This window comes from Manacus vitellinus, unplaced genomic scaffold (genome assembly GCF_001715985.3).
Source record: "Manacus vitellinus isolate BGI_N305 unplaced genomic scaffold, ASM171598v3 scaffold_2_pilon, whole genome shotgun sequence".
Lineage (NCBI taxonomy): Eukaryota > Metazoa > Chordata > Aves > Passeriformes > Pipridae > Manacus > Manacus vitellinus.
Genome location: NW_021940208.1, coordinates 47,137,080 through 47,192,939, shown reverse-complemented (window position 1 = coordinate 47,192,939; position 55,860 = coordinate 47,137,080). Strand labels below are relative to the sequence as shown.

The 55,860-nt window shown below is 37.3% G+C and overlaps 1 protein-coding gene across 1 annotated transcript; it reads right to left on the bottom strand.

Annotated features, from left to right (window-relative positions):
* Nucleotides 1-13,947: 13,947 nt before the first annotated feature.
* Nucleotides 13,948-51,433, bottom strand: IPO5 (importin 5). Its single transcript, XM_018071230.1, has 25 exons — nucleotides 51,347-51,433; nucleotides 45,312-45,504; nucleotides 44,705-44,807; nucleotides 44,366-44,462; nucleotides 43,201-43,305; nucleotides 39,968-40,090; nucleotides 39,760-39,880; nucleotides 35,979-36,066; nucleotides 32,789-32,895; nucleotides 30,352-30,476; nucleotides 30,173-30,262; nucleotides 29,915-30,088; nucleotides 29,471-29,689; nucleotides 28,177-28,260; nucleotides 27,257-27,389; nucleotides 27,042-27,163; nucleotides 26,431-26,527; nucleotides 25,776-25,948; nucleotides 25,232-25,343; nucleotides 24,585-24,640; nucleotides 22,662-22,784; nucleotides 21,830-22,049; nucleotides 18,268-18,496; nucleotides 17,181-17,322; nucleotides 13,948-14,660 (listed from the first exon to the last, which is right to left on the bottom strand). The coding sequence occupies exons 1-25, from the start codon at nucleotides 51,431-51,433 to the stop codon at nucleotides 14,574-14,576; spliced, it is 3,210 nt and encodes a 1,069-aa protein (XP_017926719.1). The 3' UTR covers nucleotides 13,948-14,573.
* Between the last annotated feature and the right edge of the window lie 4,427 nt (nucleotides 51,434-55,860).

Sequence of the window (55,860 nt, the reverse complement as noted above, 5' to 3'; positions counted from 1 at the left end):
CGGTGGAACGAGCGGGACGCCCGCCCCGGCGGTGGTACCTGGGCAGTCCGAAAGGGAGAGGGGCGGAGGGCGCAGCGACCACCGCCCTGCGCTGCTGCTGTGCCGAGGGGGCTCCAGATCCCTTCTCCCCCCACCTCCTGCTCCTCCCGGGGAACCAGAAGGGGCGAGCAGCGCCCAGGTAACCGCAGTGTAAGGGAAGGGTTAAACCTGGCTGCAGCCTCCGGGTAGGGGGAACAAGAAGCCCCGCGGCGTCCCTGCCCCTTCCTGCGGATTTATGGGACCATCCGTGGTAGGCGCTCACCGGGGCACCCTCTAGGAGGGATGTCCCCTGTTACCGGTCCTTGAAGAGGGAATAGGTTCGCCGACAGCTGCGGGACTGTTAAACTAAGCGGGTCCTTCGGGAGGAACCAGGACACTGCCTCAGGGGGTGTGTGCATTAATGGATACCCCAGCTCTTCTGCTTTAGGAGCGAGGTTTCAGGAGACAGCAGAGAACAGAGTGGTGTTTCATGTGCCGGGAGGCGTTCCTCCATATTCATCATACTCCAAGTGCGTGCCTCAGGTGCCAGAGAAACCAAAGGACTAGGTGTGTGCGCATACTCTATTCACACTTTCGGTTACTAGATCGTCGTAAACTCTATATTCTTCCTCGTTAGACAACCACATATCGTAGCACAGTGAAGTTTAACCAGTAGTAGCAATCTGGGCTCCAGGATCTGTCTCACAACAGTCTCCACTCCAGTACATGAGTAGAAAGGAGCCCACCAGGCAGAGGCCAGGGATGGGTGGATGCCTTTTTTAGAGACCCTGTATATTTCCTCAGGGAAGATTTGGAGCTACAGCAAAAAGGCTGTCACATCTAGGGCCAGCAGAGTTGTCTGCATACAGCAGTTCTTAAATCACCGCTATATATTAGCATAACTGAAGTGTTAAAGCTTGCATCTCTCTGAGCCTTCTCCAGTCTTTTACCCAGTGTTTTTTCATGAAGAAGACTGGGTGGTGCACGCAAATGAGTGATGCAGAGGAGACCCTTCAGGTCTTTGAAGTTCTTTCAGTGACCCAAGAGGGAGCAGTAAACTAGGTGTGTAAAGTAACCCTTCTCAGCACCTAGCATTTAAAGATTATTTGAGGAGCCCTACTACTATATCTAGTTTTTAATCACTGGAGGAAACAGAAATTATATGCGAACTAAATTTTTTTTGTCCAAGCCTTGGCCTTGCTTAATCTGCAAAAGACATTCTTCTGCCATCAAGAGCAATGCCTCTCTACACACAAGAACCTTGCTACAAAATACCTCAATGCATGTGCCATCTAACCTCAGGAGATCAACTTGTTTATCAACCCTGAAACCTTAACTAAAATACATACATTACTGACTGAAAAGCTGGAAACTCTCTTTAGCTGTCAATATTTGATAGATAGTAATTATTGCTATTTTCCCCAGACTTCTACTTCTGCAAAATGCACCGTCTTTAGAAGATCAAGAAGAAAGATTACATTCTCAATCTTACAATGTAGAATGGAAATAGAATAGAAATAGAGTAAGAGAAGATTTCAGTTGGAAGGGACCTACAATGACCAACTAGTCCAACTGCCTCACCATATGAACTGGTTAAAAACACTGACATAAAAAAAGATAGCCTTTTTCCAAATACTTATTTTGTCAGCAGCTTTTACTATTACTGATTGTGCAGTTACGGTAAGCACAGCACTTAACATTTAAAATTCCTGGTGCTTTTTATCTACACTTCGGATCACTAATGCCTCATTCACACCTAACAAAAGAGTTGTTGTAATCTACACCAAATGAGTGAGGTCATCTTCAATGCCCTCCAAGTTTGTGTGACCTTGTTTCATTTCTCAGTTCTGAGCAAAAGTAACAGGTTGCCCTGCAGCTACTGGTCATTTATTACCAAGCCCAAAAAAGAAGCAGTGAAACGTCAGTGGTATACTTACCAAAGCCTCTAAGATGGTAACATGTTGATCATTTCTCCGATTGCCATAGACAAGTTTGCATGTGTTTACTTAGTTAACTCATCGATTTTTTCTGAAGGTATCAGTGACAATTAGGGACTGCCATCTAAAAAGACATCAGATTTTCTTTAAAACGGATTTCTATCTTGTAAATTGCAAATGGCAGCAACTTGCACTCTTCTGATGCGATAACTGAGAACAGCGCTTATGGCTCCTATTAGTTTCCAGTAGTATGCAGGGTTGCATTTCTTCCCTGTTGTTTGAGATGTGGAATTTGTTGTTACATCAAATAAACAGGAGAACTTGAGAGAAACAGCCTGCATTTGTTTTTGGAAAGTCACTGAAATTAGAAAAATGGTTCTAGTTAGTTCATGTTTCTGAAAAAACAAAACAGGTAAGCTTTGTCTGCATCCACTGACAAAGATGAGAAGAGTTGGGACTGTATTTCAGATTAAGCAAGACTAAACTGGCATGATTCATTCATTTCTGCTTTACCTGATAAAAGAGAACCCAAGGAAAACAAAGGGAAGGGGAGAAAAATGCTAAAAGGATTTTATCATCTTGAGGGACTGCCTCTCTGCGCCTTCTGCCTTTTCCCCCTCTAGGAAAGAAATAGCAATGGCTACAATGCAATGCAAATACAGATCTCTGGAAAGCCTTCACTTTTCCGCAACTCTCATGTGCTGAGAAGATTTGCAGTTGTTTTTTCGTTGACATTCATTGTGATGTTCTAGAAGGTATGCATGTATGCAGGCAGTTTGGGCACAGTACTGCAAACTGACATTTTCACCTGCCATGTGGCAACTTATTTGCCTATCTGTGTGCTTTGTCAGACTAAATTATTGGATAAACCCCGAGCATGCAGACTAAATTCTTTGGTCTGGTTTGCACGAAGATTAGACTGGATTCTTCAGTGGTCCTTCTGGCCTTACAATCTATGCCTCTTTTGTAAACCACTTTAAAATATGTGTTGAGTTCAAATGTTTTCCTGTGTTTCATTAAGGCGAGATGCTAAGATGCTGCCCAAACTGAAATCTATGCATTTCAGAAGTCTAGTAATTCTTTTTCATAAAACATTCCACAGATGTTTTCCCTGGAGCCTGAAATTTTGTTTCAAAGACCCTTTCAGCAAATACTTCTGTGCTAGATTTATCAGTGTGTTCATGTACAAATGTGGTTTGGGGTTCAATCTTGCAAACCTACGGTGTTTGATTGGTCAGTTTTAGGCTCTCATACGTTAACTTTGTGTTAACTCCTCTGTTTTTGCTAATTTCAGTGCAAGAGCATGACATAACTATTCATCCAATTCTTCCACCATTATTTTTATTGCACATTTCATAACATTCAGGATTCCCACCTTTCAGAGGCTTTTTTTTGCAATATATTTTTGTCCATATCTTCTCAAAATATTATTACAGTCATCAGTTGTTAACATTTCCCCCAGCTCTTCTGGTAAGGTTTCTGATGTTGAACCAATGTGTCTTTCTTGCTTCCACGTTGGAATGCAATGTCCAACTTACAGCTAGAAGCAGTGGTCATTTACAGTTTTCATAATAGTGTATAATACTACCAGTAGATCATGTCTTAACTTTTGAGGGGAAACAAAAACAAAACAAACAAACAAACAAACAAAAAACCAAAAAACCAAAAAAACCCAAACAAACCAAAGAAAAAACCCACATATTTGGCCAGTTAACAAAGGAGTGAATTTCCATTATCAAACTTCAGTATTTCCATGTGAAAGAAATAATCATTGAAAAGAAGCCATTTAAGCACTTAAAGCCAGCTAGTTAACAGATTTTGTTTACTGCTTGCTCAAAGCCTATAAAGTCATGAATTTAAAGAGAGCCTTTTAATGGTGTATGCAAGAGTTTCCCAAGTCCTTAAGAATTTATCTAAAGAGAACTTTTGTGTATCAAGCTGTTGGAACAAGGCCCGCTCTCCAAACCCAGCACATCATCATACAACACCACCTCTGTTACATCATCATATTTACCTTGTGTTGTCCAGTGTATTTTCCCGTTTCAGGATTAAAGTGTTTCTTACGTTCACTGCATATCTGTGCTCAGATAATCACCAGTGCAACAGTTAATAGAGGAATCATGCCTGAAGCTCCAGATCTAAACTGTTTGTTTGAAATTCATGAACGATTTATACTCCTCAAAACTACATAGGTTGTGCTGGCTTATACTTGTTTCATGCTTGCTTTTCCCCATCCACTAATCCAAGTAGAGAAAAAAAGTTAATTTTTAAAATGACACTGAGGTTTCCAAAGTGTTCATTAATGGACAAAAATTGTCAACTACTGCAATGTAAGTGAAAAAAAAAATAATTTAATATAATTATTGATAAAATAGTCATTTATAAAATTACAACTGTCATAACATTCAAAAAAACAGAAGCCAAGGAAAAATACAGAGGTTTGGTAAATTTAAAAAAATACCATTTTGCTGTTCATATTCAGGCTTCCTCTCCTACAATTCACTTTTAACTTTTCTCCCAAAAGAAGGGAAAAAGAACACTAAATATCAGAACAAAATATATATTCTATGCTAGTGTTTCCACCTGAAACTACATACCGCCTCTGTCATGGTGAAGAGAGAGAAAGAGAAAATATTTGCAGAGCCAAAAAGATTTCATATGAACAACCAACCAACCACATTAATCTTTCAATACTACTTTGGAGAAGAAAACTAAATGTGTTGTATCTTCCAGTGTTTTTGTAATTTTGGACAGAACAAAGTGTTTATCTGTTTAAAGAAAGAAATAAAAAAAAAAGGAGAAGGAAAGAAAAAAAGTGATACTTTCCAGAAGGGCAGTGCAACTAAATTCATTAAATGATTTTGAGACCATTTAACACTGTGATGAAAAAGAACCTTTTAAGTACCTGGACTGATATAAGTATATACGATTCTAAACAAAAAAAAGCGCTTCATTTTTGCAGCCCTTTAGTATTTATACCATGAGTAAACACAGCTGAAAAGAGTCCCCTTGCAAACATGCAAATGAAAAGAATATAGAACATTAAACATGGCTTTTAGTATTATCAGACTTAAAGAGTCCCGTGAAAACAATAATCTCTTGCTCTTCTCAGCATCCCCCTGCCAATATTTTTGCTGTGACCTCCTGCAAGGTAATACTTGTGGAATGTATCAAGATGTCTGGGATAATCCTTCTGGGATAATCCACACTTTAAAGTGGTGGTGAGGGAACCTTATCTAGTGCTCTGTTGCATTCAGGATCTCTCATACGCCCTTTCTAACTTCATGCTGGGTGATAGGCATTTTATTTATACAATGGCTAATTACAATAGATGCCTTAATTACTGTCTTGTCCATTGTCATATTCTGCTGTTTTAATGTTTAGAACCTCTGAATCTCGCTGGGGAGAGCAACTATAAAACCTGTCAAAGCAAACATCAATTCAGCATATGACTTTGCTATTTCAGAATGCAGCCTCTGAAATCAGCCTGTTCCTAAATATCAGACTAGAAGCCGGGTCTTCTAAGAGTGGCAATTTATATGCTTCCCATGTGAAAAATATAGCAGAATGAAGAGAAACAAGACCATCAATTTTCTATCTGCGTTTCATATAATTAACACAATTCCTTCTTCAAAAGGAATCTCTGAAACTTCCTGTTCTGAAAGTGAAAAGCATTAAATAATTTACAGAAATAACATTTTATTTTAGAACGCTTAGCAAGATTTGCATAATTTATGTTTAATAAAATCAAATAATTAAATGATTAGAGGCTAGAAAAGCATTTATTTTCCTGCTTATTATCTTTTATCCACTGCAGTTATTTTTCTCAGAAATAAAATTCAATGAATGAAAATGAAACAACTGCTCTAGGTAGTAGAATTTAGATTAAAAAATATGAAGAATAATTTCCACTTCACCCATGAGAAAAATAATCTACAATGACATAGTCTACTTTCTACTACAGTCTACTTTCAAATCAGGAAGACCATTTTTCCTTAAAGGTCAGGTAGATTAAGCGTGCACCCTTTCCTGCCATCAGCTCCAATCAACTTGCTGACAAAGACACACAGAATTGTTGGTCACATTCCCCCCTCCCGTGCAAATGCATGAGGTGGTTGGTCTGTCACTGTCAAAGATACTATTTAACCTGTTCTGTAGCAAGTTGGGCTCTGCCTGTAGCTTTCAAGAATGAGTGATGAATGCTGTCTTGTTGCCACGATTCTGATCCTGAAGACAGAGAGGGAACAGTTTTTGTTTACAGTATCTTTATTTTCTGAGTTGTACAGCACAGGTGAAAGGGTTTTCCTATGCTTGCTTTTTTCCACTTAATATAATCATTCAGAATTCATTACCACTACTTCCAATTAGATAATTTTCCCATTCTACTTAAGAGAAAAAAAAATTTCCCCTGTCTGTTAATAGTACGTTTTTCTGTTTTCTCAGTTAGTGGTCTGCATGTCAGCATTATGGTGTTCCATATGGTTTCAGTTTATTGTACAGTTTTCCACTTTATAAATAATTTAAATGTGAGATTCACTGTTTGCTCTGACAATGAAACACAGAAAGCAATTGTTTCTGGTTTATCTGTAATTTTTAGGACACATTTGTCCTTTAAAAATATCTTGTTTTCTCCAGTGACCATTTGCTATATGCAATTGAATCAAAAGAAAAAAAAAGCCTTATTTTTTAAATACTAGATTTAAAAATGAACATGACCTTAATATTAAACTGGATTGAATTCATCCTGCTGAAATAGGACAGGCTTAACCAGACTAGTTCCCAGGAAATGTTTTAAATCACCAGGCATTTTAATAACAGCCTGTACTAAATTTAACTGGTCCTTTATAAAACTGATGCTCATTATCTCATGTTTTTAAATTCTGTAATGCATTATTTTTTTTGATATTTCCAATTGCTTCACCACTGACTGTTTAGTTTGTTCCTTACACAGTTTCTCTGCAGTTGATAATAACACTTGTATCACACATCTGTACTGAGCCATATCTCCCTCTAGCACAGGGGAGGAAATCTTAATCCCTATTTCCTGCTGTCATCTCTCCTCCTAAAGAGGCAGATCAGTAACAAAGGAGCTGCAGTTCTCATAAAACTGTCCAAATATTAAAATGGTTTAATCTTCTACTAGGGAAAGCCAGAGAGTCTCACCACATGCCTTACTTTTTACTGCACTTTGATCCTTTGTGCAAGCTATAAAAATTCTGCATTTCAGATCTGTGACACTTGAATGAATGACGAAAAAATCCAAGAATATGAAAAAATCCATTATCTCCTTCAAAATGGTGCAGAAAATAAAGGATAGACATTTTATTATGTTTTGATTTGATTATAGATTTCTCTTTTGTCTTTTATTTAGAATCCACTGTAACACGTAACAGTGTCAAGGTAAGAAAACTTTTTTTATCCTTCTCAGGCCCCAGAGCAAGTGTCTACATGCATATTAGCTCTGAGATATGTTATACATGAAGTGATTCCTGTTTTAGTTGATTCTGTACAACCCGGGTGAAGAATTATTTCTCTCTCCCAGAGCCCCATGCAAACAGAGTGAGATTTTGATCTGTATAAACAAAACCAGTGAGGGAGAAGTGAGGAGTGCTGTAATGAAGGATGTGTACAAATGGCCACGTGAAGCCTGATCAGAGAATTGGGTGTCTAATGGGAGATGGAATAAGGGAGCTTGAGGGAAAGAATTCAACAAATTGGACAAAGGTATAGAGATCCCTTTCCTAGCGTACTCTCCCAGCTTCTGACAGCTGATGATTTATGGACTTCTTGAGCAAGTAGTCTCCTCAGGAGCACCTTGCTTATTAACTATTCACACACCCCTGAGTAATTGGTCCAACTCCTTTTTTGACTTCCAGACACATCCATCAGAAATTACAGTGTATGATAAAATATTCCTTGTTGGTTTTAAACATCCTATTTAATATTTTGAGTAGTATTTGATCTTGTGTTGTGAAAAACAGCAAATCATTCCTGATTCACCTACTCCCTTATATTTACAACTGCGTAGACATCTGTCCTACTTCCCTTGTAGTCATCAGCTTTTCCTATTCTGAAGACCCTAACCTTTTCAGTTCCACCTCAGATGGTTGCATTGCCTAGTTAAACTTCTCACCTCTTTCTCAACCTTTCCAGTTCTGCTGTATTACCCATTTCTGGCACTGCATCAGGACTGCATGTGAAGTCAAGGCAGAGGTGCACAGATGGTTATACCGAACAGCTCGGGCAACTGCAGCACCTGCTCGGGCAACTGCTGCTCAACTCCCTCCTTAGGAAGGAAGAGGAATTCTTACAAGAAAAAACAGCCTAAAGTCATTCACCAGCACCCGTTTTCCAACTAAAGCAATCATTTTCTTCGAATTACAGTAGTACCAGAGAAATTTACGATTTGGGGGAAAATTCATTAAAATTCTTTTTTAGATGATCTGATAGAATCTTGCTTGCTTTTATGGTTTTTTTGTGCTCAGGTATAAGAATGATGAGAAGAGTCCAATTCTGGCAACTTGGAGATTTGGGCTAGGCCATTTTTATGTAATTTGTTTGGGTTGTGGTGATCATTTGCTTGTCTGTTTTTTCCCAAGGATAATAAATATTATGGGATTGTATTTGAATTGCAACAATGGCAGATGAAGACTCTCTTTTAAAATTTAATATAACTTTTACATCAGTTAACCCATTTTAGCTTTCCCCTTGAAATGTTTTCTTACCACACTGCCATCTCCAGCTACATCTTTAAGCTTTTACTCATTTTAAGGACAGGAATCCACACTTGTTCATGTTAATACAGAGCAGAGGAGCTCATCTACAGAGGTGCAGTTCCTGTTCACCTGCTCCCAGAGACTGACAGGCAATCCCAAATGAAACTCATTTCCTCCTTACCCCGAGGAGGAAGAGAGGTGGCAGGTTCCAAAGACAGAGTTTGGCTCTTCTTTCTTTTTGTTTTCTTTCTCTGGGGTTGTAATAGACAGCTCTCAAGACAAGCTATTTGCTCTGTGAACAGTTTTCCAGTAAACAGATGTTAAACACTGCCTATACAATGATCCTATTAAGAAACAGCATCACAAAAAACCAGGGACTGTAAAGTAGCAAACATTGCCTTCTAATAGTCAATTACATCATCTCCATCTACTGGCCAGAAGAAACTAGCTGGAGCACAGAGCTGCTGAACTATAACCACTGCATCCATACACTTCTTTGCCCTAACTATCAAAAAAAATTAGCAATTTTGGGGGGGGTTTTGTGGGTTTTATTGTTTGTTTTCCAGGAATACCAACTCCTAAACAGACAAAACTTTACAGTAAAAATGTCTCCTGGTATTTTATTCTCAGATATTTAAAAATGATGATGTTGCACAATTTATTTCAAGTAATTCAGGCAAGGTTATCTTCCCTGATTCAAGATCCTGTGTTACATTATTTTTCACCAATTGGAATCCAAAATGCGAATTATATTCCGAGCTTTTTTTTTCTAGTTGAAAGATTAGCATTAGTTTTTAAGACAGTATATGAATTGAATATTAAACCTTTTAATTAATTTACATCAAATCCTATCACTGCAAGATAGGAGCGTGCAGGTATTAAGGAACAGAGTTTTTTTTAACAGCACACATTACATGAAAAACCCTACTTCAGATATACTTAAAACAAAACTTTCTCTTGCTACTTAGGAAAAAATCAGCCACATATTTAATGCAGAAATACTAAGTTGAAGTAATATCCCTTGTCTTTTTTTCTCCTTACCCACCATCAAAAGACACTGGCCAACTGCCATAGGTAGCAAGCAGAGGTAATGGTGTTGGCAGAGACAAGTGATGACTTTCCAAATCAAAACTGACTGAAGTTAAACTTCTAATTCCTGTCAGTCACTGTGAAGTCGGGAACACTTCACTATCTACCCTGGTTAATGGTCCTCCAGGGAACGCCTGCTAACATGTATCCTTCCCACTCCTCTGGAAAAAAATTCCAAAATTCCATTCCAGCAACCAGTATGGCTCATGTGGTGCCACAGGGGACTTCTGAACCTCCTCTGCTAGCAAGAACACACACCACCACATCCTCCAAAAAAACCTCCCACCAAAAACCCTCGAAAGCATTCACTGGTTCCTGTTAAATTTTCACTATCTATTGCTAAGGAAGTTAAATTCCACTACCTGTACTCGTGTGCATGTACATCAGTGTTACATCAGCTTAAGTTATTCTTAAACCAAGAGTGGTAATAATACTAAACTCAAAAGACATTCTGATTTCATGGTTTACCAGGCAAAAAAATTCCCTGCACCTGAAGTGAGGTCATGGGCAGCTTATGGAGTAATAAAGAAAAATCATAAAAGCCATAACTGACTTGTATCTCCTAGGCACTACCTTACCTTCCTGAAAACATATAGAAAAAATATAACTGGTCTGAACCAGAGTGATAGGGAAAGATCTGTTGCAGAGATTGTAGAAAGTCTCCTCAGACCGGAAACTATAATTCCTTGCCTCCAAACCAAAGAAATTAATTTCACACAAACCCCAGCCTTGCAGGAGCTCATCAGGAGGAGATACCATCCCAAGGTGCCTCTCTCAGGCTGGTGAGAGCTGAGAGGTGACGTGGCTTCTTCTCTATCAGGTAATTGAAAAGATCAGAATCAATTCTGTGAGCAAAATCTGTGAACTCGTAACAAATGTAAAGACCAAATATTTGGGCCTCATGGTCTGTGAGGAACAAGACAGTGCCTTTTTAAAAGCAAATACTCTGATACACAAAAGTGATCTAAAACTCGAGAGAAATCCAGATTTCTACTGGAATAAGCATATTGTGATTGAGATTAGCATTTTTGTATTCAAATATATGAAACACACAACTTTCATGTCCTGAGTTGGCCTCCATTCCTCATCTCCTTTGCATTATAGAAGATGCTGTAGAAACCTTTTCCTGAATGAATCCCATGACTTTTATCCAATACTGAGCCCATACCTCTGAAGTCTCAAAAGATGTTAAGCCGTGCCGAGAGATTTTCCTCCTTGAAGCAACACAAACACTTTCATTATAATCAAAAAGGGAAAGGATCTGTACTAAACAGATGCTTATATCCTGTTTATTGCTTCTTGGAAAACAAGTAGTGCATTTCTTGAAATTTAAGATACTGTTGAGCCCCACACAAGTAAGTACCATTAGCTAAGTTAGCAAAGTAAGAGCAAACCAAATTATTAAATAGTAAAGGCTAAGGCTGCTTCCCAAAGATGCAAAACAAAATTCTTCTAAGTTGAAAAAATGTGGAGTGGCTTTACTTTTGTGTTATTTTTAATAGCACGCTCATTGTATTTGGAAGACTCAGTATGTGTGCACCCTTATAGATACCAGTAAGGCAAAAATAAAGCTCCAGTTCAAGAGCCTAAGGCAGCTACAAAGCCAATACATACAGGCATACAGAGAGTCAATAGGAATTTCACCTTCCTTAATTCTTTATTTCATCAAAAATTCCAACTGTGCAACACATTTTACTCTCATGCATGTACTCCATACATGAGACTGATAGTTCTAGGTGTGTAGAGAACAACAGACAACATTTGGCATAACAACAACTGTTCTATGCTGGGGAATACCAGCCCTTGCACTCAGCATTACTTTGAAGTCTCTGCAGAGAAAAAGCAATGACAGAATGCCACAGCAGCACACAAACCCCATGTTGAAAGCATGAAGTCTACAAGTCACTTTCTCACATAGATTTTGCACAGGATTCTCAGGGGGATCTTGTAGGCAAAGCCAGGCAAATGAGACTAGACATTTATCTGAATATCTGCCATGAACAACCTAGAGCTGCAAACAAAAAGCAAGTAGTTTCACCTTCAGAACAATAAGAACAGATGGGAGTCTAGATGGGAACTCACCCACACTTCAGGAGATGAGCTACTTTTCAAAGCAGTGCTCATGAACAGTAGTTACTATAATATGCTTATTAAATAAGCTAATGGAACTCCAGCGCTGGAACAGCGTCCAACAGGTGAGGAGTTTTCTAGTTGTGTTTTACTGCTAAATACAACTTTGAACACTTGTGTGGATGTTCAGGGTGGATTCAGTACCTCTTTGTTTGACCAAAGCAGAGCACTGCTATTGTCTGCAGTGCTCTTTATGCTACATTAGGTACATCTCTTAAACCAAGCAATAGCTGAGCAGTTTGTTAAAGCAAGATTGGAGTTATACCCAGGAAAAATGGTTGAATTAAAACTACAGCCCTTCCTGTATCAGTACCACAGTCAAGATTACTTCAGCTCCTTCCTAAGGATGACACTATTTTTTCATAGCTGCAGATAAAGCTACTGTTCTGTTATACTTTCTTTGGGCAACAGTACTTCAGCACAGTGGAAGAACAAGAATTGTTGGCTGCTTAAAAATTCTGTATTAAGGAACAAGAAAAGCCAAGATTATTGAACCAGACAGCTTTTAAATAGGTGGAAAGGGAGTGTAGAGTTTTAAAAGGTTGTGAGACTTGAGAAAAATGCTACAGGAGATTTTGGATTAACATTGACAACTTCAGAGGGGGCAGGCAAGAGATCTCTAGGTATGCCCTGGAACCAACCTACCTGGCAGGCTGACACAGTGACTCAGTGCCCTTTGCTTTGACAAAATGCACAAAGTTGCTCTGTGCTGGCTCTGGCATACAGAGCAACGCAATCTCCTGGTTCTATTTGTTCTCTTTATTTGGACTGAATGGAAGAAAAGAAGATTAGCTGATCCACTAGGAGAGCAATTCAAACGCACTACAATTTTCTCCATACAGTGTTAGTTCAAAGAAGGAAAAAAACCCCTAAGCCTGAAGCTTTGAGAAAAAGTACAAGTATGCCGCAGGGAAAAAAATTACATGTTTTAGACTGAGGGGAAACTGAAAAAACAAATACTTAAAAAAATCAAACCCCACAAACAAGAAAGATGATGGATATAATATAGCCCAATTGTAGTCAGGACCAGTGCTTGAGATAACTGACCTGACTTACTGGTTCTCTCATAGTATTGGTATCTAATCTTTAACATGTATCTTTGAGATGCATAAATGCTTAAATTTCTGTCAATACAAGATTAACAATACTGAACAAGATGAAAACTGGACCAGAAAACTGCCACAAACTTTGTGGCACTGTTTCAGTTGCCTCTAAACAAACTACACCATCAACTCAGAGGGTTAAGGCAGTGTGTCTCAGAAATATCTGGATATAATGGTCCTGGGCTGGTTTTGGTACACCTCATTCTGTAATGTTTTCTTTTCTGAAACATTTCCAAAGACAAAACTAAGTTTATTCTTTAGTAAGAGAGGCATTTATTACAGGTAAAGTTCTACCCTTTCTTGTCATAAAGGAAGAAAACTTGTACCCTCTTTGAAAATATTTTCTGTTTCAAGTGACAATTGAGGTTGACTTGAAGAACGCTTCAGAAAAAACTGAGGTTTTCAAAGATCGATATATAAACTAACAGCTTTGAAGTAACAGACTGTAAAAACATCACTCACCTTTGTTAGAAATCAGACACTCTATGCTTATGTTTGCTGGTAAATGATGTATTGCTTTCGCAGTACCAGAAAGACCTGAGAAGGTTTTTTTGATTCTTTCAGGTCAGACTGTCAATTGCATGATTGTTTTAAACAAAACACAGGCTACTGTAACAGGATTGCTGCCTGCCAGGTCATGTTGCACATTTTCAGCTGGAACAACACTACAATTTATAAAGTTAAGAAATGCAATTTCATCTGAACATGAAAAACATTTTAAAGTCAAGATATGCAAATTTACTGTCATACAAGGAATGCCATTAAGTCTCCCTTCTACACATTTGGGTGAAAAATTTGTTAAAAAGTCAAGAAACAAAAAGCATAAAATCTGTAATAGGCAACAATATACAAAGTTTCAAATATAAAATCGAGACTTGTATAGTTTGTTATTTGCATTTTTTCACAAGAGTAAATTAAAAGAACCACACATCACTGAACTTCTACACAAGCTTCTCGTGTTTCAATGTCATTTATTGAGGAGTGAATGAGATACTGTCAGACATGCCAAAGAGACTTCACATTCAAGGGCTGGAAGCTGAACAGCTTTCCTCATTGAGTCACTGTACAAGTTGTTTTTGGGAATCGAAAGTGCAATCAATGAGGTCTTCATGCTCGATGTTTGTCTTCAGTTTTTCATATTTTGATCTACTAAGTTGTTGGGCAGAAGGACACTTTCTACCCTACAAAGACTCACACTCCAATTAATACAATTAACACTAGATGTAGAGAAACGTTTATCTGTTATAACGTACATCTACTGCTGAAGATCTTATGTCTAATGAGAAAATTCATCTTGTTTCCCTTTCACCATCGTATGGATGGCTTATACCGTTAGAAAAATACTCTTCAGTGCTATTGTAGGGTTTACAGGAAACTTCTTCCATGTGTGGGATAGAAACCGTTTTAAACACCATTCTGAAAGAATGCTTCTCCCTGCTGCCACTGCCTGTAGGTTGCAGAAGAATGGCCTACACGCACTACAGTTCTGGTTTTACTCAAAAAAGAAACAAAAGAAACCTAAACAATAGGGTAAACGTTTATTTGGAGTTAGTTTTCTTGCAGATGATAATTAAGGCCCTTCAAGCAGAGTTTAGGAGCTCCTGTATGGCTGCCTGTTGATCTGCATTGAGCTGTGATATGCATTCTGTCCACAGTCCTCCGGATGTCTAGAAAACAAATGAGAAGTGGTCTTTATGCAGGCTGACAAGCATTCAAGGCACATCCTAAACTTTCCTGTGTTTACAAAGCTCAAAATTCACTCAGCTTATTCCTGTAATACATATGCCAAAGAGAAGAGACTGACATGTTCAGTTACATGTGGTGCTACAGAGGTTCAACTTGAGATGCTGCAGAAGGCTGAACAGCAGCAAAGTAATGGATTTGAAACTCATGGGAACTCCCTAAAACTAAGTGGGCCAATTGATAACTGATACTTTTATGTTAACCACAGCCTAAATCACTTGCTCTGTGCTGCACTGAAATTAACAGATCAATGATCAAGACAAACTGAACCCTGCCTCCACACGAGAGTGTTTTGGGCACTGGTGCAGCAGTAACACAGCTTCAAAGTGAGTACTGTGATTACAGCATGATGTGCTATGGATGCTATGTGTAGATGTGCAAAATTCGGCTGCCAACACACAGCATTACACTGTAGTGAAAAGAAAGGTAAATTACATCCCAGAGAGACGTAACAGAGCATTTATCTGGGTAAATCCATCATCTGTGTTACCACAGCCCTTAACTGAGACATCAGCTTTTAAAGCCACATCAGTAGGCTGGTTCTAATGGTATCAGTACATGCTGATAATAAACAAGGTTGGAAAAAAAGTATTTGTTCATTTATCAATAGAGACTAGAAGCAACTGGCACCCTGCTTTCTTGAGGATGATGATAGGAAAAAAAATTGCAGGTGACTGACTATAGGTCTTTAGATTGACTTTTGCGATAACAGTATACTTGAAGTAAATAAAAAAAAAGTTTAATTTATATTTGTTATATTTTATTTCCAGTTATATTATAATGCCCTTTTCTCAAACAATTAAAAAAAATGGATTCACAAAATTCAAAAACAAAGGCTCTCAAGTTTAAGTTTGTGGTTTCTAGTTTTAAATAACATTAGGCATTTTAGACTCTCAATTTATGATGAAATATTGCAAAATTAAACGTGCTCTTCCAGCATTTGTGAAAAACATTTCAATTGATACTTCACACTGAAATATTTCTGGCCTGAGATTACCGAAGCATGAGGAAAAAGTTTATGTTCAATTCCAGTTATGACCATGATGTTGCTCATGTCAGACACTGGCAGTAAAACAGTCAAGTCTTTCACCCAGAATCTAGGAAGCAGCAGCAGGCAGACTTGCTAGCAACTACATAGCCTTTAAAACTCCTATCACAGGATAAAACATTTACAGCGGTTTACTAAAGACAAAATATTATGTGTGAGGAAAGAGAATTGGTAACGGCGTGCTAAAACTGTATTTTTTAAAAGAGATGACTTTTTTTTCCTCCACAGTATGAAGGTAAATCATTTAGCCAATGATGAAGTCTTGTTTCATATTAATGTTCCTGTCATTCCTGGCCAAAACAAGACTTTGCTGTACATAACTAATCTACACATCTGTGGGCCACTGTATTGTTAAGAATTAATTATTATCTAACCTTGACGATTTGAGGTAAAGAGAGCAAATGCATTAGCATACCCTAATACAAAGTTCCATTCCCAGACTTTAAGTACTAACAGCAAGGACCTGTATCTGTCAGCCAGAATCTAGAGCAGCACTTAACACCACCTTCACTTTGAAACTTTGCTCAATTGCATTCTCTTTATGTCTTCAGAATTGTAACAAGTAATTTTCTACCAGACATAATGGATCTTGCAGGCTGATACTGATACACTCATCCAAGTGAAACCTTTCCAACATCAAGTACTCCTAAAATTCTTGGACAGTAATAGAAGAGCTCCCTGTGTTTTTATGAGCTACATGCTTGCCAAGCACACTTCTTTCTAGCATTAGGTGCTACATCCACCTGACAACATTTGGCCCTATATGAGATCTGCCCTATTGCGCTATCACAACGCTGTAGGGAAATGCTGCTTAAATACTTGGACATCCCCATCACCATAAAGTTACTCATAGCATAAAGGAAGTAAACCTTAAGGCAGTTCCCCAAAGGCAGGGAAAGCACTGAGCAGCCACCTGTATTTGCACTGGGTTTAAAAAGGCAGTAGTAAATTACTTGTGGTTTGCACTCATTTTCTAGCACAGGATCCAAGCCTCTGTTATATTAGTAAGTCACCACAGGGTGCTGGGGACCCTTACAAAAACCATGTCTTGAATCAAACCCTGCAGTACACAGTTCACTGATAAAAGGACAGAGATTTCTCTCCAGATTTTAATTTCTGATTCAGAAAAAAATCCACAAGAAACTAACACTAACTTGCATGTTAACTGCCTAGCTGCACATAACTACATTTTTTTTCATTAATAAGCTTTATTCAAGTACAAATTTCACCAGGTTTTATCATCAATCATTCAAGGAATGTTCAAGGATCTCCAAGAGCATTGGTTGAAGTGTTATTCTCCAAGGAGTCAGTGCTCTCAAAACTGGTTTAACAGTTTGGTTACTTCTGAAAACAGATTCTAAATGGTCCCTCTATACTAAAGCAAGCATTTATTTACCTGCACTTGGCGAACAACATTAGCCAGCCGCTTGGTACATGGATCTTCATGTTTGATAGCTTCATGAATTTCACCATCCGCAATTATACCAAGTATTCTGGGAAGGTTGGAGTTGTTGGGACCGAGGACAATTGGGTTATTGCTGTTACAATCAAAATATATATAGATTACAAACAAACTAATGCTTAACTAATTAAGGTAAGCATTTTATATGTAAGTGGACTGATTCTGTATCTTACTCTAGAGCTGCTTATTTACATTTAAGTTTCACACAGCTGAGTAACTACACACAGCTTTTATACCTGCTGACAGAATGTTCCCCCTACTGTTAATATTTAACCAGCTGATTCTCTAATCAGCCTAAACTTTATCAGGATGAAGTTCTGAACTTTACAGAACAGCTGAATTCCATGCAGATGGAATTGTAAATAGTGTGACAGAAATACCCTGCCTAAAAGGCCTTATTCCTCTCTCTCCTCTGTCTGTCAGTGCTGCAAGGGGGAGGAAGTTGCATGACTTGTGTCAGGAGCACTAGTAACTTCAGCACTCTGCCAGCACTCTTACTGACACAGCAAGCGAGCAGTTCTGCTCCCTCTTTCCAAGCAAAACGTTGGAGTAGAGGAGTATTAGCAACCAGGAATCTGTGTGGAAAACATTAGCTACCTTCCAGCCCTGCCACCTACCGCTGCTGGAAAACAGAGGCTGTGAATGTAGGACTGGCAGATCTTCAGGGAAGTAGATGGCCAGGCTGAGCCACCTGCACAGAGCTAGTACTGCAGTTCTCCATTTCTATATACCTGTGTGCATGCACAACTGTCAGCATTATTATGGTGTCTCTACACAACTGTTCTATTATCAGTCTAGGGACCTCAGTTGCCACCACTCATTTTGAGACTTTGCACCAAGAGATACAAGATATTCACAAAGTAGAAGAGACTGCAGGAAATCTAAGTTACTTCCTTTCAAATTATCTTCTCTAAAACATATGCGGATTAACTTGGCAGTTTCTCAGTTTTGGAAAAAGAATGTAATGAAATAACTTGCAAACAGGTTTACTTTCTGCATTAGTGTGGAGACTTTGCCTTACCTCTCCAGTAAGTCACACAGATAGTTGAAAGTATGAACAGCTTCTTCTTTGTCTTCATGAAGTGGAAGCCATGATAACCAGTGTGGGAGGACTTCTTCAACATTTATACAGTCAGGCTTGAACTTCATTATCTTTCCTACAGCTGAAATGCAGTTTTCTGTTGCATTGACATTCTCTTTGGTTTTGGCATCTGGTGACTGAATGACTCTCACCAGCAGTGGAAGCGCCTCTAATTGTTAAACAATACAAGAATAAAGTTTAATGCATGATGAAGGTATGCTTTATTAACATCACAAACTCTACATGAGACAATTGCACGTATTAAAACCAGTATTTTTTGTGTCTCAAGTACCAAAATACAGTAATTTTAATGTTCAACTACTTCTAGGTTCTTCTCTGCTCAATAATTATCATATGAAAATCAAACAGATAAATAAAGCTCTGCAAGGAAACACAAGAGAACAGATGGTGCAAAAGTCTGAATTTTCTTTAGAAGTTCAAAAGAAAAAAAAATCTTCCTATGTCTCTCAACTGGAGTTATGCAATCTAAAATATAAAAGACACTGTAATTTCTAAGTAAAAACACAGATAACAAGCATTACCTTTTTAATCTAATAGGTTCTATAAACAAAGGATGAGGAAAAGCACTGCTAAGGAGACATTTACAATAATGTGAACTGTAGTGCATGCCTACTGTACATCTGTTGCTTGTGTGCACATATATATATAAAAAAATATATACACATAAATATATATATGTATGTATATATGTACACACACACACCTCTCACCACTAAAAGGTGCCCTAGGAAAAGCTCATAGGAGTAATCTCATCTGGTGAATCAAGCTAGCATGGTTTAGATTGCAGCAAAGTCAAGGAAAGGAAATGCCTTTCAATGAAGGAAAAATGCCAGTTTTCTTGCTGGGTTAATAGCAATTATATTTTTTATCAGTCACATGGGTAACCACACGCACACTTCTAAATAACATTAATGTCATGTGTTTAGTTACTAGTGTCCACGCACACTTCAGAGCACTCTACATGCATGCAGAACAATTGTTATTGTGTTCTTCTGCTAAAAATAAAATGCTAAAGAGGTGAAATTCTAAATCAGCACAGAAACAGGTTGTGGAATTGTGCAGAAAGCACACTTCAAAATAACTCCAATTACTGAGGAAGAGCAAGATCTTGCACTTCTGCATTTTGATGAGTAAGTAGCAGCTTTGCAGTTAAAGAATACACAATGACCCTTGCTATATTAATTCCACTGAATTATATTTTTGAAAAATTCAACAGCCATGGAAAAATATCATTAACCCTAAACTAGACAAGGATACTTTCATGGGGCTGATATACATTACAGAACTGCAGAAACATTGGTCATCAGATTCACTAGCTTGTGTATCAAATGCAGGGTAATAATGCTGGATTATTATGGAAAGCAGAATTTGTTTCAAAGAAGTCTACAATCTCCAGGGCAAGCTGGGTCTGCATTTTGCATCTCAAGTTTTCATGACTGCTGAAGCTAAAACTCATCTGTGTTTCTTCACTCCTTAACACTAATGGATGACTTTGTAGGTATGCATGTCCTTGTAGCTGTAAAATTAAAGAGGGCACCAAAATGAATCTGTATAATTTCCTCCCTACAGATTAGCAGACAGATAGTTTTCTTCCTGTTCATACAACAGACCCATTGCACATGGGTGTTGGTTTAGATAATCCTTAAAAAAACCTTTTGACTATGAAAGACCATCTTCTATCATAATAATAGGTTTTTTCCAATTATTGCTCCACCAAATTTTGAGGGCATTGATGTGATTTAGAAAGAAGCCCATGCAGTTGATTAAACAATTTTCACAGAGAACAGATGATTATATTCTTCCACCAACATAAGAAATAGAAGCAACATTGATGGTTGCATCAATTGTAACCTTGTAACCCTATTTAGCAAGCTACATTGTTTTTCTTCCATTTTATTTCTTTGCTCTTTACTAATTCTGTTTTTAGTGCTTTTTGTTTCATCATAATGTAGCTCATGTGCCACTTACAAGTTCTCTCTATATTCCTGGATTTTTTCAACTGACTGTCAAAAATGCTTCACGTTAATAAATTAATACATCTGCTTTTTCTGAACAGACTGATACAAACTTGCAATAGAACAATAGGTCAGCACTATATATCAATCAGTAAAGAAATTAAGTTATAAATAAAAGCTCACAAACGTGATGTTTTTCAGAGAAGACAGCAAAACCCATGGGGTAGAAAACTTCTCATGCCATGGATTTGCTTTGTTTCTAATCACAGCACATCTTCATCTATTAAAATAAATTACAAAATTCTTTCATGTATGTGCAAAAGGATTTAGAATACTTTTGAGGTGCCTGCTAACAAAATGTATGCTTAAAGGAAAAAGGTTATTTTATCTAAAATTCAATAAAAGGAGAAGTCAAGTGTCTGGGTTTAATCAGGGATTATTTGTCCAAATACTAAGAAAAGGATCAAAGATGTTACGAAGTTTAAGTGGAGCAAGGCAAAATCTAATCAATGAAAAATAAAATTGAGACTTCAACAGATGCTAAAAAGCCCCAAAAGTTTCAAAATCAGAACTGTCTAAACAATTCTAAATGTTAATGCTCTTAATGTGCCACTGCTGCTTTTTCCTTTTATTTTTTTAAAAGACACCTTGATTGTAACCATGTAACAATAACTTACATTAACAATGAAAATTACAACCCTGATTGATGTAGGTAAGATTTGTGTTAAAGTCCTGATTTATCCCTATCAGATGATTCATATTTTCTTACATCGTTTAATTCAGCTTTTGCTAAAGATTCATGTGAAATACATATTTGAAATACAAATTTAGCTAAATATTTTCTTAAAACAAAGGAAAAAATTATGATACAGGATGCTACTTAGTGTGCAAAATTAACTCTGGTGAATGGCAAGAAGAGTGCAAGCAAACAATAATTTCTTTCAATTTAAGATGAATTTGAAGTTTTAGAGAAACACGAAACATTCAGAAAGAAAGCAGACCAAGTATTTCAGATAAGTAGTACCACACTCATTTCATTTCTTACTTAACAGAAATCAGGCTCTTTCTTCATATGTAACAGGAAAGCAGAGAGCCACATTAGTTGTATTCTACACTATTCCTTAATACAGGTCATTTGTATAATTCTTCCAGACATCCAAGGGGTTTTGCATTAATATGCAACCCCCTTAGTATTAATAAAAAGCATCTACGAGACAGGTGTGTATCAGAAAGCTGTTCTTTATGAAATTAACATTTGCATGTCAGATCATATCTTAAAAAAGAATATGTTATATCAAGTTTGCTAAGCAGTAAGTGCTGCAACAGAAATGCTAAGCAGAACAACAATAAAAGCCCAAGGAATTCAGGTACTTTATTAAGCCATCATTAGTCTACCACACAGGTTATACTGGCAATCTATTTCACTGCCAAGGGGAAGAGACCTCATCAACCAAAAGTCAAGCAATTTTTATTTCCTCTCACCCAAATCACACGTTCAAACAGTTTTATCAGATGCAGGTATGTACCTGGGCAAAAAGGACGGTAGCCATCCCCCCCAAATTGTGCCATGACTCCAACGCCGTAGGCAGCTGCTTGCCTGACCTCTGGGCTGTTGTCACACACGGACTCCAGCATTGGCCTCAGGAAGTATTCTGCATACTTGAATGAGGCTGGGCTGCAGTGCTCTACAATGTCATCAAAAATGCACAGCCCCCACTGCCGGTCTGGCCACGGCCTGTGTGGACACTGCATCAAAAACAAGTAACATTTTACACACCTTAAAATTTTTATGCAGCCAATGATTATATCAACAGAACAATCAAGGAACAGTGGTCTAGTACTTTTGTTAAAATCTTCCTGGATTAAACTGAATCCTACAAGCATGTAATTTTCTGCAGTTACACTTGCAGTAATATCATAAACAAAACAAAATAGAGATGACTATCTGAACTTACTGAAAGAATAATGATTTTCAGCCAAATCATTTACACCTCTATTTCACATGCAATTTTTCCCCAAGAGTCTGCAACACTTTTTCGTCCCTCCTCTTGAAATCCATTGTAAAGAACATTGGATACTCTCAGGAAAATTAAATTTCTCAAAAGAGTTGTATGTGTCAAAGATCCTGGGTCTTGAAATTAGAAATTTTAAGTAGCACAGCAGCGCAGCTGCTCAAAAAGCATAAATAATCACTTCAGTCTTCATCCAGAATGATTCTTCAACCACACACATCTATTTTGTAAAATGGCAATTGCTACATTCTATCTACCAAGTTCTCTAAGAGTCCAGCATGGAAGACCTATTAACACACCAGAAAAAAAAATTTAAATTCAAATCAAAGGAAAGCAAGGTACTTACAATTAGGTTGACAATTAGTGGAAGTAACCTTTCAAACCATGGCAGTACCTTCTCCTTGTAACTGCTGAATATTGAGTGCAAAATGTCTGATACTTTTGTCAAAATATAAACATCACTGTCATCCTGAAAGGAAAAGGATACAATTCATGTTCAGACTAATTATCTTTAAAATTGTGGAACTCACATGAAATGCCAAGGTGTCTAAACTAATGGAATAAAGTTGGTTTGTGACTTTTTTTGTAAAACAAAGGTTTTCAAGTTCACTATTTCAACTGTTAGTCTAATTACAGAATAACAGAAGCACAGAATGGTTTGGGTTGAGATGGACCTTGAAGTTAGTCTAGTTCCAACCCCACTGCACACACAGGGACACCTTCCACTAGACCACATTGCTCAGAGCTCCATCAAACCTGTCCTTGAACACTTGCAGGGATGGGGCACTTCTCTAGGTAACATGTTCCACAGTCTCGAGGCACATCACTTGTTACTGATTTCATTTTGGACACTGAGGCACTGAATGGAATTCTTTGGACATAGCCATCCAGTCAATTCCTTATCTGCTGAATAGTTCATCCATCAAATCCATATCTCTCCATTTAGTGACAAGGATGTAGTGTGAAACCCTGTCAAAGGCCTTGAGGTAAGGGCTACATAAACATACTCTGGGATCAAAGGTGTATAACCAAATGTTACTGATTATCATATGCTAATTCTGTCAATATGGCAAGTGACATTCTGGTGCCACTCATTCTTTCACAGCGTAATGTAGACAAGTCTTCCTTCAGACTTCACAGAAAAAATACAGCAAACATTAAAACATTTTAAAAAATGCCTTGCAACTCTGTTGCAGAGTATGGATTCAGTTTGTCTGAAATTGCTGCTTGCAGTTTCTTTCATTATCAGTATAGAGTGAAACATAAGGAAAAAAAAGATTACCAAACCATCTAAGTCACCTTCTACAAGAATGAACAGCAAACATTTCAAAGAAGAAAGGAAGAAAAATCAGGAAAGGGTCTTGGTTCAGAACTTGACATTTGTTATTTTTTGATCCCAAGCAGTATGAAGGCAACAGATATCTATCCTCTTGAATGCTGGCCTAACGTTCCCAAAGGAAAGGGGTTCAAGAACTGCATTGTTATTAAAGACAGTATTTACATATGGGTGCATGATTTCTTAGGATACATTCTGGAGTCTGCATACAGGTTAAACTCCTGTAATCAAGCTTCACACCTGCATTGTGTGGCAAAAAAAGTTTCTTAGTTCTTAAATTTACTGAGCATCTTTTGTCTTATGTTAGAAGCAGCAGTGATTTATTATTCTCTATTACCCTCTCCATACCAATAATGATCTAATAAAACTATCATATCTCTTCTACAATCAGCCCCAAACTAAAAAGTCACTTTGGTATTCTCTCCTAAGAAAACACATTATGCCAGCTATTTATCCTGCCATCCTTCTTTGATAGTATTTTTGGGCTATTCTTTTTAAGACAGGCTCCTGACATGACATACCAGATGTCTAGGAATCAGAGGTATGCTCAAGGTAAAGAGCCATCAAGCTCATAAGGCTGAAAGAAAAAGCAAGTCAGCAGGGCTAGGCCTTAGAATAAATATTCTGCTGTTGAATCTGTATCACTGATAAAGTCATCTAAGAATTGTTGAGAGGATGAAGAAAATAAAAAGCTATATCCCAACCTTCTTATTTCAGTATACTGGAAAATGAAACCTTTCATATTTTCTAATTCACACATGTCATGTGGTTCATTTCTTACTGAAGTTTTGAAGGACTATAGTAACAGAACATTCTTCTAGGAAGGAGTAATTCTGAGGATGCACTATGCTTTAACCAGGTAGCATAGCATATTTGTGTAATGCATTTCTATCCTGGTGCTTATAAGTGAAAAAGCTCCCCAAATCAACTTACTTCATCTTGTAATGACTCTTCAACTTGTTCATCATAGTCTTCATCTTGTCTTTTCACTAAATTCAAAAAAAAATTAAACCATTATCTTTCTACAAGTGCATAAGAAGCCTGTGAAAGGGAAAAAATTATGCAGAAACAAATTTAGAAAACAGGAAACAGTAGCTGAAGATGCAACAGGAACTTTCTGTCTTTAAGAAGCTTCAAAGAGCTTTCACAGAAAAACAAGAATGAGCCAGCTCATTTTAAGAATGTGTAAAAGCACATTAAATAAACACACCAGCTTGTCCATGAAGACATGAAAAGTGCTTAGAAACAAGAAACTACCATTGTTTTAAGAAAACTGTTAAGACTTCAGATGAAAAAAACCCACAGAAAAGACAACACAAGATACGTGCACTGTCTTTCAAGTAAATCTGTCCATCAACTTTTGATTAAACTACAGTATTGCTCCAAATGATGCCATCTTCATACTCCCAGAGCTTGCAAATGTAACTCATGGCTTCTGTTTTTCAAAGCCCAATTACCTTACATAAATACACAAATTAAGAAATCTAAACTAAGCTTTTTTTCTGTGTTCAGAAATAATTAGGAGTTCTGCTTTAAAGAACAGCCATATCACATGTTAACAGGACATAACGTTAACTTACCCTGTCTTAATTCTTGATTTTTAAAGTGCTCTTCTAGTTTTCCTTTCAGTATTCCCCCAAGTTCTTCAAAGTGTTCATTGTTAAGGCATCCATCTCCCATTACCTCAATACACTTGTGAAATAAAATCATCAGTTTTTCAGATTTAAGTTACATGAGCAGTCTTAATGAAATCTAGGCACCCAAAGAAAATTAATACATGCTCTGCTTTAAGGCAGAAATAATATTAATAAAACATTCATACTGTAATCAATGCTCAAATTATACAAGTAAGGCATAACACCACTATACATTTCATGCCCATAACTTCAGTTGCTTGCAGTTAAAATTAACAAATCTGATAATTGTTTTAGGTTAATACTTTGATATTTTTGAAAAAAAATAGAACTTTTTCTGTCAGCTGTAACATTTAAAGTCAAATCAAATTTCACGTAGAGGAAGCCTTGCATTTATTCCAGCCGTGTAAATGAACATCAAACACAGTCCTTTCTTATGGCAAAAAGCTATGGACAGTAACACCACAAAATTTGTAAAGGATAACATTACCTTTGCAAAAGAATGCATTATTTCTGAGAGAACATCTGACTCTGGTTCTGTCCCAATGGCTTTGATGAGTGCATCACACATGAAGTGCCACATCTGTGTGAGGTACTCTGGCCCACGGACACGAGCACATTCAAGAAGGAGGGGCATCGACTCTGCTGCTGCCACTCGGACACGTTTCATTATTAAGGAAACAAAGTAATCGAATCCAACATAAAGTGCTTTGAATTTAAGCATCCACCACTATGATTAAGCTCTTAGTTTTCTACTCAAATTTTTTTTTTTATTAGTCTCCTGCATTTGATTTCTTAAGTAGATACAGATTAAATCATAGGAAAATTAAACTGTTTGCTATTTCAAAGTGGCTTCAAGCCTGTTTCAGGCCATGACAGAAAAGCTGTTCAAGTATTCCTTTGCTTTTTTTGGCACAAACATCACTTTCTCTACTGATGGCTTATTTGAAAAGAAACTATGGGGAAAAGTAGGATATTTTGCCTAAAACAGTGTGTAAACCAACATTCTCTGAAACAATTTCTGCTATAAAGTCACAGAATATTTTAACACTAACACTTCCAATTCATTTAGGAAAAAGTAAGCAGGACTTTGATTCTTCCAAACTAAGTTTCTGTTTTCATGGTAGTATTTGTTAATAGGATATCATCATGGAAATAGAACTTCAACAATGGAACCATCAGCTTTACGACTTGTTCTGTGTACTCCACAAATCCTTCTTTTAGCTCTTTTGCATAACAAACCTGAAAAACAGAGCATAGAAATGCCTCCTTTAAAGGAAAATACTAATATTTTTCAACTATATAATGGTGAGAAACATTGTTAAAAGTGCAAGGATTTTTTTTAGTTTACTTTAAAACACATTTACCTTCCCCCTCCACTGTGGTATTTTAAGAAACTCTGACAGCATGAATTCTCACTCTTAGAGCATGTCCATATTTCTTAAACTGAATTCAGAAACAGCAATATTTGCAAAAACAAACTACTTTTTTAAACACATCATGTTCCTTAAAAGCTTTGATAACAAAGTAGAACTATCTGTTCATTTTAAAAATTCTAAGCTCCAAACCAAATAAAAGTATCTTTAATCAAGTAAGCCACATGAAACAAAGTGTCTGAAATATAAATTTAGCAGTATCACCCAAAAAAACCCAGAACTATTTCACGATACTACAAAGAATATTTTTGTTACCAATTTTGGCTTCAGGCTCAACTGACCAGCAACACATAGGTCACCAAAACTGTTCTATTACTTACCAGCATCTGGCACGCAGTTGCTTTTTCTTCAAGACCTGCAGTTTTAATTCCAAAACTTTGCTGATCGCCTATGCTTACAAATTCCCAACCATCATCATCACTCATATTCTCCATATCTTGTGCTGTTATACAGAAGGAAGGAAAAATAATCTACAAGTGTTACAAAATCATTTCTTTCCGTATTTTTTTCAAGAAAATCATCATCTTAAACTTACTGTCTAAAAGAGCTACTTCAGGTTTAATGGATGCAGTCTTCATTAAAGGTCCCATGACAACAGGAAGGTACTGCTGAAATTCCTTTCCAAGAATTTTACACATTCTGGCCCATGCTGAGATCATGTAAGAAATCTACAAAAGATAAAAAAACTCAGAATTTTCATGTCCCACATTTTATTTTAATGCATACTTAATAGGAAAGCATGAAGGAAGAACATTATACCATAAGACTTTTTTAAAGGACTTTGACGGCAGTGCATAAAACTTACTTCAAAGAGAACTCATCCAAAATGCAATCCATATAAAAATGCATCTCCAAAAGACCTGTCCCAAGTCTTTCTTTCTAACAACACTCTGACAGTACCTCTGATCAAAGCTGCTATACATGTAAAAATGTGACAGTGTAAGATAAACTTATGCAATCATGACTATCTTGGAAAGTTCCTTTCTGAAATGAATTATTTCCCAAATTTAAACAAAACCACTGAGCCACATTCCTGAAACTGGCAAAATAAGAGCAAAAAAAGAGTGCAGTACTGTGTTTTCAGAGGAGTATTCGTTTTTAGATGCACAAGACAAAATAGCTCTCTGCTCATTAGAACAGCTGCTTAACAAGTTTCATTGAACTATTTATAAGAAGGTGACAGCAAGGAAATAGATCACACAATGCCAAACAAAGTAGTTACTAACAGGCAAGGAATGGTTACACACATGCTCAAATTTCTTCAGTAAATATAGGTCCTCAAAGTCTCACTTCCTAACCACGCTTCCGTGATAAGATTCTGGGGCCATATCAATGTCAATTTTTGTCAGGCTGGACAATTAGCCTGAGGGGCTAAGTGAGGGGCAGAAATATCACATATACAAGCAATGTTTTTAATACTAACCAATGAGCTATAAAGACACGATTTTAACATACCTGTGGATCATCGTCTTCTAGATCACTGAAGTCTGTCTGTGTTTTCAGTAATAGTTGCATTACATCTGATGCATCCTGCATAAACTAGATACAGGAAACAACTATATGTTCTTAAAGGCAAATTAAGATGGTACTTTTCAAAGAGACTTGAAGGCTCACTTACATTAAGTCCAACACACTATCAAGACATAAGCTAAAGCTGGAAACAGACTGAAATGTGGATAAAAGTGAAAACAAGTTCTTTTTCTGGAAGCATCATCAAGTTGCTCTTGTGTTCTTACACTTGAAAGTAGAGGACTACTTAAATAAAACACTACATAAATGACTACCACTCACCAATAAAAAATATAAAAAAATCTGACAATTCTAACTTATCCAGATATCCCCCTACTATTTTGACTCCATTATGGAACTGGGATAAAAGCTGACAGCACAAGCTACTTACTCATAAGGTAGTAACATTTTCGGTCACATGAGATGCCCCAATTATGTTACCCTCTTTTCACTCCCCAAGTTCCCACTAGTTCTCCAAGAATAATTTACTAAATGTTATGTTTAAAATTTGTCTGAAATTTACTTGCATGCATGGTAATTTTACTGGTAGTCCTTCTAAGTCAAATGAAAGAGCTGATAATTTGGGGAAGAGGGTATTAGTAGTTTTATACTGCATACATTGCATTATTTTACTTTGAAGTGTGACTTTGTTTTCTTCACTCAATAAAATGAAAATCCATAAACCATAATGCAAACTTGCAATCAGAAGATCACTTAGACTCTTCTGTAGTTCTTCACAATTGTTTCTCCAATCTTTTGAGAGACATGTTTTAACAAACTTATCAAAAACCCCCTTGCCAAATACATCAAGCCTCATGACAAACAAGTACTTCAAGTTCTATTATGAGCACATTTAAACTTTTTCAGGCATATGCATACAAAAACAATACTAAGTTTCCTTTGAACTAGATACTTTTTGCCCTTGGTACTGCCTAAATGAGATGCTCCAGTATTTCTTTTAAGGTAAAAAACCCCAAAGGAATTAAAAATGCTTGCTTTCAACACTGCTCAGTGTGACAAGAATGACTTAAGCTGTAATAAGATTCTATTGTGAGACTGTGAATCTAAACAGCAAGACAGTCACTTCAAAAATGAAAACACAAAAACAAGCATAGAAATCAGCAATAATTCGTTATCAGCTATACGTTTAACAAGTGATTACATTAATTCAATGTTAGCATCTCAAAAAACAAAGGCATTTTAAAATATATTTAGATCACTATTTAAAATCTAAACTTACCTTTTCTTTACCAACAGCAAGACCAATTAGGCTGATGCATTCAATAGTCTTTCCTCGTAAAAGTCTTAATTCCTTCTGAACAGCATTCTCAACAATGTGTTTTAAGGAGGGCATAAATAAATCATAGTAGGGAACAAACTTCTCCTCTACTGTATCTGCAACTGATGCAATTGAAGTCACAACTTGCTCCAAAACTAGCTTAGTGCCTTTCTGTATCAACTTGGAAAGAGGAAGAAGAAAGTGTTATATTTTTTAAAGCACAAATTTTACTTAAAAGCATGCCAAATGTAAAAATCTGCTTTTATATGGATTCTAATTCTTGTCAGTTTAGATGAACAACAGATAAGTATACTGGTTCATTTTAGAGGTCCTAGTTCAGCTACACTTATTCTGCATATGTGACAAGGTTACCCTCTATGACACAACTTGTTCAGCATATTATACCTCTTGTAATTTTATCACCATGATGGAATGAAGATGCTTCACTAGATTATCCAAATATGGAATAAGCAGTGACTTTGGACAATCTTCAGTGAAGTTTATGAGTGCTGCAGCTGCATGGGCTTGAACACGCTGGCTACCTTGATCCTCCATGGTTTGCAGAAGAGCTCCTATCACCTGAAAAAGAAACATTTCAGAAAACAAGTTTCTGAAGGGGATATAATTTTATCACCTTTTTTCCCCTACTATTCTACTACTTGCCTTCTCATGAAATTTCTTTTGAAAAGCAGGTGCGAAGTCAGTTGCCATTTGTCCAATAGCGTTACAAGCAGCGTATCTTACTCTTGGATGCTGAAAAAGTATTTCCCTCAATTATTTAACAAGTAGTCATGAGAGCAGAAATGAGAACATTTTGAAATCATTAACAGAACTATACTCACAGGATCCTGCAGAAACAGCAAAACGAAATTAACTATCTCATTTAAAATTCCCTCCATCTGTTGGTGGCAACCTTCTCCAATGGCTGAGAGTGCCATCAAGCCAGCATGCCTGTACTTCCAGTCAGCTACAAAAGAGTAAAAATGAAATGTTACTACTTTGGAAACTATAAAGCACCACAAAGACAAATCACCTTTTCTTTGAAGAGGTGAGGACACACGAGGAGGCAGACTGAAGAACAAGAGATGGAAGGGGAGTTGATGCATCTACATGATTTGTTAAATACTTTTCACTTTTCTTCATACATACTTCCAGAGATGCACAAAAAATTGAGTATCTAATCCAGGCCAAATCCAGACCTAGAAAAATGAATTCTTAACTGCTGATTATGAGTATGCACATAGTACTAACACCTGGAAATTGCATTTTAATTAAATGAACTAACCAGGGAAACGTCAAGATATTATTTCTATTTCTTGCTCTCCCATCTCTTTTCTGTTTTAATGGCATCAGAACAGCCTGTACCTGTTTATACCTCCTTTTTATATTAGGAAGAGTAAAAGGTCTAGTGACTCAAACAATATCCAAATTTAAAACAAATAAATCATCAGTACTGAACTTTTCAGGAGTGTCCCTCAAGACTATGTAAGAACAGTAACATCCCACTTATGGGTATAAGACTTGCCTTGCCTCCTCCAAGTCTTTTTAGCCTGTTCTCAGTGTAGTGAGTATTGCTGAAATGAACCTTTCATGCCCCTCTCCTTTTTCTTTAGGCAAGGGAAACGTGAGAAACTTTAATTTCTTTTATTTATTTTTTACAAAAATCTTTCTCTGTGGTAGAAACCATGGAGATTACAGAAGAGAACACCAGAAGAATGAATATGTTCATCAAACAACCTGTGGGAAAGGTATGTAACAAAACTTATTTCCCCAAATAATGCAATATTTCATTATTGCTGGTAATGTATTATTTCCTGGAATGAACAACATAACAGTTCAGTGCAGTAGAATCCTGACACTCAAACTTCTGTCTGACCAGGATGAGATGAAGTATCATCTTGACAGAAGGTACAACAGGAAAGCAGCAGTTTATTTGGTGCTATTTCAGTTCATTGGATGTTCCTAGTTAAGCCTACACCTCGTTACTCTCATTGCATTAGTTAGCATGCATCCCAAACTTGAAATTAATGAATCTACAAAATGAAACAAAATCAACTTTGGACCATCTGGTTACCCAATCCAAACCCAGAAGTTTTAAATTATTATCTCAATAAACATTTGTAAGAAAAGTGGTGGGGATAGGAAAAGTTTGATTACTGAGTGTATTAATTATGTTTTAATCTAAAGGTCTTCATCTTTCTCCCCAGCTCCCTACCAGTGAGAGCCCCTGAAGCAAACAGTATCTTTTGCATTTCCCTTCTCCAAAGAGTACCAAGGGTTATGGGAAGCCCTGACTCAGCAGAAAGCAAGCATCAGGCATCAATTGCATGACTCCTCTTCAAAGGAGTCAGGTCTTTACAGCAGTTTGACTCCACACCTCTCTGCGTGTACTACAAAACTAGGCAGCTGCTAGCCTTCATTCCAAACAGGTGTTACAAGTGTTCACACACTGCTGGGTGCTACCTTGAGTAGCCCTCTGTTCCATATTCAATATGGTAGCAGTCTTTTCTGGGCTGGGTTTTAAACCATGAAGGTAGAAATCATACCCAGAACTTCTGCATTATCTTCTACTTCAAAGGCTCAAAGCAAAGCAAAGGTCAAGTGAAAGCACCTGAAAGCAATGCACAATATTTTTTTGAGTAAATGCCTCAGCAAGCATTACAGGTATTTTAAGAGGAAAAGAAGCATACAAAGCAACTGATAAGAATATACAGAAACATCTCATGAAACAAATATTAAAAATCAGCATACCAAAAGACAGCCAGCCTACCAAAGACCTCTGTATTTTGGTGCATCAAGTTACAGGCAAAAAAACCCAACTAGTTTGCCTATATGAACTGTAACATACTAAAATTTCATTTAAAAGGGGCCGTTTTGAAGAAGGAAAAACATCAAGCTACAGAATAACAGGTGGCACTTCAGACAAACTTAAGGTATTGTAAGTGACTGTATGGGGATTCAGAGAGAATATTTATAAGTAAAAAACCTCAAATCTTCCCTTATTTATATGTAATTCACAGGCTGTTTGTTTTAAAAAAGTTTTGTTCAGCTGTCCATGACACAGAAAAAAACGCACTGTATATAAGCTTAATAAATCACAGTCTAAGAGAAGGTATTAACTTCCCAGGTTCACAGTCTTTACAGTTTTTGCTGCTGACATCAAAAGTGGAAACATAAAAACATCAAGCAGCTAAACACGAAGATTTAAGAAGTATCAAAGTTCCTGGAAAGAACAGAACTGTTAAAAAAAAAAAAGGAAAATAAAATGTAGTTACTTACGATTCTGAAGCATTTGCATAATATGTTCTTTAATCATAGGCAAAACAAGTTTTCCTCCAAGGCCACATGCCATCCTGTCCAGTGCGCTCTCACCAGCCACTGCATTGCTAAATATGAGTTACAGAAATATCAGTGGTTTAGTATCTACAATAAAACAAGCAGTCAAATAGGGCACAGAAGTGCCCTTCCCTGAAGTTCTAGTCTTCAAACTTTTGCTATCTGAATACGAGTATCCATCCTTAAGTAAATAAACCATACCCAAACCTAAAAACACATGTGCCAATTATTTACTCTTCACTGAAACATTAATTATCTGCAGCCCGCTGATTAAGTCTACTACCAGTCTACTAGCACTAGCAGTGAAGGTATAGACTGAATTTCGCAGCAGTTACACTTACCTAGAAAGATGAACCTAAATTTGCAATAAATGAAACAATCACCTTTTTGTCACTAGAACGCAAACTAGTTCAGACTTGCTATGAAGCAGGTGAACTAGAAGAATTCAGACTTTGGGATATAAGAGTCCTTTCTTGCATGGCTACAGTACCCTCACTCTACTAGCATGTTCTCTTGTTAAGGATTGAGGCAGAAAACATCCAGTCCAGGTGAGGAATTTGTGAGTCTCAGACAGATGAATAGCCAAACGTTATCTATGTAAAGTGACTTGTTCTACTCGATAGAATTATTCTCTACAGAAAAGCAAGAAAGTTTCCAGGACACAGGTAACTACTGTCACAGTCTGGGTATGGCTAGCACTGTAATAGCTCAAGGTTATTACAGTCCATCCCAGACACCTAGGATGATGAAAAAGCTGAGAAATGGTTCAGAAAGGGATGAATCTCCTTGTTCTTTAAAGTATCAGTCAGCTGGGTCAGAAACAGAGGTCTTCAAATTACTACACTTGAATCTCCAAGTCTCCTTACAAACCATAAATAGTCTAGAAACTCACACGCTGTGAACAAAGGTATTTGCAAAAAGATATTGACAGTACTGTATTTGTTCTTCAGATTAATCATGTTCAGATAGACACATGACCAGCAGGACAATGGTGCATGGGCACACAGGTTTAGATTGGAGCAAACACTAGAGTCAATAGCAGCTTTCATCTGAAATTACATTCTTTGAGCTCTTTCTTCCCACCATTAATTCACACATTCAGTTTGAGGAAATAAAGATAGTTCATCTAGGAAAAAATGACCACACACCTCTCTGCAGCATTTGCAAGGCCTTTGTCAAGGAAAGAGGAAGTCGGATTAACCTTTTCCTCCTTTAGAATTTCACTGCTCTATGAAATCAGAGCAACAGAAAACTGGAAACACTAAAATATTTCCTGCTGCTTTTGTGTAGGCTGACTCACATCCCCCTTAATCAGATCTGAACACACCCTAACTAGGGTGCAGCCTGATGATCATTAGCCTATTTCTGTGACTGCACAAAAATTCCAGTCTTCTTCTGAAGCTACAAAGACTCAAGAACCAGAAGACATTAGCACGCACATCATCCACTGAGCTCTCTGCAAAGGTGAACTTCAACGGTGGAAAACACACAGTAGCACTATGAGTGCCACTGCTAAAAGAAAAAACTAACACCACACACACAACCACCAGTGACCAATTGATGTCCTGTGTTTTGTGTCTAAGCCTCAAGCTCTCCTGAGGCCCAAAGGAGCTACGTTTCTCCTTCAGGGTAAGGTTACTGAGCATAACTTGTTTTCTCATCTTTGCTCACGCTAAATGTGACTTCTAATTGAGAAAAGGCAGTTAAGCTGTGTTTAGAAGAACAAAGTTACTCTGCTGACAATAAATAGAAAACGGCATACCTCAAGTGGATGATTCAGTGTACTTACTAAGCTGCCTAAAGCAAGCCATCTGAATAAATTTCCACACCCTGAAAGGCTTGATAAGGACTTAAACTTTAATATTCTATTTCTCTTTGAAATTCAGCTGACTGAAAAGATACAAATACTTAACAAACCTGAACGCAGTGGTGGCGTCTGATGTTCTACCTGTATGGCAAAATTTCAACACTGAGGAAACAAGTAAGTTTTAAAAGGGTATGGTCTACTATGTGCGGGAGGGAAGAAAAGACAGCTTACTTTCAATTTCATAATCAAAGGAAACTAAAAAAGTATTCCAAGTAAGGCAAAGATTAAACAGGTTCTTCCACAGATTCCTACTCCTACTTCCATCAGTTCCGCAGGTGTCTTCATATGCCTGATATCTAGTTGAAGTTGCTATACAGTTCAGGATAAACTGACATCTCTTCTATTGGCTATTTTCCTATGAAGATCTCTAAGTGTTCTGTAATAAACTCAAAACACTAATTACATCTGAGTCTGGAAGGAGATGCCAGATACGTCAAAGAAGTGTCTAGACTGGTAAACGAGCATCTGTGTCTTCAGAGAAGTATGGAGATAGTCATCTCCTAAACCTATTTCTGCTTGCTTCTACTTCATTCTAACTATAGCTGGACAAGAGCAAATGTAACAGGACACAGTAGACAAACCACTATTATTCTAGTAAAAAGTTGGAGCAAGCTACAAAGCACGTAGGAATAAGCAAATCAGAATCACTGGACATCTTTAGCTCTTTCTCACCTATCACACAATAATACCACGCTACTGCTGGACATACAAAGGGATTTAAAATAATAACAAAATGTACTATTTCTGAGCTAGATGGAATCCAGCAAGGTTCCACGGTGCATGATGACATCCTTCCAATGACAGGCAGCTTTTTTCTATAATAACACCTTTTCAAGGGCATAGATACAGAAAAATACAAAGAGATTGGCTGTAGATGATTAAAAAGGTCAGTATGCTTTAGCTTTGGTTCCAGCTAACTTCAGGAGTAGCCCTCAGTTTAAAGGATTAGGAGGCACTGACTTCTGAACCGAGTAACATAAATGACAGAAGAAACCGGTTTGAAAAGCTGAAACAGTACAAAACAGCAGACAAGAGAACATGCAACCTGTCAAATTACAGCAATATATGAAAACTGAAATAGTTTACTTCCTTGCTGAACAGTACCTAAGTAACCCCCATACAAACTGCTCACGACTGATGGAACAAAACTACAGTTCATCTGAGTAAAGAAAAAGTAATGCAGGGCAGTCATTTGCATTCTGCACTTAAAATCTGCCCTTGGCCACAGTCTTGACAATATATTGAAACAACTAGTTTCATAATTACCTGTCAAAATCATCATCTGCAAGCTCATCTGCATTTGCCCAATCTTCATCTTCTTCCAAGTCAACCATCATTGCTAACATTTGAGGAACTGAAATAAAAAACACCACAGTTTTAAACTCAGGCTGCTTTCTTAAAATAGATTCTCGAATAACAAGCATGAATTTTAAGTTTTCTCCTTTCAAAAAATTTTTGAAGAAAAATAACTCTTCCTTCAGTAGCAGACGGCCAAGTCTGTCAAACTGCATCAGCCAATAATTCAGAACAGATTGGCAGAAAAGTATTTCCAGAACATTCAAATCCAGAGTAAAAAATACTTGAGTGTATTTCTTACCAGGACTCATAGTACAATGCAAGATTTTTTGTTAGTCATGAAAATTATAAAAAGCAAATTCCTCAATAAAGTTCTTGAAAGGTAAAAATGGTATTATACACTTTAAGAGCTCAGATACACTTTATTAGTACTGCTGAAGCTCTGACATCATCCTTAGAACATTTACTGATGAAAGAGACTATTAATTATGAAAGAGTAATACTGAACCCTTAGTTCATAACATAAATTTGCTTGCTATATGTACAGTGGTCACTTAGCATAAAGCTTTAGTTTTACAATAAGGTAATGGTTTAGAACTTTATGTTTCTTTTTCCCCACTTAATGAAATTTTTGTTTTGTATCATGAACATATTTGCACATAATAATAATTCACCATTTTCTATTTCTACAATCTATTTCTGTAGATTGATCCTATCTGCTCTTCTCAGTCTAAGTCTTTATAGAGACTATTACACAATCTCTATCATGATGCTAAACTACTATGCAATAAGCATTACCTATTTTTCTGAGTTCTCACAGTAGGAAGGAGTGCAGCGATTTGTCTAAGTCTGCTGGTTCCTGTGCCTTCAGAAGCACAAGGGGTGAAAAGTCTACCTTGCACTTTCAGAGCAAAGTAAGGTGCTCTTTACTTTGTAGTACACACTAACCACTCAGAGTAGTTGTTTGAATTCATAGAATCACAGAATTAGCTGAGTTGGAAAAGACCTCCAAGATCATCAAGTCCAACCCTTGATCCAACACTGCCATGGTTACTAGACCATGGCACTAAGTGCCACATCCAGTTTCATCTTAAAAACCTCCAAGGACAGTGAATCCACCACCACCACCTCCCTGGGCAGCCCATTCCAATGTCTGATTACTCTCTGTGTAAAAAATTTCTTCCTAATATCCAACCATAACTTCCCCAGCAGAGCCAACATCATTTATGTAAAAATTTTCACTTTAATCTGGAAACAAAAGTTTTTAGTCAAATACTCAACCTCCAATCTTTAATAATCTTTTTAGGACAGTCTAACCTTACATCTTGAAAACAGTCATCATAGCTAACTGTCCTTTACAGTAACCTACCTGAAAAACTGGTAGGCATACAGTAACTGTCCATGCTGTTAATGTGATTTACTGGAACTGATCAAGGACACTGCAACTGGTGTATTTCATAATATACTTACACTACTGTAAACCACTAAGGAGGCATCACCCTAAGCAAACTCTCCACCATACATTTGGACAGATGAGAAACTTCTAGTCAACTGATGACAGAAGAAAATACTGCTCACTGACAGCATTGTGGGGCAAGTATCAAGAAAAGATCTAACTATGGATTGATTTGCTTGATGTGGCTATGTATTTTCAGACAGACACTATACCATGTCTGCAAAAGCCTTCAGAGGGCTTTTATATACGTATCAAGATAACTTAATAGACAATATGAACTCTCTAGCATCATGCCCACATGTCAGAATTTAATATGCACTTACTAGGCCCCCAACACCCCTCAAGTATTACAGCCCAGCTGTTCAGACATAGATGTGCATAAGCACACGTGTGAGAATGATGTATCATCACAACACCTATGAAATGTGGAAGACAACCATCATCTGCCACAAATGCTATGCAGTTCCAAAAACTGATGCCAGTGTCCATTGCTGCTAGCAAGCAAGGCTGAGAACAGAAATTCAAAGGCTTCTGGCCATCAGTATATCTTGATATTTAATATGAATGTGGTTGCCAGTAAATGTAGTTTCACAGAGGGTTTTTTAAAAAAAAAATGTAGAGTTGTGCACTGAAGTTTCAACACTCTGCGAATAAGCCTCTACAATTTAATTACTGCCAATATATAGACTGCTTACAAACAAGTTAAGCATCAGACCACTAAGCCTGCTTCTTATCAGAGCATGCCATGACTTTTCATTTTTTAGAAACTGTAGGGAAATGTGTGTCTGATTTGTAGGGAAAGAGCAATAAAACACTCTGTTATCCCAAATATTGAGCTCAAGGAGGGAAGTGTGAATCCAAATGGAACTCCTGAGCAGCTAACTGGCACACAGGACACACACTTACTCCTAAATAAGATGACAATTTTGCCTAAGTCCCAGCTCCAGTTGTATCAAGTGATCTATCACTTTTTAGTTGAATGAAAACAGAAAACTAAGACACAAAACCAAGACAAAAGCATTCCTTTTTGGCTACCATTTTATCCTTCTCTGAACACAACTGCTTTACTAGCTCTGCAAAATAAATGTGTTTCTCCTTAGCTATATATTAATAACAATTTTACAATGAACTGCAAACCAAAAGCATTTCATTCCCTTACAGTGCTTTATCTTAATACAAGTATTTCATTCCTAAACAGTAACCCAACAGAAAAGCAAAACATTCTGAAGAGGTATGAGGTACTTCTCCACTATGTTGCCCAACCAGATAAGAAACTTGTAATAATGTGGGGTCAGCAAGTGTCAAGTGTTAATATTTCCAACAAGCTACACAACAGAGTGAAAATACAGTGTTCTCAAAATTTTCAAATTTCAAAGTATATTCTAAAAGAATCTGTTCTTTAAAAGCCTATTCTACTAGTAAACAAAACTTCTCAACAATAGTTTAAACACTTAAGCCAAGCAGGTCCAGTTTACAATGTTTTCTAGAAGTTTTATGATTATCTTAGTGACATCTACATACACAGCTTTCCCCAGCCTGAGCACACAGATAAAAAAAGTTGCCTTTTATGCAAGTTTCAGAAAATAAGAATCTAGACAAATACAAGTGTGACAGGTAGGGAAAAGCAGGCTACACTGCTCTGTCGGTGCCTGGATCTAGCTAGTCACAAAGAGTTTAAAAGGCAGAGAAGCACCACTGCATATAGTATTGCTGTTGGGGCTGTCCAGAAGACATTTATTTTTAATATTTCAAACAACAATGCATGATTTAAAAAGTGCCTCTTCAAACAATTTACAATCTACATGTTAAACAGACTAATTAGATTATTTCTATGTAGTTATACAAGCATCTGATTTTTAATTCACAGCTTTAACTCAACACTGACACTCAACATGCATGCTGAATTCCTCCAGTCTTCAGCTGCCAGCATCACAGAGTATCTGGCCTACATACCAAACTTCAAACGTAGAACTTCAGCACTAAATGCATCAACTTTTTTTTTTTTCCCAGTAAAACTTTCCAAAGCCAGCATAAAAGCATGAAAGCAGTATTTTCCTTGGAAACATCTAATAAGAGTCTACTGCATTTTTATTCATATTTTTGGTGCTGCATAAGCAACCATAAGATAAATTTATGAAGAGTCATAACAGGAAGGGGTTTTCTCCATTGGGTGACACTGAATTGAGTTATCAGCACTGGCAAACTCTCAGACATGATTCTGCCACTGACCACGTGTAAAGTCGATTTAATACTGTAAAAGACAACTATTTCAAAGAAAATGAGTAAAATACTTACTGGCTTGTGCAATAATATTTGTATGCCTCCTCAGCATAGCAGCAGCAGTTTCTGACAAGGCCACAATTACTTCAAGAGCCAACTGACGCTGCATGTTACTGAGACTGGTATCTGCACACAACTACAATCCAGAAGATTAGAGCAAACAGTTATAACAGAAGTTTTGGGATGGAAAAAAGTGATTTTTAAAAAACATTCTTAGCTTTACCTTCAGAGTTAGTTGCAACGTAGCTTCTAAATGTGGTCGTAAATACTTAGGAACAGAATCTGCAATTTCTACAAGGGATTTCAAAACAGAATCATCGTTTTGGTAGCAGGAATCATTTAGAGCCTATAAAAAGATAAGATGAAGATAAGATTAAATAAAACCAAACAATACTATGAATCAGACCAGTGTTATAGAAGGAATTTGATTAATTGTACTCTTGTCTCTCTGAACAGTCGTTTAGCACCAGCAGCTAAGTAGCTGAAGCCTTAGAGAGCAAGAACTGATGAGAGCAAACTTTTTCATGCAACTAATGCTGCTAACAAAGAACTAGCTGATTCCAGCAGATACAAGAAGAATGAAGAAGATAAGGACCAAGGAAACAATTCTAAGAGAATGAAGTAACTTCAGAAGAAGGTCAGCCCAGCAACAGTGAAAACCAGTAAGAAATCAAGAGACCACCAACCAGAAGTGGTTGGGGATTGGGTGATGTGTAGTACAGGTATAACTGAGAGGTGTGAATTGGGATGGGGGTCCCTATATGGAGGCACACAGCTTGAGCTGTAACCTGAGAACTAATAAAAGACTAATTAATTGGAAGCCTTCACTCAGACTATGTATTTTCAGCAGGCTCCTAGAGTCAGGCGCTGCTACGGTGGCCTGTGTGCATGAATCTGTAACAATGAAATACTGTGCAGGATCCAAAACTACAAGTTTTCTAAAAGTAAGTTATGGTTCACAATGTTCAAATCTAACACTGCAGACACTCAGAAAGAATCAATGCCACACATCAGAGGTGCCAACATGCAAACCCACTGTTTTGACGAGAACTTCAAAGTCCACTTAAAATAAGCTAACTCTGCCCAAAAGAAGGAAAATGAGTCTAACTCCCCTTTTCCCTGTTACATGAGAAGAGCTTTTAATAGCCTATCTACACTTATAAACAGCAGGAATCTCAAGATTAAATATTTTTTTTCCAGACATCTCTGGAGAGCCATTAAAGACCTTTCAGCCTTCGGTCACAGGACACAGCAAAGAGAAAAAGAAATCAAGCTTTTTGCAACTGTCTTTCCTAGCTTATAGACACATTCTGAAAAGTAATTTAGGAAAGTATTTCATGTCTTCCTAACGTAGAAGCACTTTTTGAAGTGAGTAGTTAGGTGTTTTTTAATACTTAAGTCTACAATCCAACATTTTTTATAATTCCACTTAAACAGCCCACACTTTCAACACAGAAGCAGCATCTTCTAGTATCAGAAATGTTCTGAAAGAAAAAACTTACTTCATGGTTAAGGCTTTTTGGGCTAATAGTTACCACTCATCCTGATTCTGGCAAAGGATAATATAATATTTACTGTAAGTTTCTGTAAAACTGTACTTTATACCCATTGCAACTCTGACAGTTTTTTAAAGCAAGCCAAAGTTTCTGAAGAAAGAAGTTCGAAGTGTACAGTGAGCCCAAAAAGGCAGATGCACTTCTCTGACAACAACAACAACAACAAACAAACAACAACAATCACAGTGTCAGTTAAGTTCTATCTGCTTTCACCTCCACCGCAAAATTAAGCCCTTGGATAAAAGTTTCAACTTAGTTCTTCAAGTTCAACTTCCAGCATAACCATTATAGCTCTTGCACTGAAAGGACTGATTTGCTAAGTCAGAATTTTATTTTTAGGTTTTTTACCACGTCAGTGTTTCAACAAAATGAACTTCAACAGCAACAAAAAAAGCATCCAACTGTCTCCAAAGGTCACTCACCACTATTCTAACACATCCCATCTCCTATTTATAGACTCAGATCTTCATATCCATCTTATGTTACCACAGCCAGAAAATCTAGTCCTTCTTGCAGTAAGTGCTTTAAAAAGATAGATTTCATAGCATAGCTCTGTGTATTTGTAAAACAAAGTTTGAAAATGGAAGCCAAGTGCATGTGTTCTTACAGTCTAAAATAGTAGCATTGAAAGGTATATCACACAAAGTGGACTATTAGTTTGAAGTCTAAAAACAGCATACCATTTATAATTGCTAAACGTCAAGATAAATGGCATGCCCAGCCCAAATCCTGCCTCACTCTCATTCATACAGTACTATGTAGCCAAGGTCCTCTCAGCCAGTTACAACTTTTAAACAATACAATTGTTATTGATGAAGTCACAGACAGGGACTAAACACCTAATAGTGACTTCAATATAAAAACATTTATCTTATACACACTATAGCCCATTTTCAAGTTCAGTTGATTTAAATAAATTACTCTCAGTTTCCATTTAAGATCAAGCAGAATTACATCAGTTGTAGATGCCAGTAGCTTTGGCACAATTTTTGTTCAGCTTGCCACAAAGCGCATACAAAGTTTATAGCTCACACTGTCAACAGGAACCTGCTGTTCTGACTGTAGCAGAGAGTCAGTCTTTAACCTAATTTTAGCCTAATTTAAAATCACCAGAAGTGATTTTAAAGAACACTTAAAGTGAACACTACCACTGTTATTAAAGGCATCTAGTTAGTTACTACTTTTTCATGATATAGAAATGGAACTGCGAAATTGTCATCCTTCAGAGCTCAAACCATTTCTGTTTCTGGTTTGGTTTACAATAGGCTTCCCCCCAAAAGTAAACAACCTTACAATAGAATTTCAACTTTTGCTCAGATTCATCCATCCAAGACATCCAATCCAGCCTCAGAAATTATATGAAGTTTAAAAAGGCATTTTGTTTGCAATTTCCTAATTTATCAAAAACAATAAAGACCATTTGTAAAGACTGTTGTTCTCAGTCTGAGAATCTATGCTCAGAATAATTCTAAGCTTTCCTCTAATGTGAAGAGATACAGGCTATCATGGGTCCATGAATTCCCCAATTACTGATTATTTGAAGTCTTAGGGTAGCCCATATTTAAACTATATTTCAGTATCATGGTTAACTTAAAAGCTGTATCATTTTGACTTAAAATACCTTACAAATAATTTTAACTCATTTATCCAGGTAACACTGCATAAGTTAATCAGCATTGAACTATTTTCCTTAAAACCCTAACAATTATCTTGTGTTTACAAAATTCGGTATTAGTCTCCACTGTATCTTGCTGGTGACTGATGTCTGGTTAACAGAGACACAGTTAATCCAGGTCTCAGCAAAAATTCACATGCTATGCAAATTTGCCAACCAATAATTTCCATTTGGATACTGTCAATGTACAGACAGTAATGGTACATTGTTACTTTGGTTTCTTACCTGCAAGATTCCAGGGAGTAAGTCTGCAAAATGTTTAAGAAGGGGAGCATTGTGCTCATTAGCAAGAACAAATGCAGCTGCAGCTCTAGCAGACAGAGTCTTGATCTAGAAGACAGGATTGGAGAAAGAAATGTGAAAAACTGGTAATGAAACCTGTCTTTGTTTTCTCTTAACATTAGGCCTACTATGAGACTACATTGTCCTAATAGATATAGCAATTAGTTTTTAACATGGGATTTTACATCTTACTTCAAATTAAGGTAAAGCATCTATGATACAAAAAGTTTATCATGAGGTGGCAAGTATTCCCTAGTTTTGTTTTGGTGGCTTTTGTTTAATGAAAGAAAAGAGAAAAAAACCCTATTGTTTTCAACTTTCACCCCAACTTCAAATGTGCATGCAAGTGTCACAGTCTCATTTTTCAAGAAGTGTGATCTAAGGGTTTAAGACATGCCTCTTTAAAGCATGTCTTCTTTAAGACATGCTTTTCTAAAGTACTTGTGGTATTTCAGAAAATGTTACTCAGCTGACTTTCAAAGGTCAGAAAAAGTAATTCATGAGGGAGCAGCAAACCGAACCCATATACCACAGCAGGGTTTCCTATCCCTGCCCAGCATTTTCCACAACAAGAGAAACATTTTCAGAGTACAATTCTCTGCACAAATCAATAAATCTGAAGCCTTCCAGAAAAGCAAGGCTTGCTAACATGCCCTTACAGCACAACATGCAAAAACAGTTCAAGGAGCTGTTGTGTATTCAGAGTTTTGAGACATACCGTATACAGATGCTACATGTGGAGACACTACAGACTTACACTGTTAAACATGAGCGCCAGAAAGAAAATTTAACAAGGAACTTCTGACACCTCAGTGTGGCTGGCTAAAACCCCAGCTCTGCTTTGGGCCACTACTGGGTTTCTCCAAGCACAACAGCAAGAGTCTGGGCCTAAGCAACGCAGACATGAGCCAGCCAGTCAGCTTTAGTCAGCAAAGGTTTGAGCCTTTTGTTTTGCAGTAAGCATAGTCAAAACTCCAAAAGTACACCAGTTTCAGGTAATGTAATTCTCTGGTTGAAATCTATGGTTTAACCTTTACATTTGAGACTACTTGCCTGAGTTTCTACGCTCAGAACATATTAAAAACCCAAAAGAACGTAAAGGTCTTACTGATGGATGCTCCTGATCTTGCATACACTGAACCAGCATTCTCTTAATGACCTCCAAATAGTGCTGCTGTTGATTCCCAAAAATCCCAGGAAAATTCCTGAGGATAAGACCAAAACATTACTAAAATATCACATAAGTTTAACCTTAACTACTATTTTAAACTTATCCATTACTTAAACTACAGATTGTAACTGTACATGTAAGAGTTAAGTAAACCACAATAGGACAGTATAAATGAAACAAATATGATTGCTTGTTAATTAAGTTGTGACAGTTTTCTTACATTTTCAGACATGATTTGGCTACCCTGCAAAAATGCAGCAACATCAGAAAGCTTACCAGAAAATATGTAGAGCAGCCTCACGCAGACCCACATTCTGAGAGCTGACAGAATCAAACAGGAATTTCAGAACTTCTGGCCACTGGTTGTTGCCATCTTCATCTACGTTAAACACAACAAAGTTTTAGGACAAGCAAACTTAAGAGTGTTGCGATCACAATTGTGCAGGAAAGCTGGCCATAGCTACTGAAATTCATTTAAAAAAACCTGATCTGAAGATGTGCCCAAGTCACAGGGTAAAATATGGCTGAAATGTTTAATCTAAAAGCATTCCAGAACAGATTATCTCCATTTACTGTTATACAACAGCACTTAAAAAAGAAATTGATGCAGATGTTCAACATAATATTTAAGACAATTTACACAAAGTTGGATTTATAAACCTTAATACAATCTCATCTAAACTCAAGCAATTTAAAAAGCAGAGTTGAAGAACTGTATTTTTATTTGATTAAGGATAGTGTGAACAAACACTAGGTTTTATTACAAACCATGAAATCAGTTAGCATATCATGTGCAAATGCCTACATAAGACTAGAGAACAAGAGATACAAATACAACTACTATCAATACATAAACATTTTATCACTGAAATAAATAAAGTACCTATTAAATTCCTGGCCAATTCAGCGACTATGTCACATATTTTTTTTCTCATAGTGGACTGCACTTCTATCTGGATAAAGAGCAGCAATTCACTTTTGACTGATGTCTGATCCTCAGGTGACAGAGCTGGATAAACTTCTTCAAATGCAGATGACAACAGGCGGCGCAGAAGGACAGCTGCCATCTGCCGAGCCTATTGAATGAGAAGTGTATATGTTAAAGTGTTTTGATATGATAATCATGCTCTTACAAGGAAAGATAACTGACATCATGCTTCCAAATTATGTTTTCACTATGTAGATTTATTTGGTAAATGGAGTACCTCTCAAGCAACAGACACAAATATGACAGTAAGAAAAAACATAGTAAAGAAACATCAGCTTACAACCATGTTTCTGACAATTACAGCTCTTCAAATAAGTAATCATAGTACTGAGGTATTCAGCTGTTTTGTATAGCTGAACCTGAGGCATATTTTGTGGCAAGGTAAGGACTTAGCTGTATTATTGAAAGATCTTTAAAGCATGTATTCTTTCTATTTTAAATGGCCTACTGAGATCGTTATAATCCAGACACGTTTTTTTGAATTAACAAGTGACTTACTGGGACAACTGTCAGATAATTAACCTGTAAACCCTCCTTCACTTTCTCAAACAACCTAACTCCATGCTGAAGATTCAGGAACCTACAGTTAGAATTCGGCAAATAAAACTCTGCTCTAAACAACAACTCTTGGGCACGTGGTGTGACTCCTTGTGGGTCTCTTCCAATCCAGCATATTCTGTGATTTTCCGAAAAAAACCCAAACGCAAAACAAAGCTTTTAGCATTTTGCAGGCCTACGATGAAACTTTTTTCTTTAAACTTGAACGTAAGCATAGGAACCTCAATACCACATATTAAAATCTTCTATGTTTCCTGCATGCATACACCAATTCTACAACACTATCATTTACATATCTGTATTTATTTACAATTTACAAGAACCACAAGAAGCAAAAAACATGGCTCAGTAATTCAAAATTAATACAGCAACACTCGCAGTAAAAGCAAAAAAGACACATGAAGCTCTTTGAGTAACTTAATAAATAAAAGGTTCACCAACTAGTGTTTCAACAAGAACAAACTAATTAAAAATCACCTCCCAAACTTCTAAAGTTTAACACACGTAACAAAACCTTATATATATATGTGTTAAATCCTCCCAAAAAATAATCCAATGCAACACACACTCAATTTTTTCCCCAGACATTCTTACTTAATGTGTACTTGAATGAAAAACAATTTCACTTATAACAGTCTTTGGAATTCAAAAGTGTTCAGTGAGCAGCAGAAGTAATCAAGTCCAATTTCCAGAAGATCTCTCAACTACATTGCTACAGTATAACCTACAGAAAAGAAACACAAACCTCTGCAAAGTCTCAACTTCTAACATACCCTGTAAAAATCAGGTATTGCTAGAACATCACCGAAGATACTATTCTTATGATCTGCAGTTTCCAGACTTACTGTGTCTTTTTCCAACCTACTCAGCTCTCTTCTGTATAGCTAAAGAGTAGTGCATACAAAGCAGGAGGGAAGGACTAGAATTGAACCCAACTGTAGATCATTCCTTATCTCCTTCTTTACAGCTCCAGTGTGGACAAATATGTGGACATATGTAGGATTAGAGCTTCCCTAGTAGATCCATGGAAGGCAGCAGGTGAACAAAGTCACAGTGCCCACCTGTGCTGTAGCTCCCATCATAAGCCAAGACTCTGGAGCAATAGGCTGTCACATGGGGAACATGAGGAAGGAGATTCTTTCTACACTGCCTCTGGGAATCTCACTAACAATGCGTCCAAAAACTTCAATGGTACCACAATATAATAGTATCTTTCCTTCTCCTACCCCAAGGAGCACCAATATTGACAAAGATTAAAATTTGTCCTCATTAGTATGGTAAACGTACATAGGAAAAGCCTGGACTGGGCAAGTTTACTAGGACTAAACAAGGCAAAAACTCTGGTGTAATGTTCTCCCCTTAATCAAGGCATCCTGTTTCAGTGTGTATTCCCTGACATCTGATAATGACTGAAATCACATTGTATCAATTTCTTCCCTGAAGTAGTAATATGTGGCCAGAGCTTGAGACTATATGCTTTATGGAAACAAAGAGAAGAATTTCCAACTCTAAAGAACTTAAAATATTAAAGGATTGATAAACACAGATTACAAAGTAAAAACACAAGTGACAAGGCATACAGAAGACACAAGATCAGGACTACATGAATTACTTCCTGGTTAGAGTTACTAGTGAGGCATCACTAGCTGAGGAAAAAAAAAACCCAAATCCCTAAAGTAAATTCAAATGTTTGATAGAGTGACAAATGAGCAATTGACTTCTAATAATAAATAAATGGCATATTTTCCCCAGCAGATATTCACTTATATATGAAAACTATCATTGTCAATTTAATTATGACAAAGATGGCTGGATTAATGGAAGCTCTGAGGCTGTTTCTTCTGCTTTACGAAAGTATGTATTTTTCACACACCCCAAAGGTTCTTTCAGGTTTAAGTATTACAAGACATGTAGCCAAACAAGCATTTTAAAATTCTGCTGTTTAGTGGCTATAGCTTTTAATGAAAACAGGACTGACATAAAGTGCACATCCTCAAAAAAGAACTCACAGCGACCAAAGAAACATAAAAAGAGCAGATATTTTTTCCTAGTATTAGATTCTTCTGCATGTCTAAATTACTGACATGATCACATACAAATGGAATGCCAAAATTATTAACATAGAAAGTAGTCATAATACTCAAACTTCAACATACTCCTTCCTATTGTAGAATTTACAAGGCTTTAAAAATGTTTTAGGATTTTATGAATGATGGAACCAAGGCACAAGAAGAAAATCAACTTGCTGAGCAGGGCAGCAGAAGAATTATTAACAGCTATCTGGGATACCATGCTCTCCTCTAGTATTCAAAGTGTCCAGGTAATCCTATATATTTTTGTAAGAAAAAGACTGACCACCTTGCGTAGCATCGTCACAGTGACTTTTACTTTTGTTTCACTATTCCTTTTAAGTCCTCAAGGAAGAAAACATGCACAAATGGAAGTAAACAATATTTAGGACACAGTCCAAAGATGGACTTGCACAATCTCATTCAGAGATCTAGCGCTGTGTGGAATTCAAAGCGCAGCATGCCTCAGGTCCACGGACAACTCAAAGGCAGAACCATGGTGCATCCTTGGACTGCCATCCTCCCCTGCAAACCCTGACAGGACTCCGACCACAGCAGCAGTTTTCAGACTGAGAAACACATCCCTTCATGTGACAATATGGGGAGTGGGGAGAGGTCAAAGCCCTCTAGGAGGAGTACAGCAGAAACAGTTTAACAGAGCATTTGTTATTGTGTCAGTCATCTGTAAATTAGGACACAAAACCTGCCAACCTAGACTTAACCAAGAACACAAATGTAGGAGAAAATGTAGAACTTCTGCTCCTCTCTAAGATTTATGTGGTAAATCAAAACTGCAAAGGAACAGCCTCTAACACCTGAGACACATCCTGAGAATAAAATGCATCAAATAAGCTGTGAATTTAAACCACCTTGCTGTTCAACCCTTTAAAATGCAGCTGCATAGGAAGAAGTAGAGTCCTAGCTTCATAACAGTGAGACTACACGTTCAGGAAGCTGGAGACCTGTGTTCAACCCCCTCCTCAGCCTCAGGTGTACAAACTTGCATATCACCTGGCACAGAAGCGTTCCAACTGCTAAGTCAGATGCTTCCCTCCACTTCTGTGAACAGTACTTCTCCGCTACCAGGAAAATATGAAATAAGAACAGAGGAAAAACATGTTCCCATAGTTTAGCCTCTGATTAGGAGAAAACCTGTTACACAGTTAGTTAGAAGAGTTATTCCTAATCTAGCTTAATGGTCAAATGCAAGGGGTCCTGGGAGTATGATCTGCATCCATTTCTCCATTTAAATGCCAAAGCTAACAGTTTGCAGAGCCAGGATTCTCCCAACTGCTGTCTTATGAACTTTGTATTCTCTACAACACAGGCGCCCAACTCATGCAAACAGGATGAAGTATTTTCTTCAGCCTAGTTTTCCTGAGAGGACATAAAGCAACACAGAGGCTTCAAAATAAAGAGGGATCTGAACTCAGCTTTCACATAGCCTGGACAAGGAATTTTTAAAATTCTAAAGCTCCTTCCAGCACCCTGTGTTCAGTGGTGCTGATACATTCAGTGTGCTCAGAGGACACATACCAGACCCAAAGCTCTATTCACTGGTGACATGCAATATTCTACTGAACATCTGGATCTATATAAAACATATGAAGAAACAAAATGCCTGCCTGTTGATATCAGCACAGAATGTTTCCCAGCATGTTTATATGCAATGTTTACATCAAGCATAGGGGATTACTTCACTTAGGTTCTAAGGCTACTAAGTACTTCGATTTATAGGGCAGAGAGGTTGTTTGTAGGTTTTATTAATCAGGACATTTTGAGTCCAGCACGTAACGTTTAGTTAAGAGCTAACATTTAAACCTTTCTTTGGTTTATGTATTGGTGGAGCTAAATGTCAAGTTATTTTACAATGTTCGCCTCTGATGTCTTTAGTAAGAGTAACTTCCGTAGGTGAAGTTTCTTTGCACTTTGTAAGCTGGAATCCAAGTCATCGGCAGGATTCTTAACAAGTTTTACACTGGGCTATTTCCTTAGCTGATGTAAAGGGAATAAAATCAGCAAATATATGGAGCAAGTATTTATTTACACAAGCACGACTTTGTAGTAGTCTACTCAGACTTGACAAATGCGTTCGAAACAGCAGCATGTGCAATGCAGCTATGACTTCTATGGCATAGCATTATCTGATTATTACTCTGAGGCAAAAGGAGCAGCAGCTATCTTTTCCACGGCAAATTTAAATCCAGGAGACACTGCTCTACAGTTTTTGATCATATGAAACATCTCAGAGAGCAGGAGGGAAAACCAGATACTTCTTATGCAACTGGTTGCTAGTATAATATTGAAGGATTCTGTTGGAAGAACACTAGGTAGATAAACATCAGTATGGGTAAGATGATACTTTCTTAGCATTAAAAAGCACAAATGGCATCTATCTCTAAACGGAATACAATCTACCAGAAGAGATCATTATCCATAGAGAAACAGCACACTTATGCTCTTATAATATTGTTCAGAAATTCTACATGCTACATCCTTACAATGTTCAGTAAAACTTTAGATCTGAAATAAAAAAAAGTCAAATGTTTTTACTTTAAAGTGGCTCTGAAATTTGTAGCATCTTGAAAGCTTAGGAGTTCTTCACTCTGCATATCCAAGTGAATAACAGTTTTACCAGCAAGACTTTAACTGATTGCTAAAATTGAGAGCCTCTACAAAATAAAGGAATAAGTAAAAGGTACCTTTACTGTATACCCAGGAATAAAATTTATATTGTGCTTAGACTGCTCTCCACTCATTGTATAATACTGCTAGATGACTTAATGAGTATATTCTCCCCACACAGGACAAAATGCAAAAGCCATCCGAATAAAACATGCAATACATCTGTAACCTTATCTCCTCTCATTCCAATTTAAGAAGCATTAGAAGTTTCAGATGACACGTAAGTTTAACACGTTTAGGCACAGTATCCCAAAACAGAAAGCACTTCTCAACTGTAACTTGAAGAAACATCACAGTAACAGTCACATATTAGTTACACATTTTAAGGAAAGAACCCATTCATTAAGCAAACACACAACAAAAAACAATGGAGATCTAAGCAGTTGCTTATGAAAAACTGTTTTTGAAACTAAATATCCTACATCAAAAAGTCTCAACTAGTGGACTAGACATGCAACAAACAAGATAAGTGATCCCTTTACAAATGTGCAGTAAATTAAGATGCTTCAGTTAATGCCAAACTTGCTCATTTATCTGAAAATTACCAATGCTGATTTCTTCCCTCCTTCTCCCAGTTCCTTTGAAAATCTGCAGAAATAAAAGGTTATTGAGACATACCTCCTCAGGAGTAGCATTGTTTCTGATTGCTTGCAGGAGGTAAGTGATCTTTGATGGGCCCGGAATATTCTCATAGGTCTCCTGCATAAAAATGGATGCAGCTTATTACAAATATGTACTAGAAAGCATGTGTTAAGCACTAATATGAACTGACTTTCCTTTTAAAACAACTTAAGTATTCATCCAACTTATAAAAAAAAATAGCAGAAAAAATTTAAACCTATCAAAATAAAAATTTATGACCTATTTTAAGATTATGAGTAAAATCTTAGTTACCTAGTAAGACCTGCCATATTGGAATGATCTACATATGCACGACTACATATGCCACTTATGCGGTGAGTTACAAAATACAACAAAACCAGAACATAAACTCTTAGAAATACAACATACACAGAACATATCCTACTGGGAATCCATCATAGCTTCTATCATATCAAAGAATTAAGAACTTTGGAAGCTTGAGACTGAGCTGTGACCAACAGACAAATGTATAGCTTAAAAATTTGTTCAGTTCTGGTTTTCAACCTGTTTACAGCTTTTATCATGTTATAGGGCAGCCACATGTCTCAACTACACATTTTGATTAAGAATTTTTTATTTTTAAACTCCTGCCTGAACTTCGGAAAGAGAGACTATTTAGTCTCCTCCCTTGGAAGACCCTCTTAATAAAATGGAAAGTTTAATTAGAAGTTCAGTTATATTGTTTTACACGCTTCTGGCATGCATTTCATTCACCTCAGCTTTTTTAATTAGATTGTTACTTAGAAGCTAGAGGGAAAACACAGAAAAAAAACTTTTGCTATCCAAAACATGGTATATGTGAGCATTTTGAAACTCCAAATGCTTGTTTCTAATACACTAAACCAACATAGGTAAGAGCAGGAGAATTACAAGCTGAATAGCAACCACTCATTCAGAAATAGTTCTATACTTAATAACTCTGAGTTACTTTTTGTGGACATAATCTTGAAGATAAATTATTCCACCCTTTCCACATATTCATTATCCCATCCTGAACTCAAGGAGCTTACTATGCAAAGCTCAGGTTCATTTCAATCAGTTCTCTGCCTGTCTACTTCCCATTCCTGACACTGCAGCAGCTCCTTTCAATACTCTAGCAAACCTACATACCTTGAGAGCATATCTGCTATTTTCAGTAAAGTAGTTTAGCTATCACACATTTAATATTAGACATCATCTTCCTCCCCTTTCTGTACCTGCTTCCTAGTAGGCCTTGTTCACAGAGTCCATCCTCATTTCACATTCTCTCTAGTTGCCAATATACACTCACAGTCAATGAGACTGAATCCCCAGTGAATCCCTGCATTTAATCTAATCCTTTCATGGAGACTGTAAAATTAAATGAGGTTTAGGGTCAGAATAGAAAGTCCTCAGGTTAACTGCTTCCATGAATGTATATATTCATATTGCACTATTATCTACAAATATAAACTAATACAGAAACATGAAGGTTCTCTAAATACTCGCCCAGCACAGACCTGAAGTTATGCTTTTATGGACAGCTGAATAACTGTAAAAGCTTGATTCCCTCATGTCAATTCTGACAATCATGAACTTCTATTTTGAGTTGTTTAAACTCAGTAAAAATGGCACCAACCTATGCAGTTGTTCACGGGCATAACTGTCAATTCAGTAAACTGGATTCAGAGGATGTTAGAGCAAAGGGGCAAGAGGAACTCACAGCCAAACACAGAACATTCCCTCTGGGCTGGTGGAAGACTTCTTTGCTGGCTCTACTATCCATGTAACTATCAGCCTTGCCTAGACCCTAACTATGTTCCTGGATCCTGCTACATCTTCATTCTTCTAGTTCACAATTAGTTCCTCAGCTACCTTATAGAGAGGTACAAATTTCTCACACAGCATGACAAACTTTCAGAACATATGAAAGCAAATATGTATTATCTACTCTCAATACTCATGTTGCCCCCAGTCTGAGAAATACACTTTAAGAACGAGCACAAAATTACCAAAACAAAGTAAATAGAAGTTGCTCTATCAGAAGACAGAAACACAAACAAGAAACAGACATGCTTTTATAGTCAACAGACAACATTATAGGACAGATGGCAAAATGAACAAATCAGGTTTCAGCAAACCAGTCAGGTTAAGTTATGAGCACGCTAGCACATGCACAGAATCACAGAATGATTTGGATTGGAAGGGATCTTAAAGATCATCTAGTTCTAATTCCACTGCAATGGGCAGGGACACCTTCCACTAGACCACGTTGCTCAAAACCCCATTCAGCCTGGCCTTGAACACTTCCAAGCATGAGGCATCTACAGCTTCTCTGGGCAACCTCTTCCAGTGTCCCATCACTCTCAGAGTAAAGAATTTATTCTTAATATCTAATCTAAACCTGTCCTCTTTCAGTTTGAAGCCATCACCCCTTGTCCTATCACTACATGTCCCTGTAAAATGTCCCTCTCCAGCTCTCCTGCAGGGTCCCTTTAGGTACTGGAATGTGCTACAATATAAGGTCTCCCCAGAGCCTTCTCTTCTCCAGCTGAACAACCCCAGCTCTCTCAGCTTGACTTCATAGCAGAAGTGCTCCAGCCCTCTGGTCATCTTCCTGGCCCTCCGCTGGACTCACTCCATCGGGTCCTTGTCCTTCTTATGTTGGTGGCCCCAGAGCTGGACTCAGTACTCAGGTGGGGTCTCACAAGAGCAGACTTGATGGGGAGAATCATCTAGATCCATACACATAAATGAAGTTTTCGGTGATCAGACCTTCCTCCCCATCCTTCTCTTTTTACAGCTTTTACTAGAGTCCTCCCAGACAGCATATGACTCTACATCTTCATCAAGTCTAGTTTTTAACAGAACACCCCTCATCCTCATTTCAATGATCAGACTTATCAGAAATAACCCGAGTCTCTCTCCTTCTGTCCTCTGTCTATATATTTGTCATTCTCACCAGTCTTCATTGGATACAAATGAGAACCTGCTATTCAATTTAGCTGCAGTTATTTGAATCCTTTAAGTACTCAGTATTGCCTTCCTACAGTATGCACACTTTAAAAAACTGACTGGACTAGACAGATGCTTAAAACCAAATATGAGTACTGCATGATTCTAGGAAGCAGATATTTTAAAGGCTATGCAATACCTTTATCCAAAGAAATCTTACTTCAAGAAACGGATAACTTTAAAAAGTCAATCTACCTACACTGTAGAGAGATAAATTTGTGTTTCTAGGTAAAAGTTCATTAAGCCACTATGAAAACTGAGTGGGGTTCTTCACAGCTGTGCATGGTGTAAGAACAAGAGACAACTGATGTGAATTGCAAAAAGGAAATTCAGACTGGAAGACGTTCAGATCTCTGTTCTAATGAGAACAGTCAAGCAGGAGTGGGTAGCTCAAAGAGCTTGTGTAGTCTCCATTCTCAGAGGTTTTCAACAGCCAGCAGGATAAAGCCCCGCATGATCTGGTCTGACCTGATAGCTGACACTGCTTTGAGCAGGCGATTGCATCCTGAGGACCCTTCCACTCTCAATAACCCTAAATCATAAAAATACTTGCAACACACCTCGACAATATGCAGAAACCAATGCTAGGTTCAGTGCAGTTGAATAAGTAAAAGGTTATACTACTTGTTTGTATTTGTATACGAAACCAGCAACCTGAAAAGATATCACGTCAATTAAGGTTTCTTATTCTGATTGACCATAGTGCCTACGTACTTATGAAGATTAAAAAGTACTCCAACTCAGTTCCAAGCAAGCTTCTGAGAAAGTATGCCAGTTGTAAGAATCTAAGTTTTAGAGTTCTTTTCCAATAATATTTTATTTTACAGGCATTATGACACAGCTGCCCAATAAATTTGCTTTGTTACAATTCCAATAAAGTTCATAAAGTTGTTAGAAATATTCTTATGTTACATGCAGGCAGTCAAGAAAAGAACAAAATTCAGCTCCCAGGGAATGGCTTACATCGAAGCTCTGTGTTCAGGAATGTGGGAACAGTTCTTGCTGCCTCTCTAGAAAGTGTTTGTGATAATCAATACTGAACTTTACTAGCTTTCTAAAAACATATATCCCCCTCCTTCTCACTCTCGATTTATATTAGAAGAATTTTCACTGCAGCATCAGGAATAATGCTTTTTATTCTTCACCAAACAATGCGCTGAACTCTGCTGACCGCTGGAGTGATGAGAGCGATAAAAGACCCGATGCAGCCATGCAGCGGGAATTCATGCTAAAGCTAGACGCTAGTATTTAATTCAACGGGAGAGATTCCCCACCAGGCTTGACAATGGAGCCTTAAGCACGACAGAGAGAGAAAGAATTAACGTGGCTTAGCCGCCACAAAGAATTTCAGCTGATACAACACGTCTGAAAACTTTTTGCTGATAACCAGAGAAACTCAGCGTATTGAAAACGCTTCTTTTGGGTGAAATACTTCTTAGCTGACGAAACACTAGAATACACATAGGACCATTCCGAAAAGTTAAAAAACCCAACTACTGTGCAGCAGAGCACCTCGG

Excerpts from the sequence above, each read along its gene's own strand:
- IPO5 (XM_018071230.1), bottom strand. The coding sequence starts at position 51,433 with ATGCAGGAGACCTATGAGAATATTCCGGGCCCATCAAAGATCACTTAC. Across the intron at positions 30,477-32,788 it reads TATGCAAATGCTTCAGAATC|CTGACTGGAAGTACAGGCAT; the intron begins GTAAGTAACTAC and ends ACTCTTTTGTAG. Across the intron at positions 24,641-25,231 it reads AAATCAAGAATTAAGACAGG|TGAAAAGACAAGATGAAGAC; the intron begins GTAAGTTAACGT and ends TTTTGAATTTAG.